The sequence below is a fragment of the Scomber japonicus genome, chromosome 12 (assembly GCF_027409825.1).
Source record: "Scomber japonicus isolate fScoJap1 chromosome 12, fScoJap1.pri, whole genome shotgun sequence".
Classification (NCBI taxonomy): domain Eukaryota; kingdom Metazoa; phylum Chordata; class Actinopteri; order Scombriformes; family Scombridae; genus Scomber; species Scomber japonicus.
In genome coordinates, this window is record NC_070589.1 from 13,421,781 (window position 1) to 13,492,490 (window position 70,710).

The following is a 70,710-nucleotide window of genomic DNA, read 5'->3' on the forward strand; positions in this document are numbered from 1 at the left end:
GAATCATTATATAAAGGCTGTATAATATTTCTCAGTGTCAATTTGAAGAAAATGGATTCTTTTCAGTGAGAGTTGGTATGATAGTGTTGTATACAATGTTCAAGCATGTTACATACCAGATTTTTATCTATGGCAACACATTTGCAATTACATTTGTAAGACATTCAGATGTCAGGTGCCTTTTAAAAGACAAACTGCCTGTGAAATGTGTTACGCAACCATAACAAACAAAACCCTTCATATATTTAAAATGAAGCCTCACAAAGGGAATGATTGTTACACATGAGAACTACCGTACCTCAGCACAAGAGTGGTTTCTGATTGCTCCTTTCCTCATAAAACTGGCACATTAAACATAAAATCACTTTCCTGACAGCAGAAGTCAAAAAGCATATTGTGATTGAAGATTCCTACTTCCATAGGGAACTGAGATGTCTTCACTGGTTGCGTTTATCCTGTCTTAAGTGCCTCTTGGGTGAGATGTGATACAGTTCAAGTAAGTGAGGCTACAGCTCTGGTTTTATTTGAGAGACGACTACTGTTATTATATGTCCTCAGTTTTCACACATGCTCAGACCAGTAAGACCACACGCTCCAGTGTTTCACTTCTGTCATGCATGCAGAGAAAAAAAAGGGGCACACATGCAGAACTGACCAAAGACCAAAGACTTCTCAGAGCAATGACTTCTCTGATGCAATTGGATTTCATTCTGGGAAGCTTCTTTTTTTTCTCTCAACAGTTTGCTGTATGTTGTTTTTACTAGTATTGGTGTACAAAAAGGGAGTACATGCCATGATATACAGAGCCAGATGCAAGCTATCTAATCAAATTCAAACAGGGTTCCTACAAGACTCATCCTGCTTTGGCACAGCTGCAGTCCCTCTGGCTGAGGGAGGATCCAAAAACAGAAATGTCAAGGACAGCTTGCCACAAAACCGTAATGCTTCTAATAGAACAGCTGCCTGAATCTCTGTGATTTAATCTGCTCATCTCTAATTAAGTGTGGTATTTGTAGAACCTTATCAGACAAGCATTCCAGCATACATACATTTTATGTGAAGTAATTACACATTATGGCAAAAACATAAACAGTACAAAGGGTTGTTTTTCTTAGACCAAACTTTACTCAAACAGTTGATGTTTACAAAGTGTGTACAGATTTAATGGTGCCTTGGATATAGGCCCAAAATGAAACCAAATAGATAACAGTGGCCATGAATTGGACATAGCTATTGTCTGCACACCTAGTCCTCCTGAGAAGCCAGCGATTTTCCATAATTCTCTACAGAAAAGACTATTTCAAAGCAGATACAAGGGACTCAACATGAAATGAAACTTGCCTTACAAGTCTGAAAACGATCCTCTTACAACATTTTGTTTAGTTGGGTTTGGACTATAACCTCTAGAGCTAATTTTCCATCAGAGAAACACACAAAAAAAGTCTTCACCTAATCTAAACTTAGCGGATGCCATGTGTCTAGAAAATTTTAAATGTTCCCTGTGGCAGCAGGGAACAATAAGTGCTTTTTGCTTTAAGAGGGACTTGATCCCGATTGGCATTGGCACCATCCAATCCCAAAAGGAGCAAAGGAAAGCGAGCCTGCAATCTTAAACAGGATGTGTGAAAACCTATCAATATAATAAATATAAATACATCTGAAGTTCTCTACAGATTGTGAAAAGGACATGACAAAAATAGCTTTGTTCTCAATGCACTCGCATAAATAAAGTGTAATCATAACATTAATTACAATAGTTATAATAAACCTTAAGCTTTAGAAAAAACTAAACAAAGTACACTTGGCCCTTCTGAAATGTAAGGCTCGGGCCTATAAAACTTGCCTCGCTTTCTTCTATTTTCACAGTAGATGCACGTCGACACACCTTGGTGCAGGTGAACTATGAAATGCATGAAGTACAATCTAAGGAAAAGATCTGTCAAAAATCAGGCCCAACCTTACAGAGATAAGAACTGACAGTGATCTTTAAATGTTATTTCAGTCATCTTTGGGGTTACAAATGAACAGAATTCTTGATTAATCAAATTGATATTGTTTAAACATGGTTAAACCTCATGAGTGAGAAACTGATCCAAAGTAATGCTTTCTTTAAAACCTCATTCCCAAGTGCAATCGTATGCACTGCTGTTTATGAACAAAATATCATTGAAGTGGAGAATCTACTGTCCACCATGTCCTGTGTTCAGCTGCATTTACTCAACAGCTGCTTAAAGTGGTTGCAGAAAAAAAACAAACATCTTGTCTCAGTTAGATAGTCCAACCTTTTCCATATTTAATAATTCACTGATGGCTCCTTCCTGAGAAAAAGTGGGGAGAAAAAAAAAGAAATGGAGAAAGAAAATACAATATACAGAGGGGGATGGTAAATGGGAGGTCTAAGAACATTATTCAATGCACACAAAAGTCATTTAAAGTCCCAGCCGTAGTTTATAAATATGTAGCCTGACAGGCCGTGGAAGCTAGAGGGAGGGGTCGTTCCTATCAGCAGCAGGCAGAAACAGGGAAGCCAAACCAGGAAACAAAGACCTGGAGCTGCAGTTCTCCGGGGTGACTTGATGAGGTGGAGGAGGAGAAGAGGTGGGAAAGCAGGAGGAGAAGTAAAGATGGATGTCACTCCATGATGGCTCGGTAGATGACGGGCTCGATGTAGTCCTCTCTGTATCGAGAGTTGATGACCCGTTGCCTTTTGGAGTTCTGTTTGACGTTGGTCTGTGTGAAGAGCTCAAAACGCATGTCTGACGCCACCGACTACGGAGCAAGCACAACATCACAAAGAGAAATGAGTTCCTCGTTCCTGGTGCTACAGATCTGTTCAATCCCAAACATAAGTCACACCTAGCACACTTCACAACATGTCTGATACAATGTAGCTTTTCGTTTTCAGATTTTTTTTCTTGATACTGCTCATGACATGAATCAAATCTGTGAGGAATTATAAATTACCATTCGTGACTTGACTCTTTTGGGCAGATTCTCATCTAGAGTGTAGATGTCATCTCGCTTGACAGAGATTTGCGATCCATCCTCAAACTCAACCTGAATACACACATAGACACACACAGTAAGTTAAACCATTAAAATACAAAATTTGCATATACACATAGATATGTACATGCCGCAATAAATCCCTTTATACAAATGTTCATGACCAGAGAAACTGCATAAAAGCCATCCAGATAAAAGTACTTAAGTTCAAGATATTTTTATGTGTCCTGATGTTTTTATGGCTGTCTGCACAGACCACCCACTTTTTGAGGTTAAGGCACTCAACTCAGCATCTTCTGATGTGGTCTGAACAAAATGAGTTAGGATTTTACATACAGCATGAGTGTGTAAGGTAGGGCAAGTGAGAGAGATAAGTGGAGATTTACCAGGTACATGGGGATGGAGTGCGATGCTACGAATTTTGCCCCGTATATCAACCCGTCTGTCCATCGTACTTGAACAGCAGCACCTTCTGCGGGTGGACCGAGTCGGATACAGTCCCTATTCTGTAAACACATAAGGGTGGATGGTGAAATATATTAGATAAGGAACCTGTTATTTAAGTCTCACACAGTTATTCAGTGACTCACATCATCCATTAATATATTTGATGCTACACAACAGTGTAATAATAAAGTTTTCACTTGACACAGTAATTTATTTATTTTTATAACCTCGATGTCCTCTGGGAAGAGATTGTCGCTGTATGATCCGTCGTCGAACACAACCTCATAGAAGGTGGCTGTAGTCAGTTCCACCACGTCACTGTGGTAGTAACGGCCATTTTTGTATTTGCAGATCACCTTCTGGCCCACTGCCAACTCCCGCATGGAAGCCTTGTCACGCTGTGGGACAGAAGCTGGTGTTACTCTTGAAAGCTCATCATGTGAAAGATGAGACGGTGGTTATAGTTCAGGAGACAGCACGGGTCAATAAAGATAATTCAGCAAGGATTAGTCTACTACTGAGACTAAAACAATATGCGGTCAGTAATGTGTACCCCACAAATTATACGGCTCTGCTTCATGCTACAAATGCATTTGCATTAAAGCATAGATTTCAGACTAACAAGCTCAGACATATTGTTGCATAGCTCAATGTCTCCTCAGCAAATAAAAAAAAAAGTCCAATTAAATTCAATAAAAATCAAATCTGTCTTTGCATATCTCAACAGGACCAAACAGATGTCTGTCTTTCCCAATGAGTGAATCAAAGCAGTATGACCATTTAGAACAGAAAGAATCCCTGTGGTAGTTTGGGAGCTGAGAAAGCATTTGTATGACTATTACTGTGCTGCATGGTTGACTAAACCAGGGCTGGAAGCAATGATGCAAGCCTAATTAGACACTCCTCACTTTCTAGAACAAAAACCGTCACAAGAAAATAGTGTAAAGCTTGATTTAGGAAATTTAAGAGGTCCAAGCATGATCTTAGAACCTGTAACACAGTACTGAATTCACACCCAGCTTAACAGAAGTTGTAATCACTGGGGATGGTGAGAAGTCAGTCAAACTGGAAGTGACTCAACTGTTGTTCCTGTTTTTTGAGGTTTTTTTATAGCACACAAAAGTTATCTATAATGATATAAAGATCTTTCCGGGCAACTTACCCTTTAGTTAACCCAATACAAGCTAAACAGTGAGATGAGACATGAGCAACAAATCACTTTCTTTTTTTTTTCTCATGAGAAATGCTCCAGTGTTTTCCCCCTGTGCCCCGAAATACAAACAGAGGTTCACAGGATAATGTATGTCATTTTTAGTCCTTTGAGGCTATATAAATAAAACTGACTTCACAGCTGTAACACTGTACTGTATATATAACGATGTAGGTGCTTTTACACTATGGTACCTCAGGTATGACAGGTGCTCGGTGTCTATGGCAGGTGATGAAGACTATGAACGGCCAGTCGTCTGGGTGCATGAGGATCCCAGCTGCCTGAGCACAGGTGGGATGAAAAGCAGTGGAGCATCGTCCATGGGAGCACTGGACACAGCAGCCCTTCACATCCGTCTTCATCCGCTTCCTGCAGTATGCACACTTCTACCATAGTGACAAAGACACAAGAGTGGAGGGTGGAATAAGGGTTAAGATGAAAAGTGAAGAGTGGCAAGTTTAAGGAAAGGAAATAAAAGGGGAAGGAAAGGAGGAGAAAGGAAATGAGGAAACTGATAAATAAAGTTTTCAAAGGGAGTAAAAAACAGGTGGACCCAGACATGAACTGGAACACATATGTAACCAGGAAACTGCAGAGCTTCCTTTTGATTGTTTAATGGGGTTCTGACATCATATGTGCTTATTTAGAAATATATCTATTGAATTAGACTCCACTGAGATACAGACCTATAACAATGGAGACAAGGACAACTACTGTGAACAAAGTTCTGAATTATTTCCGACTGAATGTTTTGTGAGTGACTCATACACACACACTCACACTCACACACACACACACACACATGACAGAGGGTGGGCCATGTACTGTCAGTTTTTCACATTATATCCAAGCAAACTCAGCAGTTAGCTTACTCAATAAAAATGAATACACTGTTTATTGTAGTGCATTAGGGTGATTTCTTTTTAATCTAATGTCAGAATATGATGTTCCCAGGTGTGCCAGGATGAGAAGTGAAACTGTTTATGGGTAAAGGAGTGTGCTGTAGTGGAAAAACGGAACAGGCTCATCATGAAGGAATGGAAACTCATTGTGATAAAAGTGAGATATTCAAACTAACAGTTTGTGTATTTCTTATACAGTTAGAAAAAACAATGTGTCGGTGGACATGGAACAAGCACAAAAAAAGTTGAATTTCAGAATCATCAATGTTCATAGGACATTTTTATATGATTTACTCTAAATCACTACTTCTGTACTAGAACGTACACCACATCACTGTAACTGCAGTGAGTCTTACCAGTCTGAAGCGTGGCAGTGGGATTGCAGAGAGGTCAATGGGGCTCCGCTCAGTGATGTTGACAAAGCGAGCTTCCAGCACAGTGATTGCACACAGAACATGAACCCATCTATGAGAAAGTCAAACATGAAATAGATTCAGGACAAACAGTACAATGTCCAGGTTTCTGTGTCTCTTGAAATGTCACAGCAAATACTCAGCAATGTGGTTAATTATTCAGTCTAGTGTTGGGAATACAAGTTAATGTTCACATATAAATCATTAGAAATGACTAATTGATATAATTAGGATCAATATTTTAGCTGAAATCAGCATTACTTTTCAGCAAATCATGACACTATTTTCCAAGCTTTCCCGAACACAACACAGATTTCTTTAAAACAATATAGCTTTAATGTCACCAAAAACTATCTCCATATAAAAATATAGAAAGCTAGTTTACAAGTGGACTGTGAGTTCAAAAACATCCCTGAGCATGCTAAAATGCTAACATGCTAATCAACAAGAATCAGTAGGCTGGAGTTACTTTACTTTGTTAGCAGTGGACAGTCACCACTGTAGTCTTTAGGTGAGTCATTCTTGTTGTTTTATGAGGCTCTAGTTAAATAAGCAGAATTGTGAAGTAACACTCTCTCTGTTACTCACTCTCCCTCTTTCTCTCTCGGCTGGGTGCATTTTGGAGTCCTTTAACGTTATGTTTTGGCCCAAACTGTCAGTCTGGAGTAATATTCTGTTTTTTGATTAAGTTGTTATTAGATGTGATTGTTTCTAAAAGAGGCTCAATTGTGTTTAAGAGTGTTCTATTGATTGATATGTGAAGAGGTTTGGCTCAGCTGCTTTTACAAGCGTCCCGTATCATGGCATAAAAGATCATGATTAATCGATCGTTAATTTTCCCGATGATCTATCAAGAAAATGTATTCAAATGCCCATCCCTAATGTCTACCAATGTCAGCACACAGCTTTACAGGCTGTACAGCAAAAAAAAAAAAAAAAAAAAAAAAAACCTTAAAAAAAAAAACATGCTTAAAAATGAGTGTTTCCTGTCATTTCAACTGATATTTCCTGTGAGCGTGATTAACAGGCACGTACACACATCTGCTGTTTCTATGTGGATGTACATCTTTGCATTTAAAAAGTGCATTAAGCTTAAGGGGCTTGATCCGCCATATGGATTTCGACAGTAACAGATTTCATGTGGTTCAAAGGAAAGTGAGAGTAAGCATGGATATAAATCTGTTGTGTACCAGCCAGACACATTATGTCTGGCCTGTTTTGTAAACGTCACACACTAAATCCTTCTCAAGTACTTTTTCATGCCTTAACTTTCACAAGTTTACGACTGTGACCATGAAGACATTCTAGTTCAACGAATAGGGTTTTTGTCCCCTTAATCCTGTGAGCTTTAAGACCACGTTAGACTATGTTTGAAGTTGAAACAGTCCAAACAATGAGGACACTTCCTTTTTTTTCCTAGTTCCCATATTACTATCAAAACAAACACTTTTGCTGCTTGTCACTTTTAACCCCTTGGGAATACATTTAAGACTGATCACTGAAATATTTGCACATCACATTGATGAACACCATATTATCTGACATATCTGACAAATTTAAGGTCTGTGGTAGCTGCACCATTGACTGCTGGTATTACTTACTTGTCATTGTTGGCCCTCTGCAGAGCTCCCCCTCTCAGTGAACACAGGCAACAATCCTGGAGGAAGAAAAACAATAATATCAATAATAATAAAACAATAATGTCTGCTCATTTTCAAAGTAATAGTTCTGGTAGCTAATGTCTCTATGTCCATGTTCACGTCTGGACACTTGGATATATGATGTTCTACTGTTGATTATTTATAGTTTAAACTGGGGATCCATATCTCCTCTGCAGGACCGGTACTGATATATAAAAGCAGCTGTTACAACAAGTTCACCTTCATAAAACCTGTTCCTAACATGCATCACTTGGCCTGTAGAGTGGCACTAATGAATAAAGCCCAGCCAATAGGTTGTGACATAAAGGCACAGACAGAGTGTGAAGAGTTGATCTGGATTAAAAGTATAGTTATAGTAGTCATATATACTAATAAGAAGTGCAGGACTGTTGTAGTTTTTGACCACTATAATCTTAACATAGGGTTATCATCATTTAATCTCAGCTGTACATGTGTATTGTCACACTTGATTTTCTGCCTGATGTCCTACAGAGCACATCATTTAAACAAAGGTTAGGGGCTGGTAGAAAATTTATATTATAGACTATTTCAAAATGAGGCATGCCCATAATTATCTTTGAATCTACAAGATAAATAAGTTTAATATTCTTTGCATTAAGGGGGAAAAGGCTATTATTCAACCTCATGGATAGTAAACAGAACAGAAGCAGTAGGAAATCAAAGTCCTTTGATGACAGTGAATTATGGGGTAGCATTGCCCACTTGTGGTCAAAGGTCTTTGTGCAAAAGTTGGGTTACATTGAGACAGGAATACTGAAAGCAGGAAGTTTACAGATAATTTTCACAAAGACAAAAACAACATGTACAATAACAATGAAAGGAAGTGAACACTCTCACCGTTTTAGAACAAAGAAAGTGAAGGCAGACGGGGGGCTGCTATCGTTATCAATCATATTAAAGCATTACTACAGGGAGGGTTAGAAGCATAACTTTGAGGTGCTGGTGTTGTACATAACGGTTTGGTTTAATAACTTCATGAAGTGGGTTCCGCCTGATGAACTTAAAGGCCACATAAAGCTGCAGTAAAACTGCATCATGATTCTTGTAAACACCACAATGGTCTCGGCTGGTCTCGTCTGCAGCTGCGTTTATCGGTTTTCTCTGCTATCAGAAGGATGAGTGAAGGAAATGATTTCTCTCTAAATAATGACGGGCTGCTGTAAGTGCTGGAGCTCAGTTAGCTAACCTCAGTGGTGGCATCAGCCTCACAGCGAGCACACAGCCAGTCGTCTAGCTCTGCTTCATCCCCAGACACACCATAGCAACCTGAAGGGGAACAGAGAGGAACACATCACACATTATTTCTCTTAAGATCTCACAGCTTTGCTATAAATGATATCCCCTCTTTGGCTGGTGATGTGCACAAAACATTAATTCCCCACACACCTTGTTATTTTATGAGGACACAACTGAAAACATTTTGTGTATAGATAAGGAAGACCATCTGTCGGCAAAACATTGTGTATCATATCAACATTAAGTTAAATAAGAACTGGGAATGAGACAGCAGTGTGCAGGGATTTAAAAAAAAAAATGTGTTAGTGGATGTTTCTGATTTTTTTTTTCTTCACATATCAAAGAATGGAACAGAGCTAATTGGTATACAGAGTGTCCAGGCTCGGACTAAATAAAACATTTTATGGAAAGACAAATCATTTATAAAAAAAAGCATGACTTTGACTTAAATTATAGCTCTCCAGAAAACATGCTATGTATGAGCTCTTAGCAGTCCTTGCTGAATCACTTTGTGTGCCCCAGCTGTGCTTACATATTCTTCCATAATCCATTTACTTTACTGATAGCAGCGTCTGATACAACTGCATATAACAGTAGTGCTAAGAATAAGCTTTGAGTGGTGTTTCCTAAAGAATAACAAAGAACTTGAATGTACTGGTATGTTCTAAACCAGAGGTCACTAATAGGTGGGCCGCGCTCTAGACTCGGACCTGAGGATTGTTCAAGGGATTCTTTTTTATTTTTCTAAAACTAAAGCACTTTATTTAATAAGCACAATCAAAAGCTTTCTGTGATGCACTTTATTTTAAATGCCATCTTTATTTGATATAAGAAAAGAAAATGTATCTATCTTATTCTTTCTTTATTCTTATTTTATCTATTTTATCATTTGAATCCCGCAGGTTCAGTGTAAATACTAATGGCACTTTTCCACTATACAGTTCTAGCACTATTCGGCTCGACTCGACACAATACCAAGAACGACCTTTTCCATGACTAAAGTACCTACTCAACGTGGGCGAGGTCGTCATAGCACAGTTGCATGAAACTGCCATGACTTCATTTTATTTGCAACACAAACACATAAACAATGGAGGACATGGAGGCGATGGTGTACTTGCTGCTGTATGTGACTTTCTGTCACACACAAAGCAAGAAAATTGAGCCAAATGATTGTAACGCTGTTGCTGGTATTTAAAAATGCCGGTGATCTCTTGTGTGGGACGGCTCATGACTCTTCCAGTGATGACTCTCTGACCAGGTACCAGGAACTATACATAATGGAAATGCAAAAAAAAAAAACGAGTCGAGCCGAGTAGTGCTAGAACTGTATAGTGGAAAAGTGCCATAATACATTTTACTGTATTTAATTGACAGTCTGTAATACCCACTAGACACAGATGCTGATGTAACTACAATGCTACTTCAAGGTACTGAGAAATCCTACAGACATTATGATGTTCCAGACCTTCACCTGAGGACATTTTCACAAATTCGACGTCAGTGAATTTCAATTGAATACCCCTGTTCTAAACAATGCATACTTTTAGTAGATAGGGGGCTTACTGGTATGTACGCGGACACAGCACTGAGTACAGCTGACCAGCCGGCTGGTCTCGTCCCCTGCTACATGTGGGTTAGACAGCTGTCCCTCCCCGCTATCAGCCATCTTGGTGCTTTGGGTGTTGAAACACATTTCAGGGATGAGTGGTTTCGACCACTGGCGGCCTCCTGGATGGTTCACCAACGTCATGCTGGAACTTCCACTACCGGACTCAGACTTGAAGGGGGAAAAAGGTTCAGAGACATATTATCACATTATTTCACACATTCATTATATAAATATCTCATGGACTCTCTGGCTAAGACACATTCTAACCTGTTAAGTGTCAAATCAATGCACAACTATGCCAGCATAATTTAAACATTTGTGAAACATACGCTCTACATTTTTGCTTCAAAACTATATTATCAAGCTCTTCTTTTAAGGATCTCGTCCTTGACATGATTTAATACAAGATGTTTGTTTCAAAAGTTGATTCCCATAAAGACAAAGAAATATACAGTACCAGTTAAAAGTTCAGACACGCTTTGTCAATCAAGTGAATGGGAAGGTGTTTCCAAACTTTTGATTGGTATTGTAGCCTATATATTTTAGTATTGATAACCTACTTTCCACTGATGAGATGGCAATAAAACAATAACAGAAATAACTTGGTTCTCACCTGATGGTAAGTGTGGAAGAGCAGACAGATGGAGCAGTAAGGGGCCTGCTGGCCCATGCGTTTGTTGTATTCCCTCTCAGACAGGGGGTTATATGGTCGACACTGCCACAGTTGAGTAAGTGGTTTTGCCCACTCCTCCTTCTCTTCCTGCTCTACCTCTGCATCTACAAATGTCTCTACAGATTGGGTGGTGAAATGAAAGACAGAAAGAAGTAAAGGGAAAGCATGAAGGGAGTAGGATGAAGGAGGATAGCGGCGGAAGCATTGGGATTTAGAGAGATGGAAAGTGAAGAAGCAGTGAAAAATGTAAAAGATGAAAGGTAAATTAATCAATTCATTGACGGAAGATGTAATGAGGCCAGGACCTGACATTATGAATCACAGCACTCGGTAAACAAGCACACAGATAGTACCAGTAAAATGAATTATGTTCTGCGTACCATCATCACTGTGCACCTCTCTGATTAGAGGGTGATGACGAGGAAGTCGACAAAGCTCTTCTTGCTGTTGTTGCTTCTTCACCACTGATTTGCAGTACGACTGCTCTTCTGACACCTGGTGGAGGAGGTAACATACAGCAAGACAAAATGTTCAAAATAGGGATTGTAGTAAATCTGTAGCAATAAACATAACATCAGTTGCTAGGACATCTTTTGGGAGCTCTGTACTGGTATGCATGCATTTCCAGATGAACATTAAGTCCAATCATCCCTTTGAGAATTTAGTTACTGCTAGTAACTACTTACATAGTGATTCTCCTGCAGTACCTGCAGACACTGAGGTTCGATCACCTTCATCTCATCGTGCATTGGTTTCCTGACAGGAATGGTGTCTTTCAGGATGACAATGCCACTATCCGCAAGTGGGCATTGGTTACTCTGTGGTTTGAACAGCGTGAATAAAATTGAACATTCATGGCAAATTTTAGAATGATGCCTGATAAAGTTTATTGTGTCACCATCAGGGAAGTCACCAATTACTGATGTTTAGCAATTAGTAATGATGAAAGCTCAAAGTTAGTATGGAAACATTGTGCAAGGGAAATGCACCAGTACAGAGCCACCAAGAAGTCTTCTTGTGTGTTTTTTTTTTCAGTGCCATTAAAAGGTTTGGATAAATCCTCCCATTCCTTTGAATGAGAGTGTGTCCAAACTTTTGACAGGTACTGTACATGCAGTATTACATACAGGTGAACATACTGTGCATGTAGTATTATAAAGAAAGGACTTAACTACAAGCTGTTTTGGGTCATTTGGTGTTAGTTTGACAGCAATAACAACGCATGCTCCATGAAAGTATGACCTGAGCTCTAACATGCATAAGCCACTCAGACACAGAGAGCCAACAATGACTAACATTTTTACTGACTGTGCCACTTTTACCTGTAGCGTATATTATTAGAAAATAGTTCAGTTAAAGAAAATAAAAACAGACCTTTCTTTTGCTGTTCTTCGGGACTTCAATCTCCATTTTGTCTAACTCTGTGTGTTGAGTTTCAGGGGAAGTAGGCCTGCTGATGTGCTCAACTTCAGGCTTCTCTTCTTCAGCCTGAGCTTCTAAACACACAGAAATTTTGGGTTTGTCCTCTTTTTGGATCTTCTCCACAGGACTGTGTTCTTCTGAATCATTCAATGCTACTTTGGTGAGAATGTTTTTGGATTCTGGCTGAGGCTCCTTTGTTTCACAGCTTTGTGCCTGAGGCGAGGACTGAACCTGTGTGTGAGGCAGTGTACAGGCTCTGAGCTGGAGATGACGGGGTTGATGCTCTCTGGCATAGCTGTGCACCTGAAGCTGTGTGTGAGGCTGCTGGTGCTTTTCTAGTGTGTAGCTGCGCACTTGAAGAGTGTCTTTTGGACTGAGAGTCCTGTGAAAGAGCAAGCTGGCTACCCCCATTTTACGGGTAGGCTGGGTTGTGGCTTCTGTCCATGCAGGTGTCACCGAAGCTGACAGATGTCCGTTTTTGGGCTGCGACTGAGACGGGATGGCAGGTGCACGAGTCTTGGTATAGTGAGGGGTACGGCCTGGATCACTATTACTTAACCCTCTGTGAAACGGATCCATTAAAGTCAGCTTGGTTGGTGTGACAACCAACTTTGGTGGGCCTGTAGAAGGGATAGAAAAAGAGCAAATTTTCATCTAATTTTCTGTCTCCACAAAAAATGATTTGCAGAAAACTGAAAAACTAACCCACAAAAAGCCAGTAAAATGATGCACTGGTAATACCTTTATTTCTCTTGCCATCTTGTGAAATAGTACGTGGAGGTATAAGACTTAGCCTGGGACGCTTCCCATACAGCTCCACTTCCTCATCGTCATCTTTTGGAACAACCTCGTCTGGCACCTCCAGACACACCCGGTGTCTCTTGGTCTCGATCCTTTGCGTGGTGCTAGGGTTTATCAAATGGAGACATTGATAACGGATTTGTAACAATTTCCATTGTCTCTTGATTTTTGTTCACCATACAACACATTTACTGTTGAGTTACTTTTTAAAAAGACATGTTTCACTTAACGTGACATGTCTGAATGCACCATAAACATCATGTGTTTCAAGAACAGACAGCAATAAAGATCAGAGATCCAAAAATTAACAAACTGAACAAACTAAATCTGCAAACTAAGACTGGACTGAAATTATTTCAATAATGTAAAACCTATGGAAGAATAGAAAAGGGGGGGTCAGTTACCCAACTGTCCTATAAATGTCAATAATACCAAATGAAATTCCCCTCCTATTACCCCAAAGTCTAGCAGTCAACCCATGTCTTCTAACAGACTTTTCTCTGCTTTTTTCATTTACCTTCATCATGACCAGTTAGCATAACTGTCAGTTATCTTTCAGATTGCAGTTCATTGTACTAATGACACAAGTGAATGGTGCACAGTGCACTGGAATAACAGTCTAAAGATCCCATCTTCTTATCTATTTATTAATTGAATCATGGCATCAAGAATTGTGCAATTCTCAAAGATTGTATCTATGAGGAATGGAGAGCCAGGTATTTATATTTAAGGAAAAGTGAAACCAGGGATGAAAATACAGTTTTTATTCTTTACACTTTTAATTTTATGATATTAAAGTGTTAAAGTAAGTGTTCTTCAATATACTATTTTGCAAAGGAGGTCCCTACACCGGTTCTCAAACCCAGGCCATGGACAACAGCACCGACTACTGGGCTAAAGCTCAGCTCTGCTACACACTGAGACCTGCAGCTATTTATACATCCATGACACACACACATTTATTTATTATATTTTGTTTGTTTGTTTTATTTGTTTGTTTGTTATATCTTTTGTAAAGCGTCCTTGGGTTTGTGAAAGGCGCTATATAAATCACACCTATTATTACTATTATTATTATTATTACTAAAGCATGTATATGCAGTATATGACCCACCTCTTCCGCTCCCCATCCTCCTCATAGCTATCCATGGAGCAGCTATTACTGTTGCTGGTAATGTCATTGAAGGACTCCCCCAAAAACTCCTTAGCCTCTGGGGTTGGTCGCGAGTGATCGATGGGTATCATATCACGCCCTGCCAACCACTTTTCATAGCGATCCGGCTGGAATTTCTTCACGAATACATCCATGGAAATCTTAACCATGTCTTTACGGCATGAGCACTAAAGGAGAGAGAGGAACAAATAGGTAGTGATTTGAATGATGAAAGCAATAGATATTTTAAGTAAAACTATGTATATTAATATACATCTATACAGATATATTATACATATTACACTATATTCTACAGATTCTACAATGAAATGAATGCATTTGTTTACATTATATCAGGCAAAGTAAATAATCTGATAAAAAAGAGATTAACTGTTAGTGTTCCTCACCAAAACTGATTGCTTGCCATATTCAATCCATCTCTCAGTGGCAAAATTGGTGGATTCAGCACAGTTGAAACCATGGTTGAAACCAGCATGATAAGCATAGGGAAAAGTTACCATGAATTCACCGGCCTCTTGAGTTATCTTAGGAACAAAAAGGTAATCAAAAATTAGTAACTACAATTTATACATCTTGATTTTGTAGCGTTAATAAAGACAACCTGAGAGAGAGGAAAAGAAAAAAAAAAGAAAAGACATTATTCTATCCTTACCTTTTCAAATGGAATGCCATATTTCTTCAGTATTGAGGGGGAGATGAGGGTCATCTTGTGCCTCAAAAAGGCCTCACAATTTTGGGAACTACCAGGAAAGAACCCTAGAGAAAGCAAAATACATGTTGGAGGTCGTTCACTGTTAACAAGTTTATTCTAAAAATCTGTAGATAATCTTCAACTGGTCTCATACCTTTAGCCAGACGCTCCAGTCTTTTTCCATGCTCTGGAGGAACACAGTACCTGCAGAAATTTAGATGAGTCTTCTGATTCACAGTGAACTGACATTGGGCTCTCATCTGCAGAACTATCAATTTTCTGTACTTGAGGCTAGTAGCTCGATGCAACAAAGCCGCTATTAGCATAAAATACCCGGATCTCCGATTGAACTGCATGTGGATGCACAGGTTTATTTAACTCCCTTTTTACTCTTCTGAGGCCAGATTGTATAACTGGAAAGGTAATTACTAGATAATTTTAAGACAAAAGCAACATTTTTATCCTCCTCTCAATGTCTGAGGTTAAGCAGCTCAGTGTTCAAGGTACATGCTTGTAGTGTCCTGTAAGTGCATTTTGATTGACTATTGTGGTGCATTGTTAAATGATGTTGTACTATGCTGTGGAAATACTCCAGCATTTTAATGCATTTTCTGTGTGAAAAGACTTACTCATATAAATGGCACCCATTTCCATGAGGCAGTAAGAATTTTCTGTCCACATCTACTCCTAATACCAAATATCATGAAATGCTACTCTGTGGATTACAACTAGCAGTGTGGAACCAATATCAAAACATTTTAAATATTATAATGTATATAATCTTGTGTAGGAATCAACAATTTATGTTTGCAACTGATTGAGAAAATGTATTAGTTTGTGTACTTTACCATGATTTAGGCTCCCCAAAGTGCAAGTAGTTGATACTGTAGAGGTCCATGTCCTCAGTGTGCCATGCAAAGGTGGTCTTCCACATGCCAAAATATAAGTAGGGTGTATTAACACCTTCAATAGTGATGCCGCTTTCACGTTCCACAGTATCCAAAATTGTGCCCAGGTGACAGATGTTCCACTCTTTGACGTCCTGCGGGAGTCAAGTAAATAAAACAAGACCAACAGATGTGAAACAGTTATTAGCAACAAGAAGTAATGTTATCATCACCCCTTGTGTATCTGGTCAAAAGACACAAAAAACACCAATGCTGCTGAATATTCACTAGACCAATCCAAGATATCAACTCACAGGGTCGTACAGACTTCCATTGACATCTGCTCCGTATATGGGGGGGTTGAATGTCACATTCTTCCAGTACTTCCTTTCCAGCTCCTCAAAGTCATCATAGTGAGGGCTACAGAACCTATGAAAGGCATTAACAGTTTATTAGCACCAAAAAGTAGCTTGCAACATTATAGTGAAAAGGAAAGTGACAGAATTAATAATAAAACTGAAAGTCTTACTTGTCGCTGTTGGCAATCTTGCGAAACTCTCTGACAGGCATGGACTTCTTCTGAATGTTGTACTGGGTGAAAAGGCCTGACTGGCCTGTCACCACCTGCTGGATGGGTGCAGGTATCATCAAATCATCTATATCATCATAGGAACTTCGAGGCTTCCATTCCTTTGGTGGGACAATCTTTGGGGGAGAAAGTTGGAAATCATGTTATTCTTTTTCTGTGAACACTGTTATTAAAATCAGTAAGGCTCTGAATATAAGAATATAATGTGTTTGCAACATATATTTGATAGAAATTAGAACAAATGGCCTCATGTTTGCCTAAGCTATGCCAGAGCAAAAACAGAAATAAATCAGTCCCTCCAGGAAATTGCAATAATTAATGCAAATTCAAGACATTTCTGCAAAATTTGGGAGAACTTGCGATTTGGCTAAATTGCCACAACATTTCCAGATGAAATCACCAAATCAACAGAACACTTGTAATTTGGAAACAACTGTCACACTTCATGTCAAGGGACCTTACACCATTGTAATGCGCATTCAGCAAGAATTCAGGCATGCAATCGACTGGAATATAAACATATCTCACCTGCCAACTAGGGCTGTGCAATTCCCCTTTAAATTTCAAATTGTAGATTGGCATTGCTCTAAATTGCCAATACACGATTAAACCCTAACCCTACTGCTTCAGGCACAATTTAAACGTGGCGGTCAACAATTCACTGCGCAAAGAAAAATCAAGAACCGATCGGGCTTTCGGTGTGTGCCGCTCAATCAATGCAGCCTTCTCACACTCCTGGCAGAGATGTCAACAACTCCAAAAAGCACAAGAGGAACTGGATCTGCCAGATCACCGTCTGATAACAGTATGTAAAAATAACAAACAAATTAATTAATTTAAATAAATGTGTGTTTTATGGTCATGTAGTGGTTATGTGGTGGTTATTTTATGGTTGCGTGTTGGACACTGGTCTATTAAATAGCCAACTCACTGGTCTATTAAATAGCTGACTCATGTTTTTTTTCCCCTCACATTTTCCTTTTAATAGGACTGTGCAAAGAGCTGGGGGTCCAAGTTCACAATGACAAAGAGAATCCTCGTACAGCTATCTGCCATGAAGAGAGTGTTTGCAGATGACAGGAGCCACAGTAACCTACCCAACATCACCTGGCAAGACAATGCGGTACTGGAGGCTGTGAGGGATGGGCTAAAATCTGTGTCAGAGTTTACAGACATCATGTCAAGTGAGAGTGAAGTCACCCTGTCATCTCTGTTTCCACTGTTGAAGCTGCTGTCAGAAACGCTTGCAGAGAAAGACACGGATGCGAAGATGACATCAGACATTAAACGGGGAATCTTGGAGCAGATTGACAAGAACAACGACAATGAAAACACCGTACAGCTAATGCAAAAAGCGACCCTCCTAGACCTGCGGTTCAAAGCTACACACATGAATGCTGCCTGTATCCTTCCACCACATCTCACTCCAGCTCCGCCCCCAGAGTCCACCTGCTTCCACCACATCTCACTCTAGCTCCGCCCCCAGAGTCCACCTCCTTCCACCACATCTCACTCCAGCTCCGCCCCCAGAGTCCACCTCCTTCCACCACATCTCACTCCAGCTCTGCCCCCAGAGTGGGCCCTGCAGTCACCTCAACGCCAGAGCAACGCGCACATGCTGAAATGTCCGTTTACATGCAAGAAGATGTAATTGCGGGCGATGAGTGTCCCCTTAGATGGTGGCAGGTGAATGAAAGCAGGTTCCCCTTACTTGCAAACGTGGTATGGAAATATTTGCCCCATCCCCGCAACCAGTACACCTTCCGACGCATCTTCAGTCGAGCAGGTCAGGGTTGTAACTCCACACCGCAGTTGACTAAATCCCGAAAAAGTCAACATGCTGGTTTTTTTGCATTGTCCAAAGGCTAAGTTATTTCTTGTCTGGGATTAATAAACTGACTTGTGAATAATCCAAATTTGATCGCATGTGTGAATTGTTTATGCTTGAAAAATAAGGAAATATAGAACGATTTTACTGTTACAATGTCTTATCTTTATGGGGCATGGGCACATCGATTTATTAGTTTTTTATTAATTTATGATCAGCATTGGGTCTATACTGACATTAGATTGAATTACTGTGAACAAGATAGTCTATGCCTAAGGTGTCGGTAGCAACTTGCAATAGGCTATAGCCTAGGCCTACCACCGCACTTTTATATTTTTTGTTGGAATGACGTTATCTTTAATGTTTTGCATCACATGCAAAAGTGAGCGACAAGCCGGATACGTGTTGCTCCTCCTCACTTCAAGTCGCTGTCATTAACTTTTAACCTGCAAAGGCGGCAGTGCTGCAACACTGTAGGAATTTATGAAAGCCTTTGTGTGAACATTTCAATAGTTACACATTAAAGCAATATTTATTTGCAATAACTCTATTGGATGGCCCCAAAGCATGAGCAAACAGGCTGTGTCAATTCGGATCAAAGAGATGCCTCCTGTCACTGTCAGCACAGGGCTGGCTGACAGTGCACCCTGCGCTGAGAGAAGAGAAAGTGGATTGTAGGTCTGTTGTAAGCGGGGCATGTCATGTATTTCCTCCAGAAACATCTCTTAATGCACATTAGAGCGTTGGGTTTTTTTTCTTCCAAAAATCGCCTTGATAAACAGCAAAAACACTCCTGGAGGGACGTTCTAATAACCTTCATCAATGTGTCACTGATGATTGGACAATTTTTTTGACAAAGTGAATGTACAAAAATCAATATCCACACATACTGAATCAGCACTTACTTTAGCCAGGCCTGCTTTGTGTGCTCCTTGGGACTCCACATATGCAATGTAGCGGCTGAAGTTCTTGAATTCCTCAGTTGTGGGGTAAAATGTCATGATCCCCTTAGAACCATGGTTTTGGGGCACCACATCTGACGCCATCCCAAAACTCAATGGGAGCTCCTGCATATTATAAAAAAGAGACATCTGTGATCTTATGCTATGATACATAATAAACTAAAACATTCATATTTTTCTAAATGTACACTGTTTGTTGCTAGACATTTTTAATACAGGCACGGATGTATAATAACATATGACATATAATACATCCATGTAGGTTTTGGGAAACTTTTTCAGAATGTGAACGTCTACCAGCCACTGACAGATAGATATAAAAATTATTTTGTTTCTGAAATCTACTAGTCACTTTCATATTTTACCAGTAATGGACTGTTGCTAATCCCCACCCTGCATCCATGGATCTTTAACTGTGTGCTAGCCTCGCCTGCTAACATTAGCTCTCCCGCTAACTGGCTAAACAAACGTTAACGAGTCGTATTACGAAAATAAAATGACTTGTAGCATGGCATTAGCTACTATGATAGTAGATACTGCCTGTTTTCATTGATAATCAAGTGCAATTCAGTCCTCGCCGCGCATACAACGTAAGTTACACTTCTAAAAGTGAACTTGCAGTGTTGTTTTCAAGACAGCTAGGGTAGCGGGATACGACTATTTCACGTTTTACAAACTCCACTACAGCTATAACTTGGTAAAGCCAACTTTAACCTGCTCATCATAAAAATGTATAACGTATAAAATGACAGCTACCATCTTCCAAAATGCATTATTCTACTACTTGTTTCAATTCTGTTTTAAAAGACATAACAAACTGTGTCAACTCTTGGGTCAGTGGTGCATATTCCAGGAAATAGACGGCGCCCGAACGCTACCACCGACATGAACAGTTCCGGCTAGTTTAGCTATGAGATTAGCATTTTAAGTTAAATCAAATAAACGTAAAGGCCGCTGGCTAACGCAACGTGCAGATACTTACAACCTGCTCCCCGGATGATGAAACAGTTGTTCCTTAAGATGCAAACACCTCGTAATCAACAGAAACAGCAGTTGAGAACATAGAAGGAAGACAGCTTGCTAACTGAGCCCTCTATGAGTGTAATCCATGACAAGATCACTATCCTCCACTACCGTCTCTACGCATGCTCACGCACCGCAGATTGTGTTTACCACAACACGCATGGGGACACGCTGAACCAATCACTGGGCGAGTTTGGTGGCTCGTCGGATGATGCTGATGATCTTTAAATCTCATCTTTTTTCTAAAGATGAACTTGATGAACTATAGGGCGATTTTGTAATATTTAAGAAATGTATGATTCAGCAACAAAGATTTTGGACCAAGAACATATTTGGGGTTGTTTCAAACACATTGAAATGTGTTTGTAATGTTTCAACCATAGTTTTAACTCAATCATCTGTTCTTTAACTTGTTCTTTAGGTTTAGATTCACCATAAGGCTTTTGTTTAGTATTTCATTTTTTGTGCTTCTGTATATGTTATATTGATGAAGTAATGAATACAAAATAAATTAAATATGGAGTAATGTTACCTACATATCATGTATATAAAGAACCAGCCAAAAGTCCAGACAGCTCACTCATTTGAATGAGAAAGTGTCCAAACATAGAATTTGCACCATACATACACACATACATACATGTAAACTGTACACACACACACACACACACACACACACACACACACACACACACACACACACACACACACACACACACACACACACACACACAAATTGTAGATTTGTGAAATGTGTTTCATTGTAAACTTTGTAGTGGTCTACATGCAAGTGTTTTTAAGTGTTTATAGTTAAAAAGCCCAGCTGTATAACAGACACTTATAACAGAGTTGAGCATTTAGTCTACCTTTTTCCAAAATTGTCTTTTTGTTTTGTTTTTAATTTAATTTTATTATTATTAGAACCAAATGCAAAAGTGTCATCTTCAATTATTCCATTTATGAAGACATATATGTAATTCTATTATATCCAATACTCCCTGAAGAAAAACAGACTACACTACTACACAGACTGAAAAAAGCACCTGTAGACTGTGAACATCAGTTTTATTTCATGCCAGGAAAGGCACATTCATACATTGAAAACAACTGTTTTGATAGGCTATATAATGTTATATGCATCTACATTCAGGCAGTGCATATTATGATTCCCATGGATAAATGCAACAATATCATTAACACATTTTGTTAACCACAAAAAGATATAGCACATTGGAGCACTGACAATTTGTATATGCACACTTTTAGCATAAGAGGAAGTACATGTGCACCCTGTAGTCCATACAGTTTTACTAACCTTTTACATCAAAGGAGACATACGTATAGTACAGTACATTGCATCAGCAGCACTTGTTGGTTTTTGGAAAGGTCTGGCATCAGTGCCAGTTCAGTTTATTTCCACTCTATTTCTCCATTTTGTTCTGTTGCATAAAATCGGTCTTGTTGCATCCATTCTCTGTCAAAATGCATATATAACAGACCAACATGGTGAGTATGAATGTCCCTCTTTATAAGGGGACTTTCTCCTTTGGCTGACTTATATTTGATTTTAAGCCTTGGACACTCAGTTTCAAATTCACCAGTTTACACCTTCTGCAACTGATAAGCACTATCTGAGAGCATATTAGACTGTGCTTTAACCTGCACCTTACAGTCCCACTATGGGACAGAGCAACACTCATGAATGAATGTCTTTCATTGAGCATTATGTTTAGCTCATTCTTTCAGTCTTACACCATCAGATAAACAGGGAGGACTGGAGAGTAGTAGGGGAACACACTGGTTTTGCATTAATCAGCTAGAAGAAGAGACACAACAGCTTGAAGTACAACCACAAGTTATTATGGCAGTTGCTGTTATTTTAGATTAAAGGCAAAGTAATACTTACACATAAAGAGGAACACTCCTTTGATTAAAGAGATGTGCACTGTGAAATTATCAATATGACAATATATTGCAGCTCTCTCTCTTTCTGAACTCATGCAGGGCCCCGGTACTTTGCGTCCTTTGGATATTAAACACTATCGAAGAAGAATGGGCTGCTAGGATAAAGGAGGACAACCTTTTGGAATTGAAATATTATTTCATTTTCATGCAACTATGAACTGATGAGTTGGTTACATTGTGCTTAACATAGACACACGTAGCTTTTTGGTTTTAGAGTTTATGTTAGAGGTCAATATACGGAAAATAAATGGCCCTAATTTGGAAATAGATGAGCCAATTTTATTGACAAAAGCTGTGAGTTCAGTCTTCATGTTTCATATGGCATACACTGCACAGAGTTAGAGTTGGTTAATAGGAGGCTGGATTGCAGTAGAGCAATGAATACGTGTTTCTTCTTGAATGCATAATGTAATTTAAATATGCATTTAGTGCAATTAATTACATTTTGCATGTATATAGATATATCTGTATATATTTAATGTCTTTAACCAATTTCCCACTACCATCCAGTCAGTTTTGATAAACAAATATTATCAACACATAAATTGTATTATAAGCTGTCCATCGTCATCATACTGCAAATCATATCTGTGATTTCTCAGTTTACTACATATTATGTTGCCAGTTTTCCTCTGAAAGCAGAAGTAATATTGGCTCAATGCTAGGTTAAATACCTCTTCATGAAAGTAGAATAGAAGGTCTGCAGTACTTCACAGAATATGTAAGACAAAGGCAAGGGAATTCAGACTCCATTTCATGGATGTTATGCCTCTTGTACCTTGTTGTAGTCAGTTCTTCACCAGAAACATTTCACAAATCACAAATGGACACAGTCCTTTTGACCTCTAACTGTTGTGTCATTTTGCGAACATCGTGTGATGGAGCACAAACTCAAATCAAAAAGCAAAGCAGAAACTGACTGTGTATTTGCATCCATTCCTCTCATCTTTATGTTCTTTCCATCATTCTCTACTTGGCACAATGCCATAAGTCCTGCTTTATCTTGGAGCACCAGTGGCCATCCGCATCCTTAAGATGTGGCCCTGTATGTAACAGCTCTCAGCCTTGGAGCAGCCTTAAGAACACATGTCGAAAAAGGCCTTCTGCTTGGTTCTGTGATGAAATTGGACTCCTTGTTGGTTATTTGTCCATTAGCTTATTGATTTTCAGTGTCTGGAGAGTGTCACTGACAGTCTTCTCTGTGTCTGTCTTGCAGCTGTCTTTTCTGGACATGTCAGGCTCCCATAGAAAGAACTCATGGAGTAGGGTGTTGACAGTGTCAGGACACTCCATCATGACCATGTGACTTCCCTCCTCAATGACTTTAAGGAATGCAAAAAGGAGGATCTAGAAAGGCAGCCAAAATGAATGCATAACTTTATAATAGGTCAAATTAAAGTATTAAGGAGACACTTAATCTTAAATAAGACATCAGAAATCAGAAATAGATTTACATAAAAACATCAAAATGTGATGTACCTCTGCCATGCGCTGGTCCTCATCCATGGGCACAAACTTGTCACACATGCCATGAACCAGAAGGATGGGTACAGTGAGTTCGGCATGGTAGACCTCATCACCTTCAGGCCAGTACTGGCCACTCATCATGGCACGCAGGACAAAGGGAGACACATTGAAGGCATTGCCCTGCTTCAGCAGCTGCTTTTCTTTGGCACCTTGTCGGGCAAATCCAGCTCTAAGGACAAAGAGAGGAGGTATTAGTATTAGCTATAACTGTTTGATGATCACATGTTTTGAAAGAGTACCAGAGTGTGTTTTTTAATCTATTATTGTAATGTTTTAACATCCACAAGCAATGCTATTTTGTCTGTGGTGAGGGAAGCTACTATATGATATGTCATCTTTTTTTTCTGGTGGCTATTTTGGCACCGTACAAATGCAGATCTTACTTGAGGAAGCTCCACGCCAGACAGGGTGACAGACAGTGAAGGACACAAGATGGCAGCTGGAAGATGGAGCAGAGGCTAGGCTCCAGAGCAGTGGGACCCCCACCATTGATCATCACCACCTTATGAACAAGGTCAGGATATTCGTGGGCCAGGAAGGTGCAAAATGACACTCTGGAAGACATAATGAGATTGGCAACATTTATATAAGAGTAAAGAAATTACTGTGATCAGCTTTAGAATAGCTTCAGAGACATTTCCAATGGTGAATGATTTATAACAAAAGAATCTCACAAATCCTAAAGCACTCACCCATATGAGTGGCCAATGAGAATGTTGCGTTTACGAGCATATCTTTTAAAGATGGCACGCAGGTCCTCTGCCAGGGCATAAAAAGTATAAGCTGCTGCAATCTGTGGGGCAGTGCTAGCTCCATGGCCCGCCAGGTCCGGCGCAATGACCTCATAGCCCAACCGAGAGAAGAAGTCCAGTTGGCTGCTCCAAATGTCCAGTGAACCTCCCACACCATGCACGAAGAACAGCGCTACATCCGAGTGTGTCCCTTTGCAGCTTGAGATCACCCTCTTTGAGTCGATCAGCACTGTGCGCTTGGGCTTGCGGCGACGACGACGAGGAGGTGGAGCAGGTTTATGTTCTCCAGGGGGTGGAGGAACTGGAGGAGGAACAGGGTTGGGGTCAGGAGAAGATGCCATTTCTTTGTAGTCAGCCAGCTCCACCTCCACAGTACTGCAGGGTTCCAGATCCCCATCCTGACACTGCAGGATCTCGGAGTGTAACACATCACCAAGATTCTCAATCACCAGCTGGCCGTTGCGGTAGACTGTAATCTTCCTTTTGCAGTGGACACTGCTGCCAGTATTGCACTCCTTATTACAATCCTCAGGAGAGCTATCATCATCACAACCCCCATCCGTCTTCTCCTTGACTGCAACTTGCTCTTCTGCTACTGTTGGCTGACGCTCAGGGATGATATGTCGCACTCGCAGTACTCTCCCAGGTTTCACCTCCACAAACTCAAAGCCATCAGAGGGTTCTGACGACTCCAGGGGTAAGACCAGACTGGCAGCCTTCCCAGTTAGGCAGCACAATATCCCTTCAGTGATACTGGTCAGCATGGTGCTTCCCTGTATAACATCAATAACATCAAACATCAGAAATTATGAGAAATACTTGATGCACAGATATAACAAAGCTTATCATTAAAAAACACATAATGCATAAGCACAAAATAGAGAAAGAGACCATGCCTGAATATAGGACAGGTTTGTGAGGCTTAATACCCAACTCTTGCAGCATTCATTATATGCAACATTTTACAGTTTTTAAATAGGTCCAAGTTTCTTTCCTGTCGCAGTGTTTGCAAATGTCAACAGCTCAACAGGAAGTAATTGGGACCCAGCTTGGTTCCTATGAAAGTGGACCAAAGCTGTTTCCTAGCAACGCAGTTACAATGAAATGGTCTTCTTAATCCTTTCATCAGTCCACAGCCAGTGTCTGGTAAAATGAAACCCGCCAATAACAAGGATGCTTTCTGTTTAACAGGCTCCAGACCGCAATGCAAATTCAAAATACCACATCACGTATGTCTAACCTTCATAACATACTCACCTGGGCAAAAAAGCAGCTCAACATTCAGAGATTCCAAGTTCATGAACACACAACATAAAAACAGTACTTGTCTTGTAGTTTCAATGTCAGTGAAGACTCACCATTCACATGACGACCTGGACATTTGCTATTAATAACCCTTCCCTTTGACATGGTCAGAATCAGGATATATATAAATAGAAAACGTCAGTCATTGGTGTATGACTGTGCACACAATATGTATCATTATAAAAGGACAGATGTTCCCCAAACTATGTTGTTTCCAATCGAGATGAGAGAAAAACATCTTTGTTTTCCTGCTCAGGTCCAGTCACAGATGCATTTAAGCAGTCATGCAAATAGAGCATCATTAGTCTTCACTTTTCATATGAACACAGACTGATTATCTCTAGGAAACAGAGTGGGAAGAGTCACATCTACATGGCCAGGCTTTATTGTTTCCTGGTTACAGAAACAGTGAAACAGAATGCAGTATGTAGACCACTGCAGATAGGGCAGACTTCAGTTTACTGCTCATAGTATATCATGTAGCATATTGTTTTAGATCATGATTGTGTTTCAGTCATGCCTTCTACTTCATATATTTTATAGCAATGCATGATGCAAGCATGGTATGTTGTTGATATAAAATGTCATGAACAAGAATGGATTATTTTAAATCCACTTGAATAGGGTGGATGTTTTATTTATCATGGACAATTAGATTCCACATTTCTGTTAACCAGTATATACGTTTTTTTTCTTGTTTACCAAGTGTACATACACATCTGCACAGAAGAGTTCATTAACACATGAAAATGGATGAGGGATCAATGCCTGAAAGAGTAAGGGGTCTTTCAGGCATGTGTGCACGCATTATGTGTGCATGTGTCAGTTGTTATTGTTGGCTGTGGCAAGACGGTCTGAAGGTCAGTGCATAAAGTGCTATCCAATTACACATTGGTGCAAAGCCAAAGTTGACTGTCATGTCCACAAACATTAAAATTGAGAATCAGCGCAAGAAGCAAACAGACACTAAAAACTGCAGCTGCATCCAGCTGTCAATCTGAAAGACTGCAGCAATCTTTATGCTCAAAATGTGTTTCATATTTTGGCTACACTGGCCTTTCATGCCACATCAGCTACACCTGAAATGTGGTGAGGTAAAGGTGTACACAGTGGGGAGGTATATAGAAGTGGTCACTCATGAGAGTCAGAAGTGAACATTTGGCACCTTACCTTGTGTGTGCTTGGCTGACCCTGCCATAGAGATGCCACCACACCTCATCAACACAAAACAAGGTAGAGCAGCATCCATCAACAGCTCTGTCATTTAAATTATCCTGCTGACCTACTATCGATAAAAATGGTCAGCCAGGATTTGAATGTGAGTGAGGGTAGTAATTTGACCCCTTCCCAAAATCCACAAACCCAAACAGACTGAAGGTTACTCAAGCATGTTAATTTTTGTCTGCATTGCAGAATATAGGTTGACATGCCAAGTCTTACAGTAACACACATTAGGTACACAGTGTGCTGCTCTATTTCCACAACATGAGTATACACACAGTAACCTACGGTGTCACGCATTCCTACGACATCTGCACATGAAAAATGACCTGATATATTCCACTTTCTGTTAAAAAGGTTTATTGCACACATGTCCTATTGCTTAGAGGGTTCAACAAGCCAATGGCTTTCAAAACATCACGCCATATAACCGCAGTAGGAGGCTGCAGGTTCAAATATCATATCATAAATCAAGCATATTTCCAATAGTAAGACAAAAATAAGAACTATAACAAAACAAAAAAACATTGTATGTTACAATTTCAATTAATATGTCAAAACTACAGCGCCGTGTAACAAATAATCCAAAGATTAAAAATAGTGCGCAGGTTTAGGCCATAATTGCTTCGCTCATATTATCGATAGATAATATGAATATTTTTGCATATCGCAGGACAAATGCATGCAATATCGTGCAGTGTTTTCCCACACAATAAACATGAGCTAATTAGACAGCATAATGCATACAAAATCGATTCCTTACCTGCAGAATTACTGATGATTAAGGTGATTACACGTCTGCAGCAAATAGATGGCAGTCAAGGGCCGATAACACTGAACTGAGAAAAATGTTGCATTTGGTGCAACAATTTATCTATTCTAGAGTTGCTGCAAAATAGGAAAAGCTTCTAATTAACCTCATTACACTGCTACCACGCAGCACTGGATTGATAATAACGCATGCATCCATAAATGTGTGCCAATTGCATGTCAGTAGGATACCCATAACGAATACAAACGGCGATGTTTTTTTCTCCGTCAGCATCCACTGCGCACTCAGGCCAGACCCTACCCAGCCCTGTTACCCCTGTATCCGCAGCAGTGTTGGGGCAGTTTCCCTCCTGAGTGGCAGTGAGGGAGGCGAATAGAGGACAGCAGCGGGCTGAGCGGAGGCCAATGGGAGAGCCTCGTGTCTCTGTTGCTAAGGCTGATACAACAGCTCGATGCGCACGCAGGTGCGCGTGCATGCGATCAGTGAAGAGTGACAGAAATGATAAAATGATAGTCCGGCTAATTTTCTTAACAGGCTAACATATGGCCGTAATCAGGCCTGTGCTATCCCATTTCAGAGTGTACACCTGATTAGAAATCATGTGAACTGTCTCATCAGAAACTGTTGCCTGCAAACGTGTTAGGCTATTGCAGTTGATGCGCAGACATGACCTTTATGTTTTGAATTAAGACGTCCTTCTGGTACCCTTGAACTCACATTACCACTTCAAATCAGCCCTGCTGTGACAGCCCTGTGCCTGTCACAGAGTAGTCCAGCTGTGACGTTTATGGGGCGGCGTGTCTGTGTGCTGCCAACAACTGTGTTGTCTAGTATTGTTTGGCGTGCGTAAACAACAGCTATTGCTTTATTATGTCAGGCACACGTGTTTAAAAAAAAAAAAAGTCTTCTTATTCCAAAAATCAATTAAGCCAATTAATCAGTTAAAAGGCTACTCTTGCATAAATCTTGTATTACGTTTTTCTCTGTTGGGTACAACTATAAAATTACAGTAATCTCAAAATATACCTAATTTACATCTAATGTTTCATCATTTTCATGAATTAAAGCACACTGATCTTCAATCTACACAGTGATTCAATGTGTCATATGGGTTGCTTTACTCTTATTCTCAGATTAGGGGATCCGTATATATTTTGGTCATTCAATTTTCTAGTATTGAAAAACATTTGATTTTCGTTTTTAAATACAAATGATTATATTTAAATACGAGTTGTTTTTCTTATTCGTGGTCAAAAAGGAATGAGCAGAAATTTTAAAATGATTTGATTTTCTTTTAATATTTAGAAAAATAAAAAATAAAATCACTGGCAAACACAAACCTGATACCTGATATCCTATTTGTTTGTGTCTTTAAATTATTTCTTCCAAGAGGTCTGTTAGGGTAAGTCCAATTTCCTATCCTACTTTAAGATCTCTTTAATCACTCTTATTGTATTATAGGAAACATCATCAGTTTTATAATAGGGAGGAGTATTAGTGTCACATCCTGGCGTAGTTCGTGTTTTATTTTGAAAGTTATTCTCTCCTTGTGTATTTTATTAGTTTTACTTCCTGTGTTTCCCCTGCCTTAGTTGATTGCCTCATGTGTGTCACCTGTCGTGTTTCACACACCTGTGTCCTGTTTAGTTATTACCCCATGTCTATATAGGTTTTGGTTTTCAGTTCAGTTTTGTCTGAGTCTCTGTGTGTTTTTGCTATTCATTTGCCTGTTGTTATTTTGCCAGTGTTCATTTGGCCTGTGTTTTTCTGTTGAGTTTCTCCTGTGTTGATTATTAAAGTTTGTGTAGTTTCAAGGCAGATTTCAGATTGGCTTGTCAGATTGGTCATGTGAACTAGGGAGTCAAAAGCAAAGCACAGGTTGACACACATTATTATCTGCCCCAGATAGGAGACACTGTGAGGCTTGATCAAACTCAACAGGTCCTTCCTCAGATGGGGTTGTCTGGTGATAACGGTCAAAACACCCACTGACCCTGAGGCCCACTACTGATGATGTGTCCTTTAATACAATAAGAGCGATTAAACAGATCTTAACATCTGAGATAAATCTAGGGATCCCAGAATAGGAACTGTGACTTACCCTAAAAACACCTCTTGTAACTAAAAGTTACACAAAAGAAACCTGGAATTAGTAATGAAAAGACACAAACAGGCATTATTTAGAATATGTCCTGTATTAAGCATTGGTAGGGAGGAGTATTTGAATCTGTTCTGAGGTAAGTATTAGGGTGGATCTGGGAAGAATCTGGGTAGTAGGCTATATAGGATAACTTTGTTATTTTCAAAAATTCAGTATTACTGCATGGTAATTTGACTGACTAATCAGAGAATGTTTTATTTCCACAAGTAAGATTAGTACATCCAGGAAGGATTATATTTAGTTTATCATAGCTGTTTTTCAGCTGTAGCTCAGTGGAGATCTGTTGTTTTGTTTTGTGTGTTCATGATTTGGCGCCACCTGCAGCCTTTCCATTGATAGCTGCATATGAAAGTCTGTCGGTTAGTGTGTTAAACTCATGGTTAAACTGCTTTTCCCTGACACGGATAGGATTTTTTTAAATTATTTTTTTTATTGTGCTCTTGTCTTGATGACGACATCCGGTCTCAGCATATGAGAAAACAGGAATGGACCATGCATCATGCAGGCCAGAACTGCCTGAATAATATCTGTGAACATACACAATGTGTAAATCCTCATATGCAAAACATTTTACACAAACATCATAACCTTTCAAAAAATTGTAGACATCCCAGCAGAGGATAGTTTTTGACTGTTGTGTAGGCCTGCCTATCTATTTAGCAAATGAAGTGGTCAGTATTTGTTAGTAATAATGCACTGATTGATTAATTCATTTAAATGTACATTTATAACTGTTACTTACAGTAATGTGATCTAATGAAATGGCGCAAATCCGTATCCTCGGTAATCCATGGAAGTATTATCCATGCTGTAAACTGCTTGACATTTACCATACAGTCTATGACATTTACCCTGCCAGGCTGGACTCAATGTAAAGAGTTAAATACAGGTTAAATACAGGGTTTAAAAAAAAGAGTAAAACACTCACCAGCTACCAGCACTTCAATTGGCTGAAAGTTCTGAGCCAATCACGTTGCTTCATGTTGGGTGGCTAGCAGACTTGTGACATTCACTTCTCCATGTCAACTGTATAAATATCTCAAGATGAATACTATACTATCGTCTATTTCCCGACTGCGTGGGCTAACTCACATTAGCAGGTAACACCATTCATTTGTTTGTACGATGGTTTAAAGCCAACAGTGTTTGTTTAACATGCTAACATTGATACGTTAGCATTAGCTTAGCGGTCCGTTAGCAGCGTGGCTAGTTGATAATGAATATGCAGGTAACTAAGGTAAGCTAAGCTAAACACTGTCTGGAAACTATATTTAGGTGATACATAGCTGATCAAATCATACTGCAATGGCAGCGAATCAAACCAAAGCACTGGCAGTCCTAAATCGGAAACATATATTGTGTACACAAGCGTTAATAACGTAAATTGTCATAAATTACTGTTACAGCAGTATAGCTACTGCAGGTGTAAGCAGGGTTTAGTGACCGTGTTAAGTTAAATGGTGACTTTCAACGGTGTGAAAACACGAACAGTACACACATGTGTTCGCCTTGTGAGTCTTATCAGTTGAACTCTTTAATTTTAAGATCCACAACCAAATACGGTCAAACAGCCAGGAAGAAGCTCACTTGTCAACACGTTTTCCATGAAATCTTGTTGTAGACATGAAGGACTCCTCCATGGTATCATTTTGCACCTCTACACGTTGTGTTTTTAAATGACCTCTAATTGTCTACCATATTGTCTTGTTCTGTAGGACATTTCAAATGTATAAAACACAGCTCAAGTGATGACAGATTTAGATTAAGTGTGACTCACAGGATGTTATAAATGAAAGTACCATTTTAAAATGTATGTTCAATCTGTATGCAAAATGTCATCAGTATATCATTGAAAACCATGGCATGGCAGCAACAGTGCATGAGAACCACACATACATTTCTTCAACATAATGTATTACAACTTGACTTTAATTACAGTGTTCATGTGTTGATATTGAAGAAGACCATTTGTTAATACTTGTTTTGTTTTTGTTTTTTCCACTCAGCATTCCTGCAGGGAACCTTGCATTAACTGCCAGCACTCACCTTAGATTATTCAGCAACTGGATTGTACCCAGAGCAGCTGCAGGACCTCAGATTTCCAGATGTGGGCCAATCTCTTCACAGGCTGAGGGTTCAGGAGTGTTCCAGCAACTTCCGTGGCAATACCAGCAAGTACGAACGCGGAAAAGAGGTACTGAGTATCAGCCCAAGAATATCAAACGCAAGAGGACCCACGGTTGGATCAAGAGACTGAGCTCAAGAGGCGGCATTGAGGTGATTCTACGGCGTATGTTGAAGGGACGGAAGTCACTCTCACATTGATGGTCCTGGTTGGAAAGCAGGACTTTGTGGTTGACCTGTAAGACTTTCAAGAAACAGACATTGGAATGCACGTGGTGCTTGCCAAGCCACCAAGAACTTATGTATTGGGTTAATCAGTGATACTGGGTGTGGGTCAGGTTTGGCATTCCCACCTAATTGATCATGAATGGAAACTGACCTCTTACAAGGTGCTACTGCCTTGAATGAAAATAGGCCTGGTGGTTTCACCCAGTTATTTTTGCTTGAATGAAGTTCACCAAATGATACTCAATATATCCACAAGGCTCATTAAATGTTAACCTATTAATACATTTGTGCTTGTGTAAAATAATTTGGCTAAAAGACAATGTGTCTTTAATAAAATCATTGTTTTATTATTGTGGTGTAATCAAAGCACTGAGTTCTGTGTGACCTGGAAATAAAAAGCACCCTATCACAATATACATGGTATGCATTTGTTGTAGTTTTTTTACTGCTTCAAGATAAAAAAATACTTGACCTGCCGTTGACTTCATGTTCAAGGTGTACATATGACTATTTTCAAGCTTGACTGCCATCTTCTGTTGGTTATTAAGTTTAGGTTTATTGTACTAAAAGGATTAAGTGTTTAAATGTCATTTAAAGGAGTTTGGATTTTCAGAAATATTCAGCTTCATTTTGTAGTTTATTAAAGCTACCCTACCTTTGTTACATTTTTTAATTTTTTTTTGTTTAGGTTACAATGCTATTAATAAGGTAATGGCACTCTAAAATCTTAGAGATCCACCAGGCATAGAAACTCATCATTATTCCAATCTCATAATATTCTGTGAAAACTCTGACCAATCATATCATTCGGTCTGAATGATATGGTATATTTAATTTCAGAAGATTAACTGTTGGAGGCAGGATGTTTCCCACTTCACTGAACTTCACTCAGTGTCCTGTACTGGATGCTTCAGATTTCCACATCACACTTCAGCGGGTTGAACGTTGGACAAAGATTGGCTTCCAGACTATTTGTGACATTACAAATCACATTCATAGACCCAGCCCATAAAACCTTATTTTCAATGAGCACAGAGAAACTTTTCATTTTCAAAAGATAAATGTGAAAACAGACTTTGCACATACATCATTCTGCGCAGTGAAGCTAAAACATCCAACTGAAGGTGGAAAGAAGAAAAACATTTCTTTATGCCTAACTCATAATTTGGAGCTGAAGCAGCAGTAAAGAGCCATGACTATCATCAAAACAAACACATATCAAACACAGCAGGGGGGGAAAAATACATGAAATCAACCAGAATTAAATAATTGTTATAATACATTAGTCAAATCATTTTTGAACATTGAATAGAGGTCTTTGGCATGTTTGGACTTGATACATTTTAGGGACTACGCAGAAGCACTCTATCTATTATGCCTACACCTAAATCCAAGAGAGCTGAAACATTAACCAACCTAACCAACGCAGGCAACGTGTTTTAGCCAATCAGAGGCAGAGGAGGGCGGGTCTTCACGGAATGCGGGTGTGACAAAATACAGCTGCCACAACCCTCCTTCCTTTGGAGGATTGGTCTGTTACATAATCTATTTCTAGCCAATGAGAACACAGCTACTCCTTCTCTTTAGGAGGCTACAACTGTTCCACCAATCAGGTGCGTCGGATTTCGAAAGGTAACTGCCCCCTGAACAAACGAACAACAAAAATGGAGTTGTGAACTAGTAGCAAGTTAGCCTACGAAGGACATTCAGTTTGTGTTTTTGCCTGAAAAAATCATAGCAGTTGGAGTTTACACTAGATTAAAGTAATGTGGTTCGATCATATATAATTAACGTGTAGTTAATATATTGTAGCAGTCGTCAGAAGCTGTCAAACTGATAAACAACCCGGTATTTTGGCTACGACAAAGACAACAAGGCTCAGTGGCTAGCTAGCTAGCATCTGCTCATTTTCTCCAGGTTTTCACTCGCACGCCACCTAACCTACCGAGTTACCGAAAGAAGAGCTCGAGTCCAACAGACATGGAGAAGGTTAGTTCACATCTGGTTCGATGCTTAATAGTATACGAGCAGGTCACTGAAGAGCTGGTTCTTATCGGGTTTGATACACATGCTGCTTATGTGGTGGCAAGTAGCACGTACTGTTTATGCCCTCTTGAAAGTTGTCCGGGTCAGTGCCAGTCGATGAATTTGTTTAATGCTACCTGGTTATGTCCTAGTTTGCCTGACCACTTGGCTCTTCACGTTCGTTGAAACTGTGTAATTGTTGATATGTTTCTGTTCTGCTCGCAGAGTGATTTCCTGAAGGGTCTGCCTGTCTACAACAAAAACAACTTCAGCAGGTTCCATGCTGACTCTGTATGTAAAGCATCAGTAAGTGATCCAGTCTGTAATTAAATCATGTCGTCAGATAACAGTGATGAAGTAGATTTTAAATTCAATCAAGAATGCTTTGTCACATGGTTGTATTACTTTGTTGTTTAAGGGAAATATAGCAAATCTACAGACTAATAACATCAATATATAATTTTAGAACCGTCGACCATCTGTGTATCTTCCAACCCGGGAATATCCATCAGAGCAGAGTAAGTACATTGACTTTTTGGAAAATGTATAGAGCTTGGGGAACTACAGTTCTCTTTCTTCTCATTGATTCAATATTGTGTTAATATCTCAGGAAAACTTCGTCTGTTCTAGCTGTTTATTATTTGCATTTACCCACTTTGTCATTATATCCAAATTACTGATGATTATTTATCAAAAATCTCATTGTGTAAAGTACCAATAGTCAACCCTAAATATTATTGCAATATCAACATTGAGGTATTTGGTCAGATATATATTGTGATATTTGAGTTTATCTGTATCGCCCAGCCTTACCTCAGCTTTACTTTAATTTTTATGTTTACAATTAACACTTTACTCATATTTAAAAACACTTTATGCACCATTGTTAAGCATTTCTTTAATGTGTATTTTTGCACCTTAATGTGAATAGATAATTGTTAAATGTTCATTGTGATTTTAATTTTCATTTCAGACTTATGTGTACATTTATTTATTTGAGTGCTTTTCGTGGTTGTGTTGACATTTCTTTTCCCTGTCTGCTTTGATTGATAACTGAGGTGATAGGTCCAGCCCTAACCTCAAGCACAGAAATCAACTATTAATGTGTAGGCTTGATCTCAATTTATGATATCTATGAGAGGAAATCATCATCAACAGCTGGCTTGAACTGAATTCTTACTTTTCTGTTCCTTTTAACTTTATGCCTCTCATGATCTAATCAGTGTCTCTGTTGTTTCTCCTCAGTCATAGTGACAGAGAAGACAAACATCTTATTGCGATACCTCCATCAACAGTGGGATAAAAAGGTAAATGTTTCTAATGAGAGTTGACATCAGGGAGGTGAAGGCTAGTCCTAACTGTTTAATTTATGTGCATTGTGGTTCCCAGTTTGTTAAATGTCTTTCTTTTTTTACCGTATCAGAATTCAGCAAAAAAGCGGGAGCAGGATCAAACGGAGGGGGAGAACACAGCGCCTCCGCGAAAAATTGCCAGAACCGACAGTCAAGAGCTGAACGAGGACTCGTAAAATGGTGTGCTTTACATCCCAGCAGAGACTGACTTGCACAAATAAAATGCACACTCACAGATGCAGGTTATAAATATGTTTTCAAACCCAGGCCTTGACACTGAAGCACACAAGGATCATTTCAGACCACAGCTGACATGGCGTTAATCCCAAAAGCTTCATTGCAGTGTCGGTCAAAATGTTTGCATATGACGTTGGATTTCCTTCTCAACCAAAACCCCTGCTTTCACCCACTATTTCCTTTTTACTTCCATCAAGCCACACCTCTGCCTCAGATTTAGTCTTTGTAGTTTTGGAAAATAACATGCATCTACCTCCTTTTTCCCAAAACCCTCTGGTTCCCAGTCACTTATGCTCGCCTTTTATTATTTTAAAAAGGCAGGGAGTAAATCCATTGCTCCTCTGCTGCCATTTCATGGTTTACAACTGAAGTTATTCTAACCATCTCCAAGATATGCATGTTTTAAGTTTATATCAGCGATTAGGCAGCATGCCATCTTTTGTGGGTCCTACTCTCCATTAGGACTTTTTTTGTTTTGAATTATGTGATAACAGTGAGAAAATTATTTAAGCTCAGCTTTTATGTGATTACTGTCCTTACAGTAAATCAAAAATAAAACAGCACTGTGTTAGTTGTTAGATGTAAAGATCCATTCAGGGTTTTGTTATGGGCTGTGTTGTGGAAGAAGACAGAAGTGTTGAAAGAAATGGTCTCGTGTTTCCTTCTGATGAATAATGATTTATTGCCTTAAATGGAAGCGAGTGTGTTCTCACTATGTCTTAGGGTCCCCCTTTGGTTTACATTGTTGTTTCAGATGAAAAAATGAACCACTGTTGAGATATTGGTCTGTCCTTTTAAATAAGGATGCTTTTGAGCCAATACAGTCATAATAAAGGATGCAATCTCTTTTTTTACAGTGTGACCTGCAGATTTGTAGCCATATTCTGATGCTCAGTACTTTGAGATTACCACTTTATAAGCAGTGCTCGTATCTTTGTAACAGCAAGGTTATCATATTTTTTACGAAATGGGTGACGACTGCAGGTGTATGTGTAAATGTACACTAAGCTGTACTAATGTGTAGGCTACTTGTAAGGACTTTCAACCTTTTTATAAATGTGCCATTCACATTTATATAAACAGGTTGATCACAATGAGGGAATGTGTGCTTGGAATTACAAGCTTTTGACAGCAGGGCTAAATAAACACTGTCTTTGCTCCATAATGCTACACAAATGTTGTATATTTGTACAGTGTATATTGTGATCGTTCTGACCTTTTTATCAGGTAACAAGGACTCACCCTGATTTTGTCATCCCCAAGTCAGCCATATTGTAATTTCATTTTCTTTTATGCTGGAGTCATACAAGCCAAAGTTGGATTAACACAAAAATAATTTTTGGACTGGGTGAGGCTTGAATTCTTTTGTTGCACCTTGTAGAAATATAACTTTTCGCAAACATGTAATCTGCTGCAAGTTGTATTTGTCACATTTTCAATAATGTTTGGCATGGCTGATGGTTGAGTCTACATTTGTTATGTTAATTATAGATTGCTGTTCAAAGGTTATATGTTCAGTTTGGCTGCTCATAAAAGTCAAAACAAGTAGAATACACACCAAGTTTATCAAGTATGACTTTAATCCAGAGACATTCTGTGTTTTATTTTCCCTACTCTTCTTAGAAGAGTGTTAATTATCATACGGTTTGTATTCCATTACCTGGTTAAGTTTGGGATGTTTACTGTTTAATGGTTTGCTTTGAATTTATTGTATAAATGTATTTTTTTTGTCAATTTCAGATCTTGTCCTTGTATAGATTACAACATACAGTAAAAGCTATAACTCATCAAATGGCAAAATGTTTTTGTCCCCTCCTTCCTATAACATGGATATGTGTGTAGACTGTACACTAGTGTGTATGATCTGCTTGTCCCATTTCTGAAACACAAATCAACCCAGCCATAGTCTATCATCAAGTGATGTTTATTGTTAACAAAATCAGCCAATGCCTTTTCTCTTGATGGATGATTATTCAAGTGAGGTTTATTTGCATCATAGAAGTACATTCACTAATTTATGTAGTAAAATAATTCATAGAAAATCAAAGTTAAGAAAAATAGAATATTTTTCATGGTCACAGTGAATATAATCTGACCTATTGCAGAAGAATACAATGGCTTTGAAAGTGTTTAATAACTGAAAAGATGTGATGGACAAGTAATGCATGCACATGACGCAACATGCATTCAATGCAGGCATCAAAGTGAGAAACGAACCAGGAGTGGGAAGCTGTTATTTGCATTCTTTGACCAAAGGGGCTCATTGATGATCAGATCCTGGTTTTTGAAAAAAAGATCCTTCGCATCAACATAAGCTGTTCTGGTGCTGTTCATCCAGGCAGTCATGCAGTATTTAAACCTTAAGGAAAAGATTATTCAAGCCCCATTCAAGGAGTTACACTTACTGTACATTTTTACATGGAAGCTAGATAGTGTTGATAGATACAGTATAATGCTTCGTGCAAAGTAAGTTGCACCAAGAGTGAAAGTCTAACGCTTGCTAACCTTACATGTGGTCTTTGAGACTAACATGTTTTCCTACAGTGTGTACAGGTGTGTTGCTGTCTAACAATTTTACCTGAACAATTATACATTGCACTCCATCTGTAATATTACATTGGCGTGGTTGAACTTTTATTAAGTCTTTGAGCCAGAGTTTTCTAAGTCAGTTAATTGTCTTGTTTCTCCTTTATCAGACTCATTAGATGGTAATTCCTCTTGGGTTGTGTTTAAGTCAGCCCTATTAGGCTGAGTATTAGCAGCCTGGGTGGGCGGCTGTGTCCCATTTGCGCACACTACAGTGCCTTCTGATTTGCTGAAACTGAACAGCTTCCCAGGACTGAATGTCCTGTTGGGGGACTGAGACCTCTCCTGGCCACTAGGGGGAACCGAAGAGGTCACTGTTGACCCAAGTGTTGCTCCAACTGCCACTGCTGGCTCTTTTTTCACCTCAGGTGACTTTAAGAACTTCAGAAATCCAGGAAGCTTTGCCTCTCCTCCCGTTGGGGACTGGGCTGGTGAGCGTGATGTGCCAGAGGAGAACTTCCCCTGGAGAGGGATGATTTGCTTGAGCTTCATCACATTGTTGTTTCCCAGCAATGAGCTGGGTCTTTTAGGCTTGTCCCCTGGCTTGCCACCTGCTGCTTTGTCATGGTGGTGCTGGTGCTGGCTGTCTGCTTTGTGGTACTCGCTCTCCTGACGGGCCTCAGCCTGAAGTTCAGCCTGACGCTGAAGCTCATCCTCCTCACGTCGACGTCTGAGCTGCTGTTGGAAATGGTGCTGGGCCTGCTGCTCGTGCTTCTAAATAGGGATATGTGTTAAAATGAAGATATAGAGGCATCAGTGTTTGCTATGAATGACTGGCTCATTTTACATCTTCACTCTTAAAGAAGCATCTTATGAAGCAGGTCATTCACACAAACAGCTATTTTGTACTTGTTTACACAAAATATGATGAATTTTGCCAACAGTTGTTTTTTTCTATCTCAAGTCTAGACAAAATTTGTCTAAGACACCATCAAGATGATGCATCACTGACACACTATACAAGCATAGTCAAACACACACTTATTTCTTATGTATAATGACTTTAGATGACAGTGTGCAGTCACAAAGGGAGACCAAAGGGCACAAAGGGATATGTATATACAAATATGATTGAAATTACACAGCAAGTCTTTCAATGGCCGAAGGTCTTTCAAGCTATGATACAACTATACCTTGAAAGCTTCCCTTCTTCGATACTCTAGCTTGGCCATCTCCTCTGCTACCCAGCCAGGGATATCAGGGATGGCAACATGGATGATGTACTTTAGGAGGATTGCAAAGTGCTGTAAACCACCAAGACCACAAAGGGACAAGCTCAACACAATGTTACATCAAGGCATAACCACATTTTGTTTGCTGTTATGTACTTTTTATATGGACAAAACATCACATCACATCTTGTACACATACCAAAAACTCTTGTGAGGTTTTGTGTTCATCAGTGAACATAGTTTATACGAACTTAGCTAAAAAAAAATTAAGGTTTATGAAAACACCACAACAAATAATAGCAGGCCATGCACATGTGTACTTCTTCTGTTCATTTTGGGAATAAAACTACAGTATATCCTTAAAATAAAAGTAACTCTTCATAGCCTGCATTTACTGTACACACATTAATGCAGTGCATACCTCCAGTAAGACAATGGAGATGATGGTCATCTCAGGGCTCAACCAGGGGAAAAGACGCTGCAGCTGACCGCACTGACCAATCAGGTAACAGTTAACTATGATGGCTATCAAGCCCATGGCCTCCATCGCAGTCTGGTTTTGAGAGAGAAAGAGAGATATCTAACCTTTTTGTCAAATCCCTCCAACATGAACAGTGCAGCCTGGAAGACTTGTCTGACATTTTGAAAAACAAAACACACCGACCTGCCATTGTCCAATGTTCTCCACCCTCTGTCCAAAGGGCCTCTGTAGGCCCGTACACAGCTTCAGGGCATCACTGCGGATCTCGATGATGTTGTTGATTAGAGCACACATGGCCGCCAGGGGAAACGCAGAGGAGAAGAGCACCACATAGCCAAACTGAATGAACATCTCCTGGTAGTCCTGAAGCGTATCCTGCATCATGCAGCAACATGATTATTTTGGAAAGGTATTTCATCTATCGCTGAACAGGATTAAAATGATATTTTATCAAAGTTAAACAAGATTTTGCACACCTCATATGTCTGCATACAGCTCTCAATCTCAGCCTGGGTCATAGAGACAGTTTTGGGTTCTTCTGGTGGATCAATCCATGACTTCTTGTCCTCTTTCCTCTCGCCAACATTCTTTCTTCTCTGACAAAGAGATTCGTATTCTTTTGAAGAGGACACCTTGGTGTTCTCCTGCAAAAGTCAATATTAGATTCATAATACTTTCTTTAGTGAATACCTGAGTAAAAAAACATTGGAATGTGTCCTAGTTTGTAGCAACATACATCTTCAACTCAACAATGTGTATGCTGTAATTTCATCTCAACCTTATTATTGCACTACTTGGAAGACATGTATCTTCATAAAACTACAAGACAAGTTTAACTGAATTGGAAACAAGTGGTATAATCTAAACATAATCTCAATTTTTTTTTATTTTGCTAAAGAAAGTTAAGATTGTATGACAATTTTAGTTTGAAAGACCTGAGGTGGCTATTTAGTATAGAGAAAGGTGTCAGATCTACAAAGCTGCAAAGCATGTTGACAAATCAAAATCACTAAGAGGCCTACGTACTTGACTCAGCAATTCACAATCACTGTCCTCGTCACAACTGTCAAAAATACTGCAAGGATCCATCCCTTCCTCTACCAGTGTCGGACTGTCCTCAAGGAAGCTGTCATCCACCGCCTGTGTTTCCGTCGTGACATCCTGGTAGTCAACCTTCTCAGTAAAGCTGACTTTTCGTTGTTTCAGAACGCTGTCACTCATGTCCCACTCTTCTTCTGTCAGCCTGAATCCAGCTTTTAAATCCCCTCTTCTCTTTTGCTGTGGGTTCCCATTAGAAGTGTGATTGACAGGGATCCCTCTGGGGCCCAGGAAGGAGTAGGATGTCATTGAGGCTTGGGCTTTTCCCAGAGCCAAGCGGCCGTACTTGAGCATGATGGCTTGGAGAAGCTCCCACAGCACCTTTGGAGTAAAGACACCCAGCTTGTTTTGCTCATAGATGTAAGGCTGGAGGACCTCTTTGATGTTTTGTAGGAACTGGCGGAAGATCAGTAGCGTAGCTAGCATCTGTGAGAAGCAAGAGAACATCTGTCACTATGCTGGATGTAAGAGGATCAAAATGGAAAACACATGCACATTTCCAAAAGGGTTTAGCAAGCACAAGCGATTTAATAATCCCCTCCAGACATGTTTTAAAATTAATTTAAAATACTCTACTATGAATAATAATTTGTGTCTAATATGGTTTTCCCACAAAAAAGTTCAATGATCTTGTTAAAATCCTTATAATTACTTCTACTCCTTCTCGTTCATTAATAATTCCACAATCTATAAAGATGCAAATATATTTCTTTTTATAAATATAACTGCTGGACTCAAGATGTCTCATACTTCACTGAAAAGTCTATTCTCAGTGTTTCAGTACCGGAGATTTAAAATGTACAAATATTGGTCCAGGATTGGCTTCCAAACTAGTTGTGATGTCTTCATCCTCTTCCAGCAGATGAATGTAAAAAGTGACACAGTGAAGTAACAATAACCAAAAACATATTTTTGAGTGGAGGGGGACTTTAAATATTAAGGTTGACAGAAGTTACAAATTGCAGGCCTGACATAATGAAGTAATTTAAAGTATTTCAGGGTCAGACACATTAAATTAAAGCAATAGTTCAGCCTTTTCACTTTCTTGCCAAGAGTTAGATAAGAAGATTACTCTAATGTCTGTACAGTTAATATGAAGCTAAGCTAACTGTCAGCACCCAGTGTTTAAACTACAATTTGTGGTTCTGTTTGAGGTTATTTGCAGGACAATCTTCTAGCTGGGTGCAATGAGTTCCTAGGGTCTTGTGGTCCAGGAAGTCACTATTGCAGCATAGACAACAACACAACACATAGCCCCCCCCCCCCCCCCCCCAAAAAAACTTCTTTAATACTGCTAACAGCTGTTGTTACCTCCTTTAGTCGCTCCATGTCCTTGAGGTAGAATCCAATGTAGAAAAGGCTAAGGTAAGAATTGATGAATTCAAACTGTAAAACAACCAGAAAACATTAGAGGAAGTCAAACACTTACTCAATCAATATGAATTATCTCTAAACAATCTGGAAAGAAGAGGAAGAATGACTTACAAAAACCATCTTGATGATGAGATTATTTTCATAGGCACTCTGAAGTCTGTAGTTCTCTAGAAGAAGAAATGCATATCAGAGAATTACAGTAAAAAGCCATCTAGTAAAAAGGTTTTTTCACCAGTGCTCAACATAAACAATACTCATTACCGTGAATTCCAATTATGGGCAAATGCGTTCCATTTTAATTTCATTTCCAATAAAATACTTATCTCGATTATATATCACAGAGATTCAATATTGTGTCTCTTACCCATGTCATTGAGCCAGTAGGCAATCTTCTTATACACTTCATCACATATGGTTACAGTAATGGCCAGAAGTATCTTAGGAATGAATCTTGTGATACCAGGTAGCTCCTGAATCTCCATAACCACTTCCTGCAAGGTGAATTAGAAGTATGATAAATATTTAATGAATCCTATTAATTTATGTCTGCTCTCTCAAACCCCACAGCTATTTATAAAAAATCCTTTAGCATGAATCTGAGGTGAGGAGGTGTGACTAAATGTGCTTTGTTTAACCTGTTTGTAAAAATGATGCAATCCACAAATCTTCAGACTAAATTGTAAGTATGGTGTGTACAGATGGGGTCCAAATTAAAAGAAAAACCTGAATAACCTACTTGAATACTTATGAATGATTTTGGACTGACAAGACAATGCTCTCCACCACCACAAGACCAAATTATAAAATATAAGCTTCCATTTTCAAATTTATTTAGCAGTGTCTGCTTGTCTCTGATGCTCTATGCTCTATATATGCTCATATCATATATATCATCCCCAGACAATAACAACACCAATTCTTCAAAGTCAACACTGCTTCCATGCTATGTTATCTGGTCCAAACCTGCAGTTCCAGGCAGAGGAGCATAGCGAGAAAGACAAAGCAGAGACAGAGGATGCAGATGGGCAGGCTGACCAGCCATCTGAACATAGCCCTCTTCCAGGGGGGATAGTAGAACTCCTCACAACCTGTTATGGGACTGCAGCGCTTTACACCCTGCAGAAACAGCGGAGGAGGATGACAGAGACAGAGACAGTGTTTTTTCCATCAATGCTAACTGGAAAATTCATTGCAATTATTTCTGCAAAATGTGCTACCTTCCTGAGTGTAAGAGCTTCCTGAATCGATTGTTTAATTGGCTTCTTCTGCATCATCTTATTATTTTCTTACATATGATAGTAATCTTGTATGTCCTCAAAACAAGCAAAAATGCATTTCTTATGTTTTCACTGTTGCACTCCAGCTTTTTCTAGGAAATATTTTATATTTTTTTATGGTGACATTTCTACATTAAAGTTGCCCTTTTTATTTGAATTTCTATGCATGCAGAATGTATGTACGAAAATAAAATAAAACAATAATATAGTCCGCAAAACATCACAGCTCAGTATTTCTGAACACATCATTTTAATTCCTTTCGTATACAACATTATTATGCATTTTTTTTAATTAATAACTGTGCTGCTGTTGGTGAGGCTCCTCCTCCAAAAACCTGTCGCCCAACGTGGGGCTCGAACCCACGACCCTGAGATTAAGAGTCTCATGCTCTACCGACTGAGCTAGCCGGGCATGTTTTGACTGGTCCCCACATTCCTTTTCGAAGGGGTCACTCACTTCCCCTCCCCCTCAGTGTCTATTCAACAGTTTCAACAGGAGGTGGGGGGAGAGACACTGCCCCCAGCCTCCCCTCCCACTTTTGGGGTTCGAGGATACACCGCTCTTGTAAACATAATGATCACATTTCCTTGTATTGTGTGCCAGTCTCTGCACAGTTGCACAAGTGCTCACTAACAGCACTAAACCATGTAAACAGGCACTGATATTGCAACATCGCACTACCGTATACCGCATAGAAGTTAATGAATTTACAGTATGATTCATAGAGCTGTCGAAATCACCTAACAAGTGACTGACGACAAGTGTTTGGGAGTCAGTGCCAATACAGTAAATAAGTGAATAAAAAATCTACTTCACAAATATTTTTCATAACTTTCATTTACCATAAAAATGAATAAGCTAGTTGTCGTTTTACATAAATGCATGCGAGGCTTCAACAGCGATGCTCACCCTGAACTGTGGCCTGGGCTCCTCTAAGGACTCAGCAGGGGTGTCCAGGGTGCCCCACCTGTAGGCCAACTCTGCCTCTCGCCTCTTCCAACGCTCCAGAAACAGTGTCGCCCACACAACATTGAAGAGAGCAAACACCACACAGCAGATATCCTGACTGGTCTGAACAGGAGCAAAAGAGAATAAAAAATACTGATGTAACTTATGAAATTAGCTGCAGTTGTTTCATAAAGTAGCAATGCTAAAAATGTTAATATAAATCAAAATCTCTGTAAAATTGTATTTCTGACATAAAAACATCACGAGAAAGCAGCATCAGTAATTTTGTTGTAAAAAAGGTTTCATGTACCTGGTCGGCTTCTGCTAGTATCCAGAGCAGAAAGCCAATGACAGCGGGGTAAAGCATGGAGTTGGTGTAGAAACCAAGCCAGGCAAAATACATGCCGATCTTCACTCCAAAGTAGTCACAGATGTCATCTAGGTGAGAACAGAGTGTAAACACACAATAGTACAGCCCTCAGAATAAGTCCTCAATGTTTAAACAAATGACATTACACCAATTACATCAACAGATAGTAGATAGTATATGTTAATGTGTGTTGGTATAAATGAGCAGAAATAAAATTCTGGCACTGCTTACCCAGTGGCTGCCTTTCACATACAGCCTGTACCCAAGATGTCATCAGCTGATTGAGGATTCTCTGTTCATGAAGAGGAAACATTTGATGGATCACCCCTCGAGCCACCAGCTCCGGGACTGGAGATGACACATCACAAAACATACACTTGGTATCTCAGGTGACATGTGGTCCATGTTTGACAGAATTCTAAGGCCTTTGAAGAAAATCATTTTCATAGCCAACGAGAGCTACATTTAATGGTGAAACTTTTAAATGAGCGTACTGATTGGCTGTCCCTCCAGGAAGTGAATGTTGTGAAGTACCTCTCCCTGTTTGGCTCTCAGGTTGTCCAGCCAATACTTTATGATGCTTTGACGCTCCTAAAAATGGGGAGACAAAAAGATAAATGATGAGAGAAATGCATTTTTAATTTATGGAATATAACTAAACAAAAAAATATTGAATCTTTCGTAATATCCCAAAATAATGATGTGTGTAATATTCTCAAAAGATTCACAGCCATGCAGACATGCAACTCACATGGAATTTCAACCTCTAACCTGTGAGGTAAAAAAGCAGAGTTCGCTCTCTATGTTCTCATAGATGTTGTCCTCTTCACAGGAAAAGCGCCGCATCCCGCCGCCAAACTGTGGCTTGACGGCCTTGTGCATGCTCATCTGCTCCGCTCCCTGCAGCAAGCTGAGGGGGGGAAATGAACGGCAGGATTAAACCCGATTGAGCACTGTGCACAGGCTGGACTGCAGATGTTTGATAAATTAAGTGCATTATGGAGAGGCACACAACAAACTGAAACACACACAACTGCACATCTGGGTGATGACTCACAGTGTCACACAAATACACACAATCTCATGTTTGCACAACATCCAGAGTGAAGACCCTTATTAACACAATGCATTTAATGCTCCCTCATTTTGAAATGTTGCTGCACCCCTGTATTTCTGCAGCTTAATAAAGGGGTAAAATGTTACCAACAACCCAAAAGAATCATATTTCAATCATAACACTTAACTATTATTCTAATCTAAATCCTAACACCAAAATTAGCATTTATCAGCCTCATTGAAAAGAAAGGACCTGCAAAATGCCACCAATCTAAAGATGTACAACTCAAAACAGTTCAAACTAAGACAAAAGCACAAAGCCCCACTCATGCATGCATATACACAGTTTCAGAGTCTTACTTCTCAAATGTCGTCGTGATGAAAAAGGCTTGTGCCTGGGTGTGTTTATGCTGTCGAACTTGAATGCTGACTTGTGGGATTCCAACACGAATCTGATTCAGGAGCCACAGCAGAGTGTGGTCATCTATTGAATCTGGAGGAAGAAAATTTTGATATACACCTTTTACTCATTTATAGATGTTTGTATTTTCACTAACAATAAATATGACAAACAAAATACATTCAGTGTTATTCCTCACGTTTGCAGACCTTTTTGTCAAAGGCAAACAATGATGAGTTCACTGCATAAAGAGGCTGAAACAAACCCATCCCTCACAGCCCTGAAAAAAGTAGTGGGATGGTGGTTATTGGGGAGCCTGAGTGGCAAGAGTTGGGTACTGATAGTTTTGATCATAATCTCATTATTAATTTGTTGCATCATACCCATACTGAGGAAGGTTCTGATGAGAGCTGTTGCTAAACAGATGAGTCTGGTGGCAGTCACAAAAGTGACAGAGTTTCAATTTGCTGAAATGGTTATTAATCAGCCTGATATATTCCCTATTCCAGACTATATGGCTGGGTGTTCACCCTCATGTGCAATGGTTGGTTAATTGTGGGAGTAATAACCCCCAGAGGGGGGATTATATGGTATTTTATATATATGGTATGGTAGAGGTCAAGTTGCAAAGGTCATTTTCTGTGAGAGAGTTAGAGGTATAGTGTCTGTGCAGAGATTCAGCTAAAGAGCAGGAATGTGGTGTGAGAATGATCAAGGACAGTTTGGGAGCAGAGTATGATAAGAGAGAATGAGGGGACGAACAGGAGACATTGTTGTGTGTTTTGACTTCTGTAGCTCTGCCTATCTTTGTATATAATGTTCACTTGGGTGTGTGCAGGTCAGTCTCTTTTCTTCTGTGCAGAATAAACTACTCTTTTTCCATAAGTCACAAGGCTGTGAATTGTCATCTTTGGCATGAGCTAGACATGGTATAGATATAGTAACCACAACAATAGTTAAGAATGTGTGCATATATCACATTTTTTTCCCCCACAGGTTGAGCTAATGACTGATTCTAATCACATTTCAGCTGTGTCAGCAGACTGTATGCAGCACACTGTGTCTCAATCAAGTCATGCTGTGCCCCCATTTTAATTATGATACTGACAAGAGCATATTATACCTAAAATTGATAACAATCAAATTACAGAGTTTGGATCCATCCAGAATGAATGCTTTTATTCAGGAATAGTTCATATTTCTACATAGCAATCAACATAGCTCTGAGGCTGAATGTTAGCTAGAACTATAACTGAGCTCTTTAAGAAGCCTGGCAAACAATACTGTCATGTTTTTTTTAAGTATTTTGATAAAACCAGCAAAACTTTGAAAAGGAAATGCAGGATTCATTGGTCAAACAAATCAGCATAATTATCAAATAGGATAAGACGTCAATATACCACAATAGAAATAGTTGTGCCTCCAGTGAGCATATAACAAAATCGGGATGAATTCTGGGAGATGTAGTTTATGGACTCTGTGCTTCTCTAATGCAACATAGAATCTTACAGCGCAGATTATACTCTTTGCAAACTCTCACACACCACATAAAATAAGGCTGCATTCGGCCCACAGGTGTTGAATTTTTTTGCTGTAAAAAGCTGCCTGCTGCAACCAAATTCAACACTATGAGAGCCGAAACTGTGAACCAAAACAGGAAAATTGGGGACTAAAAAGCCAAAACAATGAACCAAAAGACACCGTAAGGCTCTATAGAGCTATGAGGAAATGCAAAGTCGGGGGTTTGCTTTTTCAGGGTGTGTTCTGTAGTGTATCTATCTGAGTCAATCCACTAATTGGGATTGATAAAAATTCATCTAGTCATATTTTTTGCCCTCTGCCCCTTTGCCTCTTAAAGGATACTGCAGAAGGGGCTGGCTTGTGGATACAGATTTTGTTATTGGATAAGATTTAATTATCCCAAGAGGCCATTTTTAAGTCCTAGCCATATATCTAAGTAGCTGGCTGACCACCAAAGACATTTAATGAGGATACACTGTTCTCTTTACAGTGAAGAATTCATCACAGGACAGACAGAGAGGACATGTTGGAGCTTACTGTACCTGGGAATGTCATCAGGATATCACAGTTTTCAGTGGGCACCATCTTCAGCCAGGACTTGCGAGACATTATGTAGTGTCTGGCCTGCAGAAGCCGCTTCCCAAACAATTTATCTAAAAGGAAGAGGGGGCATCAGGGGGAGAAGGTGAGACCGAGACAAACTGGGGTTAATAAAGTTTGAGAATGATTACAGAGAATAGGAGTGAAAGAGGGCTAGAAAGAGTATGCCTGTGTGTGTGTGTGGGAGAGACAGAAAGATGGTGACTTTTTTCTCATCAGAATGATGAAGGACACCATTGGCAGGTTAGTCATGAGTATCCCTATCATAACTCTGCCACTCATCACTGAAACTATTTCTTCACCATATTTTATGTCCTATCTTATATTTTGCCCCTGTCATGGTGACTAAGGGGAAATGACAAAATGACAGAATGTCCAAAATAATTGCTCAGCCACTGTGAAGGTTAACTGTACTGCAGACCTGGTCTCGTAGCGCTATACAGAGCAACTGCTTAGATCTGTGAACAAAACAGACGATCTGTAAACTAACTGGTGTGTGTCTCTCTCAGAAATAGCCACACACAAACTTACTTTTCAAATCTGTCTCTAAAACCACTATATGTTTCCAATGCAATAGGCCTTGATCCTGGTTATAAATAATTACAATACAATCTAAGTCCTGATGTTATCATTTTGTGCTGCTTCTTTTTCTTCTTTAACACTCTCAAGCCACACTGTCTGTCTGACGCAAGCACAATAGCCCCAATGACTGACCGGTCTCTGTATTGTTCACTGAATCATATTATGACACTTTCTCAGTCCGTGTCTGTGGTCTGGCCTTCCCATTCTGTAGTGTAAATGCATGTTACCTACTCCCCTTCAAGTCCCATCCACCCTATCGACAGCAAGCAGCACTGTCATCTCTCTGTTGTAGTATTATGTTTGAGAGATATAGGCAAAATGTTGTAGCTATAATACAGGTCAGAAAACAATGCAAGTAGGATCTTGTTCATGTGTTCATCATGCATGAGATGTATAAAATAATTGTGCAGTAATACTGATTAAACTCTCTCTCCCTCTCTCTGTATGTGTGTGTGTGTGTGCGTGTGTGTGTGTGTGTGACATAATGATGTAATCCAAGCCACATCACTGGCTTGAGGCTTTTTTCATTATCCTGCATGTACTGTATATTTCACAGTCTTTTTCTCTCTGATTGTCACTGACATCATTGCTCATATTGGCGGGACCTTCCAGCAGATACATAGACATATCTGACTTGGAAATCTCTATTCCACGCAGCAGCAATTTATCCATTGAGAGCAATATTATCTTCCATAATGAGATTGTTTTAAGCCAGACTACAGAAGAGCTCATGCAGACTGAAGAACTACATACTAAATATTTTTTTATCCTTCTTTTAGTGAGAAAGCTGCATGGAGCTCTATACTGTATATCTCGCTCTCAGTATCATAATAATGATAATGATACACGATGAATGATTAAATATCATGGGATTTTTAATTAAAATATTATTTCAGTAAACACAATACCACATTTTCAAATTTGATGATTCAAAAGAAAAACAAAATGCTATTTCTAAGGAAGACTTAATGAGATTTGTGCAGTACAATATATATAACATCAGCTTGACAACAATTAAAGTATTTTTTATTAATAAACATATATGAAGAAGTTTATTTTTGAATTTATAGAGAAAATGGCACATATTGATATAATATGTATATTAATCAGCCCTTTTCCTGACCTGTCTTTTCTGTTCTCTTTACATACTGCAGTCTAAAATTAAACACTTTTTTAAACATGATATGTTTTGGTTATGAGACTACAGGTTTGGGTGTTTGGGCTTGTTCCTTTCCCATCTTGCGGACCATGAAGTCTTTCCATCCATATCTGTCAGACCATCACATTCAGACCTAAACGAGCAGCTATACAATCCTGGGATTAAACTGCAATGCACACCATAAACACAAACTCCAACTGTGGAGCAACCGTGCACTAGCACACACTCATAAAGACAACCATAAAAAACTGCCAAAAACTCTTTTCACAGCTCTTTAACCACAGTTAAATAACTTGTCAACTCTGTTGAATATTTATATTAACAGCTCTCCCTTTCTGTGCGGATGTTACAGACTTTGTAAAATCTGTCATGAGCTCACAGACCACGCTGATGAGCTCACCAGGAAACATTATCATTCATACCATAGATCTCAGCTAAACAACTGTCGCCAGACTAAAACTGTAAAGCAGAAAATGAGGACTAGAAACTCCAAGGCAGTGAATGTACCTCCACCAAGCTGATAATGGTCCCAGATGGGAAATGGTTCACTTCCCACTGCCAGGGACAGTGCTGACACACACCACAGTGGTGCAGAGAAAATAAGTGATGGTCCATTCAATGAAAATGTAAAATATTTCATTTTAATGGCTATGTCCACCTAGCACATTTTCATATGTTGTCAGTCTACATCACACCTACATCTGATCCATATAAATGTGTATTTTGGTTCATATGGTTTGCATTCCTTCGCCCAGAAGTCAGGATGCAAAGCAAACACGGCAGAGGTGTTGTTCAGGCTAAGATTGTAAAAGTCTTAGCCGGTCAAATCTAGATGGCCAGACCTTCACCTCTATCCTAAAGGCAGCATGGGCATGAACTGGGGCCAGAACTGGGCAGGGGCCCTGGAATGTAGATGATCTCAGAGCCCTCAATGAACTCTACACATCACAATAATATTTACCCCCTGATGGATCAAAAAGATAATAACATCAATTTTTCAGTGGTACTTCATGACCATCACAATGCAATTCCAGCAATGACCGTGACAACAGTCATCTGCTCACTCACCGCTGAAATATTTCTACTGTAAATCTTCAAGTCTTCAACCCAAACGGAAACGGACACAGCTGACATCTGAGTCGTGCAACACAATCTTGACTATCTTCAAAGTATAGTATAGCACAGTCCGTTCGGACATGCACCCCCGCTGCAGAGGACTCTAGTATGCACCTGTAGACCACAAAGCCTGACTCTTCCCGGGCCTGTCTGAATCGGAATGCGCACTATGTAGCGGGAAAGGGAAAGACGCACTGAAATCATAACCCAATCACAAACGATTGACCCCTGTAGTCTCATGTGAGTCATTCAGAGAAGTCCATCAAGCATCAGTGACTGCACCATATTGCCCAAGCACAGTAGCCTAATCCAGTTTTCCCTCATCCCATTTTTTACTAATTGAATACAAACACTCAGCTTCCTCTGATCTCCACTGTACGCACGCAGGCAGGACACATTTTTACCATTTTTCTCTGTGACACTCACCGAGCACACCGGACGGCGTTAAGGGCGTATGCTGCTGCTGCTGCTGGTTGTTGGTCCTGTCCTGCTGCTCGCTTGGCACCGTCCTCTCCATCCTCTCTCCTGCCCCGTCGCCTTCGTCGACGTCTGCCGTGCTGCTGCTGCTGTTGCTGCTGCTGCTACTGTTTACAGTAGCGTCGGTATCAGCTGCTCCGGTACCCGCCGATTGCATAGTGGCTCACATAGGATAATAGCACTCCAGATGGTGAAGGGGCTGGAGGACCGCACTGCACGGAGCACTGTTTTTATTGCATGACTGTTTCATGCGAAGGGAAATCCCTAGTGTATTTCATAGTTGAAGATGAGGAGGAGGAGGAGGAGAAGGGGAGGAAGAATAAGATCATGGTATCTACACGTTACGCGCACCAATCGTGACTGGGTAGTGACGACAGAGTTTAGGGGATCACCGCGCAGGCTACAGGTCCATAAACAATGACATAGCCTATATGCATGCTGTTTCTAGCTGCACGCAGATCTGAAGATGGATTTTCGATGACAGGCTATTCATATGTCACAGCTGTAATTTATGTCCCTGAAAGACTTTTATTACAGGCATTATCCTTTGTAGAAAATATGAAGCCAAATGTGTACAGCCATCAGGACATTGTTCGCAAGTAGCCTATAGGTTTAGGCAATATTTTGTTTAATGAGAAATAAATAGACATGGGCAGGGCCTGTATGTGTAACAGAGTCCACATTTAACGTATTCATGCCACTAAATTTAATGTGTACTATTTATGTGTTTCAGACTGGATAACACATGTAACCATGGTCAGATTAAAGGGGGGGGCCAAAAAGTGGTTCTTGGCCCCTTATGAACCTCCACGCCATTTTGATGTACCTGTCACCTCGTATCAGTCTACAGAGCACACAGAGACCAACCAGTACTCCCATGTTGGAACACTAATTCTCCATATAGTTTCTGTGGGACAGTTTGAGACAATTTGATTTGACACAACTTTATTTAGAAATGGGCACCATGGTACTGTAGCACAAACTAAATAACTTAAAACCGACATGGGCCCCCCTCTTCAAGACAAGGCCACAAGATTAAAGGATACTCTGACATTTTGGGAAATACTAATTTCATGCCAAATATTAGATGAGAGTAACTTTACCACCCTCCTTCTGAGAGTGGTATCAATCTCATTCAACTCTCTCTCACTCTCTCTCTCTGCTCATAGGCTCTATATTCTTTTGTGTAAAAATGCAGATTCTGCCTTAATTGATATAAGGCTATATTTTGCTGGTTTAACATTTTCATCTAATCAGGTTATCAAAACCAACTGATATGGAGTGAACATAGGTCCTGGGGTAGTTGTCCGCTTGCTTTGCCTGTTGATCATCAAACCATGTGTGCAACTCCTACTGACTAATTTACAGTACAATACTTTATATCCAATACTATTTACATTGTTTTACTCAGAACAAAAGAAAATGATTTATGTATATTCTGTATATTAGTCAACATGTTGTCTAAAAAAATTATTCTGTCAACAATCCCTATGGACACACATTGTGAGCCAGCACTTTTCCAAAACAATCAAGATGAGATCAAGATCAATTTGAAAGGTGAACAGGTTTAATGAGTGTAATTGCAATACCATATGGCATTTAAATGTGCATGTCTAATTATTTTTCAGCAATAACCATGAATGCCATTGTAGCTAACATCAGGATTCGATTTCTTAGGATCAATTATTCATTCTCACCTTCTGTTGGGTTCATCACCCAAAGGCACGTCTGTCTGCTTGTCACAGGTCATCACTGTCATGTCAACACTTGAACAGACACTCTCTCAGCTCTGCCTGTTGCAAGAGGGTGTTATGTGTCTGTATTCACTGCTACAAGCACAGTGACGATATATGACAAGAATTGATCACTGTGATTGTGGACTGACAGGAGAAAAAATAGGTACTCTTGATGGATTCTCTTCCTCTGCTGACATGTAATTCAAAAACATTTGCAGCTGGTTAAAAACATCATCACAGTCTCCATTTCCTCTGATTTTTTTTTCAAAGCAACTTATATTATTCAATAAATTGCTTAAAAAAGTTAGTATAATATTAATTTCATGTTTTGTAAATTACAGTTCAATTTAAACAAAGAAATAGAACCAGAAAGTAGCATTACACATTTGTGATCCCTTCATTTCCCTCCAAATCCAGTACAACAATGACCACTGATGGACACTAGATGGAGCCAGTACACAGAATAAGGCTTAAAGTCACCAGGGAAGGTTCAAATTTAAATGACTTCTCAATGAACATTAGCATTATTACTAGAAATAGAAATAATGGCATTTAAATATTGCAATTAAGTATTTATAAATTAATGTTGCATCAGTTTCCGAAATCATATTTGGACCTTTACGTTAAAAAAGCTGGCTCTTTTCTCTTAGGTCAGTTTTAAGTCAGGCCATTTTTTTTATACAGCCAAAAAATAAATAAATAAATAAACAGTTTAGATGTGAAATAAAAAAATCCAAAGATAAATGTAAAAATAGTGTCATGGGTACTTTCCCATACTGCAATGCTGATGTTAAGGACAGATAACGGAAACAAATGACTTTGTTTTTTATGATGTATGCATCAAACTGCTGCAGTGAGATGACCTTTCAAATGGACCCCTGTGAATTTAAGAAATATTGGTTCCATGGAAATCACCTATTTTGGTTTTAGTTTCTGTTTTATTCAAAATATACTGATAACTGATAACCTCCAGACAATTTATAACCACCAGGAAACAGATTAACTAAATGATGCTATTCATTTTATTATACGGCGGAAATCCTCCTGCTGAGCCAGATTCATCCCTTCACCTAATGTCAGCCTGACAACTTTAGCAGCTCTCAACAAGTGTGTTTACGCATACACTCTCTGCAATGACTAATGTGCTTCCATGGATGTAAGGGATTGAAGCTGTATCACTGCAGTGGTTTTTGCTGTTACTCATTCTTAACAGACTAGATGATCAGTAATCTTCTCTATATCCCTGCCTATATTGTAGACTCTCCCTATGTGATGGATAATCAATGACGTATAGGAAATCGTTGTCTCTAGTCTGGGCCTACAGCAACTCAGTTTATGACATCCACAATGTGTACAACAAATGATATGTCAGGAAAAAGTCTATAAAGCTTCTTGTTTCCAGTGTGTAGAGTTTGGCTTTGGTACACACTATTGAGTAGCATACAGACAAATGGATAACATAATATTACATTTTAAGATTATTCTTCCATACGTGTACAGGGATATAGTTTATCATTGATCCCCTGACTTTTCATATAGTGCCACCATCAAGTCAAAATTGAATCAACAAACATGCTAACACATTAAACTAATGCGAATTTGGTAAAAGTTACCCGCTAAACAACAACAACAAGTTGTTATGTTGACATCACATGCACAACTTGAGGACTGTAGGATTGTCCATAAATCTAGAGACTAGGGAGGTCTTGCTGTTTAAACACAGGTCACTTGAAGTCAAACCCATCCTCTTTAAGCAATTAACGCAAGCTCATGTTTTCCTCTCCATAACCCTTCTGCTTAAAGAGGCCAAGGTGAAAGTCAGGGTTGTGCTGACGGACTTCAACACAAAAGAACATTGCTGGGGGACACGTTTCCCTCCCAGGCAGCTGTTTCCAGCATTTACCTCTCTCCCCCTTCAACAATGTAGTATTTGCACAAGAGAAAGGGTTTTGCCCCCTGATGTCTTTACCATCGTGGGCAGCTATGGGACTGAGGGAGGCCAGGCAAATAGGAAATGCAATTAGAGGTTACAGCAAAGAGGGAACTTTAATAACCACAGACAAAAGAACTCATAGTCCTGAAACCCCAGGTGAGGAAGGAGGTCGTGATTATAAACACCCGTTCCCTTTCCTGCATCAGGAGGGGTAGGAACTTGGTCGGCCAGGCTGTGACACAATGGTCCCTAATTGTCGCCAGTGGTCTGAGTGCGGTCCACACTGATGAGGCTCAAGATCAAGTAAATACAGTCGGCAATTAGTCTAATAATGTGGGAAAGTCTTGTAGCCTCAAACTGACCATGTACTGGATGCTCTTGATTCCAGTGGTACGTGATCCGAATAATGACCTACTTGTAAAATAAGGACATGTAAGTATGAACAATGGTTCACAAAGGATTGTTCACACCTCATGTAAAGGCCAAGTGGACACGTGCCTAGTTTAGAAAAAAAAAATACATATTTGTATATATAGGTCACATAATATATAGGTCACATAATGAAATGATAAATAATTGTCAGTGACAAAGTTAACAGCCACTAGTTTTGAGATAAATGTCAAACCCTCTCTTTTAGCCTTTGTGTTGCATGCTCACAAGCTGACATGGTAGCCCCAGTCTATTTTACACAAATAATTTGACTGTTGGGTTCAACTGTCAGCCTCAAAACAACAGCCTCCCTCATTGGCTAATCTGTATTTTAATGCAGAGGTTTTACAAAGTGGGAGGCACGGTTCTCCTGGGGGGCTCCAAACTGTTTCAGGGGAGGCTCTGTGATTGTAAGTGAAAAATATTACATTAGTTATCAAAAAGAAGATCACATAAAATAGCATAAATGTGTATGTCTTGGTTAAAGAGATAGTTCAGAGATTGAGTTTGGGGAATGTTACTGTTTTTCCCACTTTCCCAGAGTTAGAAACTAATAAATGTCTTTAGGCAGATCTTCACAATGTATTTAGTGTGTCAAACAGCAATATCAGGTCAATCTTGGCTCACTAGCTGAGTGTCAGTGGGATCAAATAATAATCATGGTCCCATAGGCATCCAGGAAATAAAAGACAAGGGGTTATTATTCCAATCTTTGTCTGAGGGGAGGCCCACATTCTCAAACTTTGAAAAGCCCTAATTTAATGTATTGTCTACTCTAATCTATGTTTGAAGCATTAAACCCAGCACCAGTTTTAGTTGATTATGGCAGAAGATTTCTATTTGGATGAGATCCACTTTGTATAAGTGACATAACTTTCACATCATGTTTGGTTACACCTGAGCTTTGCTTTAAAAGCTGAACACTTATTTCCTAATAATAATACAAATTTGTAACTGAACCAGAATGCACTGTTAAACATTTTATTGTATTTTTTACAATAACTTACAGGCAACACTGTTGCACTGTAATTACTGGTCTACAGTACCTTTAATGCTATTAGTTAAACACAGTTTTTCTGTGGCATTATAATGATGAGCAAAAACAATGTCACAAAACAATGAACAATATACGGCACTATACAAAAACAATACCATGTAAAGCTCTTAATGGTCAGGCTCCATCACATCTTAAAGAGCTGATAGTACCTTATGTACCTACTAGAACACTGCGCTCCCAGCATGCAGGTCTCTCTAAAAGTAGAACAGGAGGCAGAGCCTTCAGCTATCAGGTTCCTCTCCTGTGGAACCATCTTCCAGATTTGGTCCGGGGGGCAGACACCCTCTCTACATTTAAGAGTAGGCTTAAAACTTTCCTTTTTGATAAAGCTTATCGTTAGGGCTCTTAGAGCTCTTAGCTTATGCTGCTATAGGCTTAGACTGCCGGGGGACTCCCATGATGCATTGAGCTCCTCTCTCCTCCTCCCTCTCTCTCTCTCTATCCATCCATCTACATCCATTAACATTCATGTTCTATTAATTGCATTCAATAACCTAAACTTCTTCCCCGGAGTTGTCTGTGCTTTCTGGTCTCTCAGGTAATCTGGGCCTGGAGACGTCCGGGTGACAGATTCCAGTCCTGGACCTTCTAGCTTCATTGTTGATTTTCATTGTGCTTCTCTCCTCTATCCTTCCTTTCTCTCCTCTCAACCCCAACCGGTTGAGGCAGATGTTCTCCCACTCTGAGTCTGGTTCTGAGGTTTCTTCCTGTTAAAAGATAGTTTTTTCTTGCCACTGTTGCTCATGTGGGAATGTTGGGTCTCTTTAAAATTAAAACCTGAAGAGTTCGGTTTAGAACCTGCTCTATGTGTAAAGTGCCTTGAGATAACTGTGTTGTGATTTGGCGCTATACAAATAAAGATTGATTGATTGATTCATGTCCCAACATGAGCAGATGTATGTCATTTAAATGGCAGCCATACACTGACAAAAAGGTAAAACTGTGTATATGGATAATTTAATTTGAATATGTATGATTTCATTCTAAACCAGCATGTGCATGCAACTGGACATAGTGTGTAGAATAAAAACGTCTTGGATTTTTTTTTTCATTGTATAAGAGAACAACAAAAGATATCGGGCACTACTAATTTTATACATATATGCCAACATGGACATGTGTATCATTTAAAGCATTAAGAGTATGTAGCTTCAGTATGTGCTGTAAAAGGATACATTTTATTTGAGAAAGAGAATACATTACAATATAAGTACTAGTGTGATAGTGAATGGTTCACATCTAGAAACGCGTTATATCAATTGTCCCACCTAAATACTCTTTTTCCATTCCGATATTTTTTTTCATTTCAAATAATGTAAGTGAAGCACAGTTACGACAATTCAGGAATTTCAACAGGGGTGTGTTTACCCCATATCATATAACACAACACCAGTATTTTAAGATTCAGTTCCTTTTACACTGACAGCAAAGTTCATTGCACAGTGGAAAAATGTTTTCCATCATTCATCAAAAGTAAGCATTTTTATTGTGTGTGTAAGCAAAAATTTCCAAGCCCTGAGAGCTGAACCCTGTTTAGCATTATGGTACTGTAAAGGTCAGTTCTGGTGAAAGTTAAAAACAGAGTGTACATGCAGAGAATCATTTAAAGCACTAACAGAACGTAGCTTCATTGTGCGCTGTAAAGGTGCATAGTTCATTTGAGAAAGAAAATACATTACAATATTAGTACTAGTGTGATAGTGAATGGTTCAAATCTAGAAATACTGTTATATCAATGATAACTCCCACCTAAATACCCTTTTTTAAATAAACACACACAACCTTTAGCCTACCTTTAGCCTTGAATTGCTGAAATAAAATGCTGTTTTGGCTTCAGTCTGGAAGTGTTCAGAATTAATCTTACACAGAGTTTTTATCAACTAGTGATATGTAAATTAAAGCAACTAACAGTAAACATGTTTTATAGTAGGTTTATTGGGGACTTTATGGTATTCAACTGAAAAAAATACAGCAAAGGCTAACAGCATGTTTCCATGTATTAACATAATCAAAATATAATTTTTACTTCTATTGTTAGAAACACAATCAAATAAACCCCGGGGGGTTGTTTCATTCTTAAAGCAGCCAGGAAAATGAAAGGCGGGAAAGTAAAACTCCACTTCCTTTATTAAGTATTGCTGTTGTTGGCTTTCAGTTCAGTATGTCTGTTCTCAAGTCAGGCATAAGACTTAACTGTGTTTTAGTTGTTTAGCTTTGTCTATTGTACATTGTAGGATCATGAAATTGTAAGTACAAATGAAATAATTATTTTCTAATATTTGTCAGTGAACTACACAGTGTACTGTGTCAGTTCAAGGCAACACATGCTCTGAGACAATAGTAGATAGTGTCATTGAGCAAGGGAATAATGAAATGACACGTAGACAGGATAATGCATTAAGATTACAGGAAACATTTGCGCCAACCAGTATCATTACGATGATTTTCCAGTTGTCATTTTAACATGTCCTATAAAATGACTCCCAGAAGCATCCAACCACGTGACCTTTAATATCCTCCCAGTGACTCCTGCAATAAGCTGCACACCCCAAACGTGGAAAAACACTTGATGTTAAACAAAGGATATCCTTTAGACAGGAGCTCTGCCTTTGCTCAAGTCTGTGTACCGTATTTATTAATTGGCACCAACACAATACACTCTTATTCCTTGAATTAACAGTACGTTCCCATACTTTCACAGTGCAACGAACAGGATGTTTGTCTATTCTCATGATGGTTTGTTTCCTTGCCCCACTTTGGCTCCATGGTTTTGTTTCTCTGACTCAAATGATCTTGCAGTTTTTATTGCAGAGATGTGAGCAATGTTCCATTCATATAACTAATATTCAAACTAATATTCTATCAAGAAATAAACAACCATGATTATATTTTGTATATTTGTTACTGATTTGATAAGTTGGCACAGTACATTTTCATTTCCTTGTTTTATAACCCAGGCAATGATCAAAGATTGAAGATAAAGTCTGTCTGCGATTTCTGTTTTTAGTCTTGTAATTGAAAGGGTCAAAGCTCCATCTTTCCACCCCTTATCTATTCTTCATACAAGATATATTAGGATTTTATTTAGAGTATGGATATCCGTGTTCTCTACAGTTAAGTGGCGGAAGATTGTTTTGAACAACAGCATGTATGAAAGGGTGATCTTGGAGGTTCCTCCCATCTGCCTCCGCCAGCCTGCTGTCAGGTTGGCAGGTAAACATAAACATGCTGGAAGGATTAAATCGCGTTGCCAGTAGATCTAGCTTTCACATCATGGGGGGGGAGTGGGAGTCATTTGTAGACAATTAGTCACACAATAGGTGACGCACATGGGGACAAACAGTTATTTCCGGGTCTGACTAGGGTAATATCTCAAATAGCTTTGTTTATAAAGAAGAGACAGGCACAGTTGATGTGTTTAAGTTTCAACAAAGCTTTTATTTTTCTGTGTACACAGTGTAAAAATACGATGTGCTCATTCATGCTAAGTTGCATACTGTGTAGATACAAATGATTAACACACAAAGTTCACATTTTATAATCAAAAGTGCAAAAGTTATTCAAATTCCTTTTAAATATGCATATTGTAGTATAAACACACACCACTGTAGTATAAACAGTCATAAACTATGTATATTATATTGTACATTTATTGATACTGTATACAATATATGAAATCAGAAATCAATATGAGGAGCTTGTATTTAGCTGTGTATCATAGTTGAATATGAGCATAAATCTCTTTTTTGGTTTTCCTCATGAAGGTGGACTAACCCATTATACTGGCAATACTCTGTTTCTCCCTGGAAAGAAAGAAAGAAAGAAAGAAAGAAAGAAAGAAAAAAGAAAGAAAGAAAGAAAGAGTTTATTGATGTGATGCTGATATCTGAGTGCATCAAACATGACATCACAGCACTTTGTGAAAGGGCAATTCTGATCATACTCTATATTTTATCACAAATGCCACAAAAAAGACCTGAACCAAGAGTGAATTGATCATACTAACAAAGTACTGGTTTGTTAAAGCCTGTGGACTGGTTGCCATGTTGCCACAATTACTCAGTAGCGCAATTAATGTACTGCTGAAAATAGTACCAAACAACTATTTACTCCCATTTAAGTAACCATTGCTTAAAACTACAATGTACAGCCGTTTTAAGAAAAGATTTAACCTTATATATATATATTAAAAAACCATAAGTCAGTAAATAAGTCAGAAAGTATTGAAAAGATGGAGTTAGCAGTCTGCTCTCTGTACACACACTGTAAATTCATTGCATTCACAACGTACAGCTCTACCACTCTACTCACTGTGGGACTTCGGGGTTAATGATGCGGCCCAGTTCTTGAAGATGCTGACCGTAGATGTCTGTTGGTTAAACATAAAACAACAATAGGAAAGTCAATCAAGTTGCTTTTTTCCCCCCAACATTTTTCTAGCATTTCTGCTGAATGACACACAGTCGTATCTTAAATATTAAAGTATGGGGACATTTTGAAATGATCACAGAGAAACATAGAATACAAATGAATGTGTGCAGTATTTGCTGTCTGGGTTTGGACTGGGACTGATGGGTCAATTCAGAAAACACAGACTGTTCCTGCTAAACTCTTGTAATATAATTTTATTTGTGTTGCCCAAAGTGTTGAGAGGTTATATTTAACAAATACAACAGCAGCTTGTTGACCTCACCGTCAGCAGTTGGATTATCCAAGGCAGACAATGTACATACATACAGTATATATTGTATTTTGGGTGAACCAAAGCTTTATCTACAACATTTCCCAGAATAGTAATAATAAACTACAAACAATCCAACTACTACAACTATTCATTCTTACTTGAGCCACCTCCAATCGTCCTTCCAGCACCAAATGAAGATCCAGTTCCACCTGATGTTCCTCTCCCTGTTCCACTTCCTGGCTTACTTTGTCCTGTGTTACTGTTGCCGAATCCGAAACCCCCGAATAAGCTTGTTGAGGGTTTTGCATTTGATGTTGGCTTATTTGAGCCTATCCCACCTGAGCTAAGGTTTGGACTAGACCCAACTGAACCAATGCTTGAGGAGCCTAGTCCAGTTGATCCTGGTTTATTTAACCCTGACCCACCTGAGCTAAGGTTTGGACTTGATCCGGTGGACCCAAAGGTTGCTGTGTTTCTACCACTCGTTGCTGGTTTATTTAAACTAGTTGATCCATAGCTTGATGATCCTATTCCAGTTGATCCTGGTTTACTGACTCCTGACCCAACTGAGCTATGGCTTGGAATTGACCCGGCTGATCCATAACTTGAGGAGCCTAGTCCAGTCGATGCTGGTTTATTGTATGCTGTCCCATATGAACTGCCCGGATTTGATCCAGTTGATCCATAACTTGAAGAGCCTTGCCCAGTTGATGCTGGCTTATTTAGTCCTGACCCGGGTGAGCTATAGCTCGAACCTGTCCCTAACCCTGTCCTACTAGAATGACCCAAAGAGCTGGATGAGGCAGAGCTGGATCCCCCAGTATTGTAGTTCCATGACGGACTGCTTTGGCCTCGCTGAAATAAAACAAGAGCAATGTTAATGTGGGAAAAATGATACAAACATGATGATGTATTTAAAAATGGATTTCATTAACATTACATGATGCAACAAAACTATTTCGAATTGACACAAAACATGATATTTAAATACATATTCTGTTTGAAGTCACAGTGTATGTGAATGTCATAAGCTACAGTCTTGAACTTGCACTGGTTAACAGAGAAAACCCTTTATTCTCTGATTTAAAGAACACCAGAGAGCTTCACATCTAGTTTCTAAATGTGTCCTAAACCAAACAAAATGGCAAACACTTATCATAACAACAGACAGAAATATTTGCCCAACTCTCACCCTTCTGCCCTCTTGTTCTTTACTGCAGACATTTTCCCTCCTCTACCTCCTCCTCTGCACTTAAAGCTGGATTGTTTCCAATAACCTATCAGGCTGCTTTGATCTCATATTATGTAAGATCTTAGCAGTCTCAGAGAAGTGAAATATGGATCTTTGTTTGTATCACAGTATTTCTAAAAGTGTTATAACCCTACATAGCTATGTCTTTTAATACTGCTGAGATGGAGTATATCATTGACAACAATAGAAAGGATTGTGCATAAAAATACCTGTTTGCTGACACAAATGTATACAGACCATTGCATGCAGTGTGATTTGTAGTTAAGTGTAGTTAAGCAGTCACAGCATTTTCTTACCTTAAACATGCAGGACATGTTGAGCTGCTTGATTTGCTCCGTAAGGTGTTCAACCTCTTTAGTCTTATAGTTGACTTTGTGTTGCATGACATCCATTTCTTGAACAAGATGTAGCTTTTCAACCAGGATCTTCTCCTTCTCGTCGTCATATTTCTTCCGAAGCTTCTCAAGATTCTGTGTGTTCGCCTTGATCAGATTTGTGAGGTCATGGCTGCACGTGCGGTAGTCCTGATTCAGTCGACCGTTCTCTGCCTTAAATCTGCTGCAATTGGCCCGGATATCTGTCACCTCTGTCCCCAGACTGTCCAGGTAGCGCTGGAACGTGGTCGACACATCTCTGGACAGACTGGTGCAATTAGAGCGGATCTGCTCCAGGTGTTCCCTCTGGTGCTGGCAGGTGAGCTGGAAGGCAATGTGCATAGGGAAGAGGGAATCTATCTTCTTTAGGAAAGCGTCGGTGACATTGTGGATACCCTTCAAGGACTTGATAAAGTCTGCTTTGCATGTTTCTCTCAAGAGCAGCAACTCGTGTTCATATGCAGATTTGTCCCTCCTCAGACGGATGACCTCCAAGTTAAGGGTGTCCCTGGTTTTGCTGATCTGGTCTATTTCCCCCCTCATCATCCCAATTGTTCGTGTGTAGTTGGACTCCACATACAGAAGCCGTTCCCTGAGCACCTCGCAGTTAAAGTTGTCTGGAACAATTCCTGTTAAAAAAAATAAAAATAAAAAAAAAAATTATAATAATAATAATAATGATAAAAAGGGGGGAAAGTAGGTCAATACAAATAGCATCAACAAAAATGTTGCAGCAGAATAACTCAAATGTTTCATTTATTTATATGATTATTTATGGGTTTACATTGAAGAAATGACATACTCACTTATAGGATTTGTGCACGTCCCTGAGGTTAACCTACACATATTCAAACTGTCTGTGCACTGTGTCTGTTTATATTGGGGAAAGAAAGGACATTTGGATTTTAGAGAAAATAAAACAATACTTTGATGTGAAAACATGATTTACGGTTGACATTACCTTCACCGTACCTTAGTTATTAGTTCTTAATGTTTCAACTGTCTCTGTATTCTGCCATGTGTTCAATAATAGAGCGGTGCTTTGGCCCATAATTATAATGAAAGAATGATCTGTGGTGTTGCTCTATTTTTCTAAAGATTATAGAACACTATCGTAGAACTATATTTTACTATCCTATTTATTGAAAAAGTCAACACAAAATCGGTGTTTAATACCAGCATGACACCTTATTTCAACAGCACCAGCACCAGAGTTGCTCGTGCTGTTAAGATAACTTTTCTTTAAGTTATGGTAACCAGTTTTGCTGGTGCTGTTAAGATAAGTTTAAGGCTGTACTTTACTAAAATATACTGAGAAATACAGACACCACAGACAAAAATAGCTATGACTTAACTCAGTCACACTAAAGAAAAGAGAAATATGTTATAACATAATCAAAAAGGATTAGCTTCAGTTTCTTACGTTCTTAAACACGAGATCGCTAATGATGATATATGACATGTTGGAAATCTCCCTCATTTTTTTCAGGTCCCACTCGACTTTGGTCTTCGCAGTTGTAGTGACATTGAGTAAGTTAGTCAGGTTCTTCCTCTGATGTCTGAGGGCAACATTCTCTATGGACAGCCGGCTGAAGCTCTCCTCCAGGTCCTGTATACGCGATGAGGAAGCTGAGTCCTGGCTCTTACCATAGACCAGAAAGAGCACAAGGCTGACTATGATGAGAGACTGAATGAGCGAAGAGAAGAAGAAGACAATGCGCATGTAGTAGCCGCAGCTCTTGCCCTTTGAGCGGTACTGCATCTTTTGGGCCGCTGAGCCGCACTTAGAGACCTGGGAGTAGGCACTGCTGTACATGGGTGCTGATGGCGGAGACTCAGAGAGAAGTCCTTGGCTTGAGGATTACGATGAGCTGACAAGACAAGTTCAAACAATATTCATCTCCGACTCAGAGAACACACACTGAAGTATTTCAGACCAGCCAGCAGATTTCACACTCCATTTCTTATCCAGCTAGTGCTCCTTCCTCTCTAAACAAAGCCCGAAAAACTACAGATGTGGGCCAGACGTTTCCTCTCTGTAGGGTTGATAACATGAGAATTGATCAGAGTTTTGTGTGATGTGTAAACATGGGTAGGAATTTATAAACTCCTCTGGCCACACACTTCCCATGATGGGAAGTCATCCTGGCCTCAGTCCCCTCCCTCGATCTGTCTCTGCTTGCTCTATTGGCTGGAACCTCTATTGCAGGTTATCAACAGCATGCATTGCACAATTTTATTTGAGTCTGAGTAACACATAAAGTAATTGCAGTGTTGCTTTTGGAGGTGGTGTGCACTTTTATTACAGATCTTTAGAGGGTTAATCTAAAGACAGGATTCATACATGAGAAGTTAGTGTTGAGCAAATTGATATGAAGCTCTGAAGTGGGGGTGCAAAGGAGATTACACTCATGTTTGTTTTTCGATAAGGTGATATTTACATTGGCAACACCTTCTGTTTATTATTTCTGTGACTTGCAGGCCATAAAAAACTCACCGGACCCAATGTGTGCAGCATCTCCATCTCTATGTGCCAAAAACATTTTTATGGGATCGTGAACAGTGTTTTCCGGTGCACAGTAGGCTTGGAGGACAATGGCTAATGTTATTCTTCTGACGTTCTCATTCAGAGGCTCTTTGATGCCCTGAGTCTCAGTCCAACATGATGACGTGGGTAAGCTGCCCTCTGTCTCACAGGACACACACAGACACACACACACACACACACACACACACACACACACACACACACCTACATTGACACTCAAGTTTAAATGAAATGTAAGATCCTGACAGTAACAGCAGCAACTTTTTCCTGCCAGGCATTGTTGACGCACCAGGCCTCATCTTGACAGGAAGCAGTAAATCATAGAGGAACTGTTGATGGCCAACATGCGGCAACTTTGAGGACAAGATCCTAGATAAAGGCCGCCAACAAACGCAGGATATCAGACACAAATATGAGACATAAACACTCACCATGTTGATTTAATTGAATTTGAAGTGGGTTGTTTTTATCTTCATGTCTAAACATCGGGTATGGGAGGGGTTTTCGTTTTTAGATATCAGCACATTTTGGATCTATTCATGGACTGATTCCAACCTGACTGACAGTGTGCTTGAAAAGATAAAGACAAAGAACTCCTCAGCTTTACTATAATTATATTTTGTGAAAGGGATCTTTGGAGTTTACTGGAATACTTAGACTGTAACCCTTCAGTGAACTGTTTTGCAAGAGGTTGTGGAAAATAAGAAAGCTGAAAAAATGTAAATGTATAAAGACCAGTGTTGGGGGAGTACTTCAAGTACTTTTTTGATGCAACAAATAATCTAACTCGTTAGGTACGCAAGAACATAACAGTGACACGTAAGTTGTGCCTGGGTAACAAGAGCCTGTTGCCTCATTGCAATGATATAGAGATGAGTTTGAAAAGCCTATGACCTATGTAGTTTTATAACTTGTATATGAGCAATATGTTAGAGAAGCCACTTTAAAACAATAAAGAGCTGTGTCTGTTATTCCTGCTATTAGTGTAAAGATTTACAGATTATGGGCCAGACTTGGCTGTGTGATGATGGTACAGTCATTATATTTCTGTATTTATCTAACTGTGTATAAATGTGTCTACTACTCTCCCATTTAATTGTCCCATTTATTTACTCATTTTAAAATGTATTTCTGTATTTGTTTATTAATTAATGCATTTCTGCTTTGTTATGTGTTTTTTTTTTTTTTTGGAACACAGATGACTGAGAACAAGAGTGTCTTTCTGGTTTTATTTACCTGCAGAAGGACGCCTCGCATTGACAATATGAAATGTTCTTGATTGAGTGTGCACTGAATGCTCTCTGCTCTTATACACCCATTACATTGCTTGTACTGTACACCTGTATACAGACACGGGAGATGCACAGAATCAACTGAGTAAAGACCATAAACCATGTCCCTATGTCCTAAATAGAATTTCAAAACCCTAAACAGGTAGTAAAAGGATGTGCTTGTATTAACCTAATGCACTCCACCCTTTTGAGCATCTGTGCTCACATATAATATAATATCATTTCAATATAAGCTGGCCTACATCCTTTTAGCAGGTAGATGATTTATGGTGTTTCTCAATTCAAACTTTTGACTTATAGTCCATCCGAATGAATGTTTCCTGTTACTCAATACCAGACACCAACATAATTGATGCACTCTGATGCTGATCAACCGATAGGTGGAGATTTGACCCCATGTCACACATGACAGCAATTGGTGCATTCATAGAACTAGAGATGTGTTCACAATAAGAAAAATATTGAAAATCACCAGCCAAATCCTTCAAGCTAACCAGCTGCTAATTGTTATTTTACATTTACTGGACAGACATGAGAGTGGTATTGGTTTTCTCATATTACTCTCTGCAAGACAACAAATGAGCATATTTCATAAAATGTCAAACTATTCCTTTAAAAAGTAAGTCATAGTAATATTGCTAGGTGGTGAAAAATAAAATAAACTAAAATAACAAATGCAGGCTTATTCTAGTATGGAGACTTTACAGGTGTATATACTGTATATAGGTGCAGGGAAAAAAATACCTAATTCCAAGAACACATTATGCTAATGAGTATTAATTGTTGATAGTAATTAATGACAAATTCCAAATGAGTGATATTTTTATGTATATTCCAAAATGGTCCAAAATGATTGACAGGTACAAGAATAAGATGTAATTTCAAAAAAGGAATTCTTAGGCAATAGCCCAGTATACAGTATAGGCCATTTGTGAATAAGATTGTGTATGTAAAGCTCCAATGACCTCTTTTGTGTCTTTTGCTGGCGTTCGTTCTTAGGTCACTTAACTGAAAAGTAAATATTAAAGTGTGTTTTTTTGTGCAGTTGTGTACATTATAATCTATGAGTGTAACTGAGTCAGATAATTGTTTGAAATTAGATCCCCATGGCCATGTTAGGCCATCTGTGAATAAGTTTGTGTATGTAAATTATCATCGTTAATGTTGTTACTGTCTGATAATTCTGCTGGGGCAATCAAAAAATAACCTGTAACCTGAGGTGGCTCCAATGTCTTCTTCAGTCTCTTTCGATGGCCATCGTTCTCACGACGCTCAGCTGAAAAATAAATATTTCAAATGCGTTTATTATGCTGTTGAGTAAATTACAATCCATGAGTGTATTTGAAATTAGATCCACATAACCAAGGACATGTTAGGCCATGTGTGAATGAGGTGGTGTATGTAAATGAGATAGATAGGTAGGTATTTTATTAGCATGGTAATGCTAAAAGGTAGGTAAGAAAGTGAAGCAGCAGTATGTTTATTCTTATTTGTACATTAATTGAAATATATCCACATATAGGCATGAGTTCCTGTAGCCTCAGGTGACTCCAATGACCTCTGCTGTCTCGTTCTGTGGCAATTGTCCTCACACAGTTTTTTTAAATGAGATAATGCATGATGACATACCACTGTTTAACAAAGTCAATATATATATTGATAAATGGGACTTCTGAATAATGTTTATATAGAGTTAGGGTTAGGGTTAGGGTTATGACACACAGACTAAATTGTAATGTAGTGGACACAATGCATAAAAAGGTTAGGCTATACATGATAATCACATTGTGAAGTACGATCTAGTTGCTAATATAATGTTGTGGTGAGTCTCACAAATACATCAAGATTCACTCTCAGCATTCCAGGATAAAAACAAGTGCATAAATAAGATCAATAAAATCCAAGTAAAAGTAAAATAAATAGAACACAGAAAAACAGTACTAACGCACCTGCTGAGGGAGAGCAGGAGCAGCTGAATAAAGTGCATAATGCATGTTAAAGTGCACAATGCGATAAACAATAATAATTAAAATCATACATAAAACTATTAAAAAGTCGTACAGCTTGGGGGTACATGCTGTTCTTATATCTTGTTGTTCTTGCTTTTATGCTTCTCAGTCTTTTATGAGAGGGGAGAAAGTTCAGTAGGCAGTTAGCTGGGTCGGAGGGGTCCCTTAAAATCTTTAGGCCTGTTTTCTGCAACCTGGCCTTGTAGATTTCTGAAAGCAATGGAACCTTACACCCAGTGATTTTTGATGCGGTACACACCATCTTATTCAGCTGCTTCTCCTCCTCTACAGACACGTTTCCAAACCAGACAGTTACAGCATAGGTGAGGATACTCTCCACAGCTGCCCAGTAAAACTGCTAGACACCCCACTCTTTTTCAACTGTTTTAAAAAGAATAATCTCTGGTGAGCTTTCTTTAAAATCATTCTATGTAGTTGATAGTCAAGGGTTGGTGGTCCTCATGTTTAGTACGAAAGTCCACAACCATTTCCTTGGTTTTACCAACATTGAGTTCCAGATTGTTTGCACTGCACCAGTCTAGCAGAGATGAGATATGGTTTCTGTACTCTGATTCCTCACTTTTGGTAAGAGATGTTCCGATACCACTTTTCCCCTCCCAATACCGATTCCGATACTTGTGCTGTGGGTATCGGCCGATATCGAGTACCAATACCGATACCAGTGTGTTAAAAAAAAAATATATATAGTATGCCTGCATGATTGTGATATGATAATCATTGTGGTAAAGCCTGGCTCAGGTTAAAGCCTTTGTAAAACATGAATGAATACAGCAAATGGAAGTCATTTATTTTTAAATAGAACAGTATAAAACAGTAGTGCAGCTGATATGATGCGCTAACGTAAGCTCCTTGTTACAGGTGTCAGGTGATCAATTCTTCTTCGCCCCTCTAAAACAGCAGCTGCCGATGGCAGCATAGCGCAACTGTTTT

At 39.2% G+C, this 70,710-nt stretch overlaps 6 protein-coding genes and 1 non-coding gene across 8 annotated transcripts; 2 read left to right on the top strand and 5 right to left on the bottom strand.

Annotated features, from left to right (window-relative positions):
* Positions 1–1,042: 1,042 nt before the first annotated feature.
* On the bottom strand, positions 1,043–20,648 carry kdm4ab (lysine (K)-specific demethylase 4A, genome duplicate b). Of its 2 annotated transcripts, XM_053329907.1 has the most exons (23): positions 20,518–20,648; positions 19,479–19,640; positions 16,686–16,861; positions 16,471–16,585; positions 16,118–16,311; positions 15,424–15,473; positions 15,231–15,334; positions 14,965–15,102; positions 14,519–14,745; positions 13,345–13,508; positions 12,556–13,223; positions 11,868–11,999; positions 11,562–11,676; positions 11,122–11,297; positions 10,463–10,676; positions 8,847–8,926; positions 7,580–7,635; positions 5,922–6,030; positions 4,858–5,049; positions 3,681–3,851; positions 3,393–3,512; positions 2,965–3,057; positions 1,043–2,769 (listed from the first exon to the last, which is right to left on the bottom strand). In XM_053329907.1, the coding sequence occupies exons 2-23, from the start codon at positions 19,617–19,619 to the stop codon at positions 2,632–2,634; spliced, it is 3,573 nt and encodes a 1,190-aa protein (XP_053185882.1). In that variant the 5' UTR covers positions 19,620–19,640; positions 20,518–20,648; the 3' UTR covers positions 1,043–2,631. The 2 variants fall into 2 exon arrangements, with proteins under 2 accessions (XP_053185882.1, XP_053185883.1); XM_053329908.1 differs by lacking the exon at positions 11,868–11,999.
* Positions 20,649–23,521: 2,873 nt separating this feature from the next.
* Positions 23,522–25,566, bottom strand: abhd8a (abhydrolase domain containing 8a). The gene is made up of 4 exons (XM_053330146.1): positions 24,743–25,566; positions 24,434–24,604; positions 24,003–24,219; positions 23,522–23,870 (listed from the first exon to the last, which is right to left on the bottom strand). Exons 1-4 carry the CDS (start codon positions 25,564–25,566, stop codon positions 23,664–23,666), a joined length of 1,419 nt encoding a protein of 472 aa, XP_053186121.1. The 3' UTR covers positions 23,522–23,663.
* Positions 25,567–31,242: 5,676 nt separating this feature from the next.
* On the top strand, positions 31,243–33,021 carry mrpl34 (mitochondrial ribosomal protein L34). Its single transcript, XM_053329955.1, has 2 exons — positions 31,243–31,361; positions 32,268–33,021. Exons 1-2 carry the CDS (start codon positions 31,306–31,308, stop codon positions 32,584–32,586), a joined length of 375 nt encoding a protein of 124 aa, XP_053185930.1. The 5' UTR covers positions 31,243–31,305; the 3' UTR covers positions 32,587–33,021.
* A 1,280-nt stretch (positions 33,022–34,301) lies between these two features.
* LOC128368914 (DET1- and DDB1-associated protein 1-like) lies at positions 34,302–37,997 on the top strand. The gene is made up of 5 exons (XM_053329832.1): positions 34,302–34,602; positions 34,864–34,944; positions 35,105–35,156; positions 35,884–35,945; positions 36,062–37,997. Exons 1-5 carry the CDS (start codon positions 34,594–34,596, stop codon positions 36,164–36,166), a joined length of 309 nt encoding a protein of 102 aa, XP_053185807.1. The 5' UTR covers positions 34,302–34,593; the 3' UTR covers positions 36,167–37,997.
* Positions 37,998–38,765: 768 nt separating this feature from the next.
* LOC128368998 (anoctamin-8-like) lies at positions 38,766–52,626 on the bottom strand. Its single transcript, XM_053329944.1, has 18 exons — positions 52,395–52,626; positions 49,054–49,164; positions 46,951–47,083; positions 46,306–46,444; positions 46,029–46,125; positions 45,766–45,882; positions 45,475–45,602; positions 45,126–45,287; positions 43,902–44,054; positions 43,303–43,429; positions 43,050–43,105; positions 42,876–42,950; positions 41,493–41,990; positions 40,943–41,110; positions 40,650–40,841; positions 40,407–40,538; positions 39,947–40,057; positions 38,766–39,527 (listed from the first exon to the last, which is right to left on the bottom strand). Exons 1-18 carry the CDS (start codon positions 52,600–52,602, stop codon positions 38,865–38,867), a joined length of 3,270 nt encoding a protein of 1,089 aa, XP_053185919.1. The 5' UTR covers positions 52,603–52,626; the 3' UTR covers positions 38,766–38,864.
* On the bottom strand, positions 44,555–44,627 carry trnak-cuu (transfer RNA lysine (anticodon CUU)). Its single transcript has one exon. It is a non-coding gene; the product is annotated as a tRNA-Lys (tRNA).
* An 8,586-nt stretch (positions 52,627–61,212) lies between the features above and the next one.
* plvapa (plasmalemma vesicle associated protein a) lies at positions 61,213–65,753 on the bottom strand. Its single transcript, XM_053330686.1, has 6 exons — positions 65,334–65,753; positions 64,717–64,780; positions 63,671–64,539; positions 62,443–63,139; positions 61,912–61,969; positions 61,213–61,403 (listed from the first exon to the last, which is right to left on the bottom strand). The coding sequence occupies exons 1-6, from the start codon at positions 65,724–65,726 to the stop codon at positions 61,370–61,372; spliced, it is 2,115 nt and encodes a 704-aa protein (XP_053186661.1). The 5' UTR covers positions 65,727–65,753; the 3' UTR covers positions 61,213–61,369.
* Between the last annotated feature and the right edge of the window lie 4,957 nt (positions 65,754–70,710).

What these genes read in the sequence shown, in the direction of transcription:
- kdm4ab (XM_053329907.1), bottom strand. Translation starts at nt 19,619, where the DNA reads ATGGCGTCAGATGTGGTGCCCCAAAACCATGGTTCTAAGGGGATCATG. An exon ending in ATGGCAAGCAATCAGTTTTG is followed by an intron (nt 14,746 to 14,964) that starts GTGAGGAACACT and finishes TCTCTCCTTTAG; the next exon opens with TGCTCATGCCGTAAAGACAT. An exon ending in AGAGGTGCACAGTGATGATG is followed by an intron (nt 11,298 to 11,561) that starts GTACGCAGAACA and finishes CCCAATCTGTAG; the next exon opens with AGACATTTGTAGATGCAGAG.
- abhd8a (XM_053330146.1), bottom strand. Translation starts at nt 25,566, where the DNA reads ATGCTGACCAGTATCACTGAAGGGATATTGTGCTGCCTAACTGGGAAG. An exon ending in CTCATTGGCCACTCATATGG is followed by an intron (nt 24,605 to 24,742) that starts GTGAGTGCTTTA and finishes TATGTCTTCCAG; the next exon opens with AGTGTCATTTTGCACCTTCC. An exon ending in CTGGCGTGGAGCTTCCTCAA is followed by an intron (nt 24,220 to 24,433) that starts GTAAGATCTGCA and finishes CTTTGTCCTTAG; the next exon opens with AGCTGGATTTGCCCGACAAG.
- mrpl34 (XM_053329955.1), top strand. Translation starts at nt 31,306, where the DNA reads ATGAATACTATACTATCGTCTATTTCCCGACTGCGTGGGCTAACTCAC. An exon ending in GGGCTAACTCACATTAGCAG is followed by an intron (nt 31,362 to 32,267) that starts GTAACACCATTC and finishes TTTTCCACTCAG; the next exon opens with CATTCCTGCAGGGAACCTTG.
- LOC128368914 (XM_053329832.1), top strand. An exon ending in ACTCTGTATGTAAAGCATCA is followed by an intron (nt 34,945 to 35,104) that starts GTAAGTGATCCA and finishes ATATAATTTTAG; the next exon opens with AACCGTCGACCATCTGTGTA. An exon ending in ATCAACAGTGGGATAAAAAG is followed by an intron (nt 35,946 to 36,061) that starts GTAAATGTTTCT and finishes TTACCGTATCAG; the next exon opens with AATTCAGCAAAAAAGCGGGA.
- LOC128368998 (XM_053329944.1), bottom strand. Translation starts at nt 52,602, where the DNA reads ATGCAATCGGCGGGTACCGGAGCAGCTGATACCGACGCTACTGTAAAC. An exon ending in TATCCTGATGACATTCCCAG is followed by an intron (nt 47,084 to 49,053) that starts GTACAGTAAGCT and finishes TTCTTCCTCCAG; the next exon opens with ATTCAATAGATGACCACACT. An exon ending in CTACTGGCTCAATGACATGG is followed by an intron (nt 43,106 to 43,302) that starts GTAAGAGACACA and finishes TTCTTCTTCTAG; the next exon opens with AGAACTACAGACTTCAGAGT.
- plvapa (XM_053330686.1), bottom strand. Translation starts at nt 65,726, where the DNA reads ATGTACAGCAGTGCCTACTCCCAGGTCTCTAAGTGCGGCTCAGCGGCC. An exon ending in GACGATTGGAGGTGGCTCAA is followed by an intron (nt 61,970 to 62,442) that starts GTAAGAATGAAT and finishes TTTAACCAACAG; the next exon opens with ACATCTACGGTCAGCATCTT. An exon ending in ATTAACCCCGAAGTCCCACA is followed by an intron (nt 61,404 to 61,911) that starts GTGAGTAGAGTG and finishes CTTTCTTTCCAG; the next exon opens with GGAGAAACAGAGTATTGCCA.